The sequence below is a fragment of the Carya illinoinensis genome, chromosome 5, assembly GCF_018687715.1.
Source record: "Carya illinoinensis cultivar Pawnee chromosome 5, C.illinoinensisPawnee_v1, whole genome shotgun sequence".
Lineage (NCBI taxonomy): Eukaryota > Viridiplantae > Streptophyta > Magnoliopsida > Fagales > Juglandaceae > Carya > Carya illinoinensis.
Window position 1 is genome coordinate 18,897,259 of NC_056756.1, and position 72,089 is coordinate 18,969,347.

The 72,089-nt window shown below is 32.7% G+C and overlaps 3 protein-coding genes across 5 annotated transcripts in view; all 3 read left to right on the top strand.

The window, feature by feature from the left end:
• The first annotated feature begins 26,927 nt into the window (after positions 1-26,927).
• LOC122310804 lies at positions 26,928-32,857 on the top strand. 3 transcript variants are annotated; one of them, XR_006242687.1, is made up of 8 exons: positions 26,928-27,213; positions 27,568-27,710; positions 28,013-28,062; positions 28,159-28,715; positions 29,559-29,639; positions 31,656-31,718; positions 32,035-32,259; positions 32,396-32,857. XR_006242687.1 is itself a non-coding variant. In XM_043124950.1 (7 exons), exons 1-7 carry the CDS (start codon positions 27,160-27,162, stop codon positions 32,089-32,091), a joined length of 1,005 nt encoding a protein of 334 aa, XP_042980884.1. In that variant the 5' UTR covers positions 26,928-27,159; the 3' UTR covers positions 32,092-32,857. The 3 variants fall into 3 exon arrangements, 1 of the variants encoding a protein (XP_042980884.1); XR_006242688.1 differs by having other exon boundaries at positions 32,612-32,857; XM_043124950.1 differs by having other exon boundaries at positions 32,035-32,857.
• A 5,166-nt stretch (positions 32,858-38,023) lies between these two features.
• Positions 38,024-39,527, top strand: LOC122310805 (zinc finger protein 5). The gene has a single exon (XM_043124951.1). It carries the CDS (start codon positions 38,377-38,379, stop codon positions 39,157-39,159), a length of 783 nt encoding a protein of 260 aa, XP_042980885.1. The 5' UTR covers positions 38,024-38,376; the 3' UTR covers positions 39,160-39,527.
• A 32,201-nt stretch (positions 39,528-71,728) lies between these two features.
• The window catches only part of LOC122310167 (protein FAR1-RELATED SEQUENCE 5-like), a 1,555-nt gene continuing 1,194 nt past the window's right edge, over positions 71,729-72,089 (top strand). The window contains exons 1-2 of the mRNA XM_043124045.1: positions 71,729-71,761; positions 72,036-72,089. The exon at positions 72,036-72,089 is cut by the window's right edge and continues 5 nt beyond it. Coding sequence (XP_042979979.1) covers positions 71,729-71,761; positions 72,036-72,089 — 87 coding nt within the window. The remainder of the gene's footprint in view (positions 71,762-72,035) is intronic.

The window sequence follows — 72,089 nt, forward strand, 5'->3', positions numbered from 1 at the left end:
ATTTGTGGAGTGAATGAGTCTGAGAGACAGAGCAAAGGTGAGAGAGAGAGAGAGAGAGAGAGAGAGAGAGAGAGAGAGAGAGAGAGAGAGAGAGAGAGAGAGAGAGAACAAAGGTGAGAGTCTGAGGAAGAGAGTAGAGTGAATGAGTGACAGCGAAGGAAGAAAAGAGAAGAAGGGGTGGGGTTTCTTCAAAGGCTAACCCTAAATCAAAACGACGCCATTTGGTTGAGACCAAACAGCGTTGTTGCATTTATTTTTTTTGTATCCTCTGTCCCCAAAACGACATTGTTTTACTCTTTTAAGTGAAACGACGTTATTTCATTTACACATATTTGAAAAAAAAAAATAAAGATAGCTAATGTCGGCCGGTTTAGTGGTTTTTCACTGGGTCAAACTACGAACCGAACCAGCCAACGTCAATTTGGCTTAAATCCTATTGCCAGTCAACCGGTTCTCTACCTGTTTCGGCCGGTTCCCTGCTCCGGCGGCCAGTTTGATAAATTCCGGCTGGTTTCTCAATTTTCTGTACAACCCTAGTGTCTAACTTATTTATATACTTATTTATATACTTGATTATGTATGATAACAATACTATAATGTTTACATATAGTAAATTATCATTAATCTATTTGTATTATAAGTATATTATTTTATAATAATTAACTCAAACTAGTATATTATTGAATTTAATTATATAAGTTCATAGTTATATAACCATATAATTATACTTGTATATATGATCATAAATATATATTTTTATAATATATGTACAATATCGGAGTCGGAGTCAGTTTCAAAATTAGAGTTGAATCAGATCGGATCAAAGTCAAAGTCAATCCAACAATACCTCCGAGTCTGACCGAAAAATTAGAAAAAAAAAATCGAATCCTAACTTCATTTTATCAAATTCAGAACCAAAATGAATTTTCAGACTTTTTGCTCAAGCACCCTACCTATAGATTTCATTTATCACCCAAAACAATAATACCCACCAATTTTCAATCACTTTTTCATATTTTAAGCAAACATATACATAGACAAAACACGTCTATTTTATGAATGCATACATGTTAAGTTCATGTTATCGATCAAAACTGATATATTGTATTCGATCGATCTCTAATTATTAGTATAGTAGCATCCGTTGTCAAGAAGCATCCCAACCATTTCTAATCCGCATTTAGACTAACGCAAAATAGGGGAGAATAGTTAGGTACTACTGACATGGCACAATTATTCGATAACCAGATCTTTATAACATAGAGTCGTACATAATTGTGAAACTTGTGTTATTTCGATTATGGAAATTAGTCATGTATTCCTTCGATCCCCTTTTTTTTTCACCTGCTCATCAGTATATATAATAAACACGAATGATCGTGACATTACATAGAATGTAGATCATGAAGATAAGGTGATATATATATATATATAGTGATTATGTAGTTTCTCTGGATTGTAATTTGTGACTTATGTAGTTAGTTTTATATTTTTAAAAGATATTGTGATTTTAGCTTTTATGTGAAATTATGTTAATTAGGTCAAATGAATATTTGGATCAATTAAACTCATTTACATAAACAGGTTAACACGGATCGAAACGGGTCGTGTTGTGTCAATATATTTTTAATTAATTCATAATAGGTCAAAATGGATCATATCATGTAAATCGGTTATCTTAATGGGTCGTATTAGAGTTTAGAAATATGATATGTTAAGCTCAACGGGTCGTATTCGAATTGATTCATATCGTATCAACTTGACATAACCCTCGTTAACATGATTTGTCACCCTTATGTACAATATTAATGATGCATGTATCATGTGTTATATATTCACGCCACTTAATTGGCCAAAAAACTTAAGAAATATCTATTAATGTTGCTTCAGGGCAGCTTCGAGTTCCAACTTTTAGTTGGTAATAAGACAATTAATTAAAGACCGGCCTTTTTTAGGATTTTCTCAAAAGTTTATCAATTATAGATATCTGAACGATATAATCATAAACTTGAATGACTGATGATCTAATCTCAAAGTATAATTCATAAATTAAATTAGGTCCATATAAAATTTTCTATTGTTCAATTCTTGCAAGTAAACATAGTTATAAATTAAATATGGAATTTGGAAGGAATACGAAGTTTAAATTAATGGTTGTACACTTGTACGTGTACGTACTTGCATATGAATTCAGCAGCTGATCTGTGATGAAGACATTATCTATTGACCATCATTATATACCCTCTACATGATTACCTTTCCTTTATTATCATTTAGCTTTTTAGGCAGAACGCAAGAGTCTAGTGGAGTGACGACTTTGAGATCTCCACAGGCTTTCCAAGTAATCACATAAATATTATATATATATATATACACACACATGCACATACGTACGTGTGTCATGCGCGTGCATGTATTATCATATCAGTAGTGTGAGAGTATATTTTCTACACAGGCCAATTTGTAAAGAAAAAGATTCAAAACCCATATATCATTGTGAAGCAAATCAACCGCCATTATGATTTTAAATTTTAAAAGATAAGATTCAAATATAAAGCAATTCAAAACCCCCACCTCACTCATTTACCATCTACCGAGCTAGGCAGCTGACTTTACATATTTGTACATATATATACATATATATTCCCATTCATGGCAAAATGCATGATTGCTACTGTAAAACACAAGGAATTGCTCGGCCAAAAGGTGTAGGAAAAAGAGGAAACGCAGTTTATCCTGATCTCTTTGATCTACCCTTTATGTTTGACCCTAGAAAAGTTAGGACTTTAATTCCTTGGACTTGTCTTGTCCGATTTCTCTCAGGTTTCACCTCCTGAATGTTATTAAAAAGCCTATCAGAGTACGTTAGTCTAGTGGCCATTTGCAAGGTACTTTATTCCATTAATAATAAGGAGTGCTTCTCCTTTCACTACAACATTAAAGTGATGCAAAAAAGAACAGGCTTCTTTTCAGCTGAGTGGAAGCATTATATTGCCCGGCCCCTAGGTCTCTTTGGTGCATTGTTTTATAAGTGGGAAACCCAAGAAATGGACATAAAAGGTCAGGCTGTAAAAGTTGGTTTGAACTCACAAAGATTTGACAATTTTTTTCCCCAAGTAATTTCTTTGGCCCACAGGACAGTCTCCATCTTTTCTCTTTTTCGGATCGGGAATATTAAGTATCTTGCTTTTATTGTGTAATATACTATGTATCATATCTTTCCTTTTAGATTTTTTTTTTTTTTTTTTTTTTTTTGAGAAACCTTCTTTCTTCTAGAAATATTGATAGCCTTAGTTACTGATTTTGCTGCTTAATATACGGGATTCATCCTCCCTTCTTTGTACAATAAAACTGATGATGTACATGATTCATGCAATCATAGAAAACTCCTCTTTTACAATTCACGCTATCTTTTGCAATGGCTGTCCATGTACCTTAACATTGGTTTGAACTCCGCATTTCATCACAAATGTTTCCTCTCCATTTTTCCTACATTTCGATTATCACCCCAGTGCCCTTCTTGTCTCGACCTCACACCTGGGACAATTATCTCACATGAGACGTGCCATGAAAATTAGGCCTACAACCCAATCAACGTCTCAATCGGATTTTTGACATGATCTGATCCAACCCAGGCATCTGGACTGGGGCAACCCAACCCAAATTGGTGGGGTTGGGTCAACCCATTTAACTTTTTTTTAAAAAAAAAAATTAAATACTGAAAACAGAAATGAATATTAATGAGAAGAAACAATTAATTTACAAACATGCGGGAGGGGAGAGAATCTGCGGAAGCTCCCTTGTGGCTCTAAGCTTCTCCCATTTCCTCTTGCTTTCAATCTCCTTTCTTTCACACTGGATGATGTTTGGTGTTCTTTTTCCGCCTTACTCGCAGAGTCACTTTTTCTTCGTTACGAGTCATCTTAGACACCCATTCCTCTGCTCAGAGAGCTAGAGAGAAATTATTACCCATTCTCTCTCTCTCTCTCTCTCTCTCTCTCTCTCTCTCTCTCTCTCTCTCTCTCTCTCTCTCTCTCTCTCTCTCTCTCTCTCTCTCTCTCTCTCTCTCTCTCTCTAATTTTCTGAATCCAAAAAAGATAACAATGAAAAAAGGTTCCTAAAAGCACTCAGCTTTTATTTCTCAATCGGTCATCGAAGTGCCATAAATCTAAGAAAAATGCTATTCGCAACCGGGGTGGGAAACCGCATCCCACGTGGCAAAAATGAAACGACGTAGCTTCATTGAACGAACCCAAAAGCCCCCAGCCCCACACGAAGCCCTCTTCTCCCTCACCTCATTCAACACATTGAAATCGTCCACATGCCCTTCTACTGTGAAACTATAAAGATCGTGAAACTTTACAGTGAAGTGAGCCCTCCTAGCATGAATGATGGGCCTCAAGATTAGTATTTGGGATCGAAGTTCTAAGGCAAGGTCTCTCTTACGTTGAGCTCCATAACTTTCTTGGGGTTAATGGTGATAGATACAGAAATTGTAGTCGTCGTCGTGGTTGGACAGAGAGAAATCTGTGCTTGTATTTGAGTGGGTAGGAGAAAAAGCACACTTCAATAAAAGCTCACCTCAGGCTCAGACCCACCTATTTCTGCTAATTATCTTCAATATTTCAAACCTTAATTACATCTTCCTTGAGTTTCGAGTTCCCTTGATGCTATTAACCCTCTCTCTTTTTATAATTTGCTGCAAATAATCCCATTTCTTTTATTAGTATTTTCTTTTTCGTGTGTTCCTGAGATAAAACCCATAACTTTTATGTGTAATTTGTAAGATTAGTTACTGGGTATTGTTTTCGTTCTTGTTTCTTCCCGTTTTCTCACCACTTTATTCACTTTCCATTCTCTGGGTCTCTATTGTTGTTTTTACACACACTAAAGCCGATTTGCAAAACAGATTAAAATGGATCTTTTCCAGCAGCACGAAAGGGACTTTCATGGATGATCTATGACCAATGTAAAGGTTTTGGTCACAATTTCTTGAGCCCGCCTCTTCTCACACAAAATCTGAAACACCCATATGAAGACAATCCAAAATTTCCATTTTCAACCTCTTAGGCTCCCAAATTAGATCATTCCACGGCTTCAATCTCGTGAGGTTGTACCGACGACAACGACGACGTAGACGCCTCTTCCTCTACCCACAACGAATGACCACTTTCTCTGGTTTTGAAAATGAAAACACCCAGTTGTCTCTTCCTCGTCTTATGTTTCATCTTTTTTTTTCCTTCTTTTTTAATATATCGGTGCCACGTCAGCCGATTTCTCCAACGGTTCACCATCCCTGTTGCATATAGCAGCATTGTAAATCTAATCCCTCACTCCCTTCCCATTATCCCATCCCCTCTTGCTACTCTCTCTCTCTCTCTCCCTCGAAGGCCATGTTTGGTTAACCAAAACTAAAAATCTCACCTCATCTCATCTCAACTCATCATTACACCTTTTTTAAATTCTTATACAAAATATAATAAACAATCTAACTTTTTCAAATCCCAATACAAAATTAATATTCAAAAATTATATTATAATAATATTTTATTCATTACTATTTAAAACATCTCATCTCATCTCATCTCATCTGTGTAACCAAACGGGAAAGTGAACTTCTTTTACTTAGTTTTCACAGGCATCTTCCTCACATCTCTACTAGATTGGTTTTCCCCCACAATTTCCAGGCCAAAAAATCTCTCAGAAATTTCGAGGTCAAATTCCTTCCACATGCAGTATGGACCCTCGCCCTCCAGTTCCTCTAATTCGAAGGATGACGACAAGGTAATTTTTCGATCTTTTTCAAAGCTACTCCACCTTTAAGTCTATAATAAATTTTAAAGGCCACAAACCAAAACAAAATCGAAAATTGCCAAAAAAGAAAGACATAAAGATATACACATCTGTCACCACCATCCATCCAACGCTTGGGTGTGTAAAATCTTGATCTCAAAGCTCCTCCTCATAGATACTTTCATCTTGTCCTCCACAAAAAGCTAGAACCCATGAGCCAGGGCTATCTCCATTGGCCCCATCTGCTTCTGCTAGAGCCATTTTGAGAACTTCAGGATGTTCAAACTCCCCAGGAGATCGAACGAAAATCTGAAACGGAATAAGCCAGCGACAAACTGAGGGGAAGGAATCAGCCGGTGACAAATAGAGCGGAACAAAGGCTACGAGAAATGGAGGTGATGAGATGACAAAGGGAATGTGGAGGGCTAGTGGCTAGGGTTGATATGAAAAAGCTTTAGGTGAATTTTTGTTTTAAACGTTAGTCGATTGAAATCGGCATTTATCAGGTTCGATCCAAAAGCCCGTCTAACCATTTTCTATTAGGTGGGTCGGGTCGGATCATTTAGGCATATGAGTATTTGGTTTTTCTACAAAAGCCTAACGAAAATTGCCCTCAATGCCAAGAACAAGCATGGCTTCATTGATGGTTCTCTTACCAAGCCGATAGACCCCATTTTAGATGCTCAACTCTAGGATCTCTATAATGACATGGTTCTTTCTTGGCTCCTCAATTCCATTGACAAATCACTTGCAACAGTCTTATTTGTCATAGAGATGCTCGGGCTGTGTGACTAACAATCCTCAGATCTTCAAACTCAAACGTGACATCTCCACATTACTTTATAGCAAGAATCCATGTCAATCACCAGTTACTACACCACGATCAAATCCTACAGGGATGAGTTGACCGTATTACAATGTCTTCCTCCCTGCATTTGTGGTGCTACTTCTACTCTCCAATAGGTTCATGAAACTGAATAAAATTTTTGGTTTTTAATGGGACTCCATGATTCATATGCTCATATTCAAAGTCAAATCTTGTCCATGGACCCACTCCCTTCTTGTCGACAAGATCTACTCCATTCTCCATCAAGAAGAGAAGCAATGCCTTCTTCGTCTCCCTGCACCAACATCTGAGACTGTTTTCATGTTCATTTCTCGCACTTTAACATAGCATCGCACCAATGAAATTAGAGGCAAGGGTTCCAGGCATCCCAAATGTGACCATTGTGGAGCTCTTGGGCACTGGAAGTCCACTTGCTATAAGCTACATGGCTACCCCAACTCTCGATCTACATCACGCTAGCAAGCTTCTCCAAATACACAACCCACACCACCTCCTAAGGCCAATCATGTCAGTAGTGCTTCTAGCGCTTCATATGAAAGTTTCATCCCTGGTCTCTCAGTCGAGCAATACCGATAACTCATGAATCTCCTCTCACCTCTCTCGACCTCCTTAGCCAATTTTGCGGGTATCCACTCTTTTTGCAATTTTTCTTCTTTCTCTAGGGACTCCAATTGGGTCAATGATATAGGCGCATCCAACCACATTTCCCCTAACTCATCTGCACTAATTGATACTCACCCACTCAATAACTCGTGCCCCATTCAATTGTCAACGGGTGATACAATCTCTGTCACTCAACTTGGCATTGTTCACTTGTCCCCATATCTTTCTTTACATAATGTCCTTCATGTTCCCTCTTTTCAATTCAATCAAATTTCCCTAAGTAAAATCATTGCTACTCTAAATTGTGTTGTCTTTTTTTTTCCACCCTTTGTGTTTTTCAGGACAAGGAAGCTAATTGGACTAGGTGAAGTTCGTGACTGTCTGTATTACTTCAAACCTTTCTCTTCCATGACTTTACACTCTCACAGTCTTCCTACTTCAACACTTTGGCACCAATTTCCTCTTCACCCATCTCATTCTTGCTTTCCCAAAACTTTGTCTACATCACCTTTTAATTCCACATGTAATCCTTCTGTCCGTGTGAAACATACTCGTTTTCTTTTTTCAAAAATCATAATAAAAGTCCATTTTTTTATCGCATTTATTGTGATATATCTGGTGGTTATCCCACTACTTCCAATTCGGGTGCTCACCATTTTTCACCATAGTCGATGACTATTTCCACGCCACATGGTTTATTTAATGCACACCAAATAAGAAACATTCACATGTCTTACTAGTTTTTATACACATTAAATCTCATCTTCAACGTTCCATTCTCCATATTCACACTGACAATGGTCAAGAGTTTTTATCCCATAAGATGCAACAATTTTTTCATGATCGTGGCATTTTTCATGAATGCACCTGCGTCGATACACCTCAACAAAACTATGTTGTTGAACGCAAACATCGTAACCTACTTAATGTAGCACGTTTATGTTTTCATGCCCATCTTCCCATTTCTTTTTGGGGTGAATGTATCTTAACTACTACATACCTCATCAATCTCACTACATCTCTTCACCTTGACCACAAATCTCCTTACAACTTTCTATTCAACAAACCCCATAGTTATGCTCATCTTTGGGTTTTTGGTTGCTTATGTTGCACTCACACTCTTCAATCTCATTGGGCTAAATTTTTCCCACGTGTTGTTCGTTGTATATATCTTGGTTATTATAACACCTAGCTCCCTACAATAAAGAAAGGCATTTTCTTTTAGAAATTCACAAGAGCCGGAGTGCTATTACTAAACTTGACATTAAAAAAAAAAAAAAATCTAAAGAAAACGCCAAGTACAGGATTTCCTTGTAATAAATAGATTTGTTTGCGTGGAAGCCTTTATTAAAATTTCTTAAAGTTCATGCTATAAAAATCATAATTTAAAATTCCTATACATAATCTAGGCCACTGTCACGTCTCCCTAGACCAAGTCTCGTCCTGAATCTTTACTTTCATAAATATTCTAATGTAGGATGGTTTAAAAACATAAAACAATAAAAATGAGTCAATGACTCAGTAAGCATATTTAACATAAGGTTTTTCATAAAATATTTTATGTTGAGAACTTAAAATCATGACTGTTCATACATATGTTTTGACATGCATGACTTATCTTGGCTTATCTGACTTATCTTACTTATCATACCGGGTCACACACTTAAACATGTGTGCAAGATTGTGCACTGACCCCACATCTCGTGATCGTAAGAGGAGCCACTAATAGTATTCTAGCATACTATGATAAACCATGCTTAGTTTTGTGGCTTGAACATACCCCCATAAATCGCATTGATAAAATGCATCTGAATGACCATATGATTAACTGTTATGAGCTTATCTTACATTTGATCTTATAAAGCTTACGTGTCTTACGTAACATGAAATGCATAATACATACATAACTATAATATGCATTATGAAATATGATGAATGACGTGCTTGTAAATATCATGACAATGGTGGTACATAAACACTGACTTCCAAAGAATTAGCTTTAATACTGATATATATAACTATCTAAGGTGTACTAATCCTGATTTATGATTAAGCAACTTATCTAGTAGCTTTAATCCAATCTTTCTGACATGAAATAGATCAAGTGAACTAGAAAGAAACAAAAAACGTAAGGATGTTGTAAAATGAATGAGATAGTCAACTATTGGCGTGGTGAACATGGGACATACACAGTGCTGGACTAGGAATCTTGGCCCCCACTTATGAAGGTTTATGGTTTTATTTTCAAATAACACACGGAAAAGAGATATTTATAAAGATATTAGGAAGAGGATGCCGACGAGTTTGAGTTAGACTCAGTTAATATATGTAGTGACACTAATATGCTAAACACTTAGTTGTGATCATATAAGAAGAGAGTTTGAATTTAAAAATATGATCTAGTAGTTTATTCAATATAGGATTGGCAATGATTGAAACTACGTAAGTATAATGTCCGTCCTTGTGGTGGGTCCTTTAGAAAATAATTTTAAGAAAATAGACGAGAATTAAGGTTCCTTTTGAAATTTTCTTTCTTTTCGTGCCAGGATACAAAAGACTCCATATTTATAACTAAAACTTGTTTTCTTAATTAAAAAGTTACATCGGAAAATATTAAATTCTATAAGTAAAGTCTCTTGCACAAAATAACATGTCTAGGCTTTCGTGTTCTTCCCCTTAGACTGTGTCCGTCCTAACGTATTATGCTCATCTTGTTCTTGTGAGGGCACACATAAAAACTAAAATGAGTCGATGACTAGTAAGCATTATTTCATATAGTTAAAATATAACAACATAGGTTTTCAGTCATGCATTCATCACTCCATACATATCATATACATATCATGCATAGACATTCAGTTCATTTTAAAATGTTTTGAGGTGAGGTTTGTTTTTTTTTTTAAACATGCTTTCTCCTAGTAAAACAACTCTCCACTCCTCGCTGCCTTCATTTCTTAAATAGTCTTTTCATACATATATCTTTTCATACATACATGCATTCTTTCTTAACAAGCATACATTCTTTTTTATCACTTTTATTAGCTATTACACACTCTTGCGGCCCGTGTGTTGGGGTTAGCGATCTTTTGGACCTGATTTCGCCCGTGGCCACAGTTTGAGAATCCATTCCGTTAGGGTGCGGCACTGGGTGCACTACCAAACTACTTACCTAGCATTGCAATCTACACAGTCCATTCCTTCAGTACCTTTTCCTTTTTGTTCATGTGGTTGTTACGTATTTGTATTCATTAAGCATTCAGTCCATTCAATATAGGATTGGCAATGACTGAAACTGCGTAAGTATAACTCTCGTCCTTGTGGTGGGCCATTTAGAAAATGATTTTAAAAAAATAGACGAGAATTAAGGTTCCTTTTGAAATTTTCTTTCATTTCGTGCAAGGATATAAAAGACTCCATGTTTATAAATAAAACTTGATTTCTTAATTAAAAAGCTACAACGGAAAACATTAAATTCCATAAGTAGAGTCTCTCGTATAAAATAACATGCCTAGGATTTCGTGTTCTTCCCCTTGGACTGTGCTCATTCTAACGTGTCATGCTCATCTTGTTTTTGGGAGGGCACACATAAAAACTACAATGAATCAATCACTCGTAAGCATTATTTCATACAGTTAAAATATAACAACATAGGTTTTCAGTCATGCATTCATCACTCTATACATATCATGCATAGACATTCAGTTCATTTTAAAACATTGCAAGGTGGGGTTTTTTTTTTTTTTTAAACATGCTTTATTCTCGTAAAACAGTTTCCCACGCCTCGCTGCTTTCATTTCTTAAAGAGTCTTTTTATGCATATATCTTTTCATACATACATGCATTTTTTTCTTAACATGCATACATTCTTTCTTATCACTTTTATTGGTTGTTGCACACTGTTGCGGCCCATGTGCTTGGGTTAGCGGTCTTTTGGACCTGATTCTGCCCGTGGCCATGGGTTGGGAATCCATTCCATTAGGGTGCAGCACTTGGTGCACTACCAGACTACTTACCCGGCATTGCAATCTGCCCAGTCCATTCCTTCGGTAGCTTTTCCTTTTTGTTCATGTGACCGTTACGTATTTTCATTCATTAAGCATTCAGTCCATTCAATATATGATTGGTAATAACTGAAACTACATAAGTATAACGCCCGTCCTTGTGGTGGGTCTTTTAGAAAATGATTTTAAGAAAATAGACGATAATTACAGTTCCTTTTGAGATTTTCTTTCATTTCGTGCCAGGATATAAAAGACTCCATGTTTATAAATAAAACTTGATTTCTTAATTAAAAAATTACAGCGGAAAACATTAAATTCCATAAGTAAAGTATCTCATGCAAAATAACATGTCTAGGCTTTCATGTTCTTCCCCTTGGACTGTGCCCGTCTTGAGGTGTCATGCTCATCTTATTCTTGGGAGGGCACATATAAAAACTAAAATGAGTGGATGACTCGTAAGCATTACTTCATGCAGTTAAAATATAACAACATAGGTTTTCAATCATGCATTCATCACTCCATACATATCATATACATATCATGCATAGACATTCAGTTCGTTTTAAAACGTTGCGAGGTGGGGTTTTTATTTTTATTTTTTAAACATGCTTTCTTCTCGTAAAATAGTTCTTCAGGCCTCGCTGCCTTCATTTCTTAAAGAGTCTTTTCATGCATATATCTTTTCATACATATATGCATTCTTTCTTAACATGCATACATTCTTTCTTATCACTTTCATTGGCCCATGTGCTGGGATTAGCTGTCTTTTGGACCTGATTCCACCCGTGGCAACAGGTTGGGAATCCATTCTGTTAGGATGCAGCACTGAGTGCACTACCGGTACTACTTACCCAGCATTGCAATCTGCCCAGTCCATTCTTTCGGTACCTTTTCCTTTTTGTTCATGTGGTCGTTATGTATTTTCATACATTAAGCATTCGGTCTATTCAATATAGGATTGGTAATGACTGAAACTGCGTAAGTATAACGCTCGTCCTTGTGGTGGGTCCTTAGAAAAATGATTTTAAGAAAATAGACGAGAATTATGGTTTCTTTTGAAATTTTCTTTCCTTTGATGTCAGGATACAAAAAACTCCATGTTTATAAATAAAACTTGTTTTTTTAATTAAAAAGTTAAAGGGGAAAACATTAAATTCCATAAGTAAATTCTCTCGTACAAAATAACATGCCTAGGCTTTCGTGTTCTTCCCCTTGGACTATGCCCGTCCTGACGTGTCATGCTCATCTTATTCTTGGGAGGGCACACATAAAAATTAAAATGAGTCGATGACTTGTAAGCATTACTTCTTACAGTTAAAATATAACAATATAGGTTTTCAGTCATGCATTCAGCACTCCATACATATCATGCATAGACATTCAATTCATTTTAAAATGTTGCGAGGTGGGGTTTTTTTTTTTTTTAAATATGTTTTCTTCTCATAAAACAGTTCCCCACGCCTCGCTACATTCATTTCTTAAAGAGTCTTTTCATGCATATATATTTTCATACATACATGCATTATTTTTTAACATGCATACATTCTTTCTTATCACTTTCATTGGTTGTTGCACACTGTTGCGGCTCGTATGCTGGGGTTAGCTGTCTTTTGGACCTGATTCTGCCCGTGGCCACGGGTTGGGAATCCATTCCGTTAGGATACAGTACTGGGTGCACTACCAGTATTACTTACTCGGCAGTGCAATTTGCCCAGTCCATTCCTTTGATACCTTTTCCTTTTTGTTCGTGTGGCCGTTATATATTTTCATACATTAACCATTCAGTCTATTCATTCATTTTTAGTCATTTCATGCATTTACAGTCTGTTCAGTCCTTTACAGTCCTCACAATTCTTTCATTCAATTCTTTACAGTTCTGACAGTCCTTCAGTTCTTTCATTCATAAAAAGTCATTTTAAAAACATTGGACATTTTAAAAATAGTTTTCTTTCATGGCATCATTTAAAACGTCAGTTCATTCATCATTTAAAGCATCGGTTCGTTTCATTTCGTAAACATACGTACAATATGTACCGCGTATAGCATCCATCCACATGCATACACTTACTTACTTTGGGTGCGTGAAAAGGGGCTGCCAATGAGGACCATTACGTACTTATACTTGAAAACTTATGCTTAGCATTCTTTTAGTAAAACGTGTTTCATAAAGAAAAGCGTCAATTCGTAAAACATTTTAAGGAAAAGCGTTTCGTTTTCATGTTTATTTATTTAGAAAACTCTAGAAGAATATGAACACAATACTTACATAAACTTCATGCCATACTCATTCCATGCAGTCTATTTGTGTGGGTGTCAGATGGCAACCTACTTGCATATGCATAACCTTATGTCATTCTCTATCTAAGACATAAGCAACTATACTAGAAATAGAACTATGCTTCACTTGGAATACTTTTCATCCATTCCTGAGTTTTTACGTGCCATTTACTATGCTATAACCTTCGGAGTCTTATTCCTTAAAGTGAACATCCATTCACCTTAGGATTAAGACACTAAGACCTTCATCTTATTTTTCTATTAACCACATGTCGATGCATGATTCCGACCGATAGAGTCACGCGTTCCAATCTTAGACGATATATCCATCACTGCCTTCATGTATCCTAACCCATACTCAATCCTCATTCTCATCTATACAGGCTATATGACTTTAAGCCAACCCTGAGACTTAAACATCGTGTAACCATGTTTAGGACAGATTACTCATTGCATATGATAAACATATCCGGCACACGTGTCTCGCTAGAGGCACATTTATCTTTTCCCTTTTATCACGTAAGACCAACTTATAGTTCAATGAATGCCCGCTTGTATAAATAAGCTACATACTCTGATACCAACTTGCTCAAAACCAGTCGGTAGGACTATTTCTACTTCCTGGCCTTGTACAAGTTCATCCCAATACTTAACAAGAGGATTGTATCCACAAATGTAACTTTGTCACATCACGTTGCTCGAGACTAATCCCGAGTTACGGCATAACGCTCGTCATGCTTCCACCGCACTACTCTTACACTTTTCCACCACTTCACACATACTCTCAGCCATAAGTCAACCACAAGGTGACACTTGTCACCTCGGACTACAGGCCACATCACAGCTATTTTGGGACACTGTTACACAGTTTTCGATGCTACACAATACACTTTACGCTCCTCAACTACGAGACCATCCTTTTATATGCAACACGCCTTATGGTGCATCGCTACACAACACAGAGCACACGCCACGTGTACTCTCTTCACTCTACACCACAAGTCACTACAGTGCATTACTGCACTACATGGAGTACACTCTACGTGTATTCCCTTCACACACCACGCCATATCACAACTATGGCATACACCTCACGTCCATACTTTACAACACAATCCACAACACTACACAGTTATGTCCAACACTTCGTTACACAGCCATACTTCACTTCACAATTACACAGCGAACTCCATAATTACTAACAACACAGTCTACAATCCAACTAACCAACTAACATATATCATAAATAATGAGGGATAGGTACTTTGCTCGCTGCCCGTCACAATCAAGGCATCGAAGGAGTCATACATGGTTGTTAACACTGTGTACAGTGGCAGTTAGCCACATACAGTGGCTCTCTACCACGTAAAGTGGTGATTTGAGCTTAGGGAATAGCTAGGCATGGTCTTGGAAAGGCTCAAGGTGGCCTCATGGTGATCTGGGTGGCAAAGCACAGCAGTTCTTATCGTGATTAGTGTACCTGAAAGAGAGTAAGGGTGAGTGAGAGAAGTGGGGACCATGGAATTTCGTGGGAAGCTAGGGGGAGGAAAAGGAAGGCTAGTGGAAGTGCTTGGTGGTAGGGGAGGTGGAGCACGACAGCACTAGTATCGTCGGTGGGGGTAAAACCATGTAGGAGACCCATTTTGGGTAAAGAGAGAAAGGCTTATAGGAGAGGTAAGGAGGTTCTGGTAGTTCATTGGTGGCTAGGGATCATGGTGGTGGTGCTTGGTGGCCACATTGGCCACGTACGACGGTGCAAGAAAGAGAAATGAGTTTGAGACCCATTTCAATCAAGTTGTTCTATGAGGAGAGAGAGAGCACGTGAGAGCTCGCCGGTGGGAGGGGATGTTGGCCGGAGGGAGAGGAACAGCTAGTGACTAGCTGTGAGACCATGGTTGTCGTGTGCGGCAGTGTGGATGAGAGGCGTGGATTTTCACCCATTTCGGGTAGAGATACCATGGGAGAAGAGAGAGGGTATGTGGGGCTTACCGGTGTGAGGGGATTCGCCGATGGGGTGGTGGAGCTGCGGTGGCGGTGTGGTAAGGCTAGGCACGACAGCAAGGGGCTGGGAAGGAAAGGATTGACTATAGAGAAGCCGTGTATGTCGGGTTCAAGGGGAGGGAGAGGAGAGAGAGAAGGGGAGGAAGAGAGAGAGAGAGAGAGAGAGAGAGAGAGAGAGAGAGAGAGAGGAAAACGTGAGGGAAAAATCTAAGGGCTTGGGTATTTTAGTCCAGACCCTTCGTTTCGGGATCATCAAAATGATCTAACGGTGAGTTTAAATACTGATTTAAACTCACCTTTAGTTAAAATGATGAAGTCTCGTTAATCATTCGAAAAGAATAAAACCATTTAAATTAATTTAGAGTTTTCAACATAAATTTAAATCTCGTAATATTTTTAAATGACTAAATATTTAATTTCAATAATTTTTCACAATTATAATATTTTTGGAGCTCTTCAAAAATAATATAATTATGTTATTTAAAAACATGTTTAGTTCAATAACACTACAAAATATAACATATAAATATTTTCAGAATATTTAAAATATCTGTAAGCTTTAAAATATTGAATTTGCTTTAAAATCTGTTTGATATCTTTTAAAACACGCCATCGAGATACGACACGTAAATCGAAGCTCATAATTAAAGAAGAAAGAAGAAGTGAATTATTACAATAAAGGACTTTAATCAGTGATGATTTTATAGTAAAATAAATTTCTAATGGTCAATCTTTAAATCTAAAAGGAGTCTAACTCGTTCAATAATAAATAAGATTTAACCTAGTGATTAAGCCTAATTAAAACTCCTAATTAATCTCAATAATTTATCGCTCGTGAGTTTATCCAATATAGCCCATTAAATATACTTTAGACCCAATAAAAATTATCAATATTCTGACCCTAAAATTATTGGACTGGGTCGTTGCAGTTAGCCTCTTCATCACAAAGCATATAAAGTCTATGACTTAGAGAATAATTGTTTCTTCACCTCTCGTGATATTACCTTTATCAAACATGTCTTCCCATTCCAACACCTTCCTCCCACTTCCCCCGCCATTCCCTCTCCCATTCCCGAACCCCTTCCGCGATTGATTCCTCCTTCTTCCTCTACTTCATTGATCACCTCCACACCCTCACCCTCATCCCCTTTCTCCCCCATTCACCCCTTCCTCACCGTACCATCACTCAGCTTACCTATCTATAAGATTATCTTTGTCTATCACTTCCTTCTTCCACTGCCACCGCATCACCCACTCAATAGCTCTCATCAAGTATAGTTCATTCACTGTCTTCTCTTATCTCTTACCATCACTTTTAAATAATCATTGTGCTTTTCTCTCTACCCTTGCCCATCAAGTTGATTGTACCACCTACTCTCAAGTTGTACGTCATCCTCATCGGCATGATGTTATGGTCACTAAAATTCATGCCCTAGAATCCAATCACACTTGGGCTCTTATCCTTTTTCCCCTGGCAAACAACCTATTGGCTATAAACGGGTGTTTAAAACCAAACTCAAGGTGGTTACATTCAAGTTGAATGCCTAGACTACCACAACACTTTTGCTCCTATTGCAAAGTTGGTTACTGTCCAATGTGATCTCGTTATGGCTGCTGCCCACAATTGGTCTCTTCATCAGCTGAATGTCTTTCTTTATGGTAACCTTGATGAAGACATATACATGACTCCTCCACAAGTTTATTGTAAAAAAGGGGAGACCTGAGTTTGAGGCCTTCAAAAATCCTTATACGACCTCTAGCAAGCTTCTTGAAATTGTTTCTCCAAGCTCTAATTTGTTTTCGTCACTGCCGACTTTCAATATTCACAAGCTAATCATTCCCTCTTCACACCTTCACAAGGTACATCCTTCACCCTTAATTATGTTTATATTGACGATCTCCTTGTCACAGGTAATGATCCCTCGGCCATACCAAGATCAAACACTTTCTTGCTCAAAAATTCAAAATCAATGATCTTTGCCTTTTGAAGTACTTTCTCATCCTAGAAGTGGCCTGTTCTCGTACTAGCATCTTTCTCAATCAACAGTAATATGCATTGGACATTCTCACTGTCAGTGGGCATCTCGGAACTTTCCCTGCTCTTTTTCCCATGGTACAAAACCTCAAACTTACAGATACCTACAGTGCACTTCTCTCAAATCTAAGCTCCTACCACCGTTTGGTTAGCTAACTTATCTTTCTCATTATTACTTGGCCCGACATTGTCTTTCCCATCAATATTATGGGTAAATTCATGCATGCCCCTCATCAACCGTATTATAATGCTACCATTCAGGTATTACACTACATCAAATCCTCTCCTAGTCAAGGACTTTGGTTTCTTTTTGACAACTCTCTTCATGTCTCCACCTATTTTGCCTTTGATTGAGCAAGTTATCCCCTCACAAGATGCTCCACCACTGGCTTCTTCATTCAACTTGGTAACAAACCCATCTCCTCGTGTGCCAAAAAACAATCCACTGTCTTCCACTCCTCTAATAAAGCTAAGTATTGTGCCTTAGCTTCTACTACTTATGAACTCACTTTGCTAAGAACCTCCTTCAGGACATTACTATTCCACGCCTCCAACCTATGCTCCTTTATTGTGACTATTAAGTCACCCTCCACGTTGACCAAAATCTCATTTTTCATGAACGCACAAAACATATAGAAATAAATTGTCATATTGTTCGTGAAAATTTGTGTATCTTGCCTTATTTCCACCATTCATGTCCCCACTTCTAATCAACTTGAAGCCTTGGATTGTGAACGTTTTCAGACATTATTGTGCAAGTTGGACATTATGGATCTTTATGCTCCAACTTGAGGGGGAGTATTAAGGATCTTGTGTATTATACTATGTATCATGTCATTCCTTTTAGAAATATTGCTAGCCTTAGTAACTGATTTTGATACTTAATATACAAGATTCATTCCAAAATTTTGAAATCCGTTCTGGCCAGAAGTTTCCATGCTAGAACAGTAACCGGCATGGTGTGGGTGGCTATTTCATATCGGGTGAAATTTTAATCTTTTCAGTGCATTTTGCTGCTTTTTGGCTGGAACAATTACTTTGGTCTGAAACTATAAACCATAGAATTTTTTTAAATAATCTGAATCTCATAGCATTTTCATAATTAACTCCATCTCTTCCTTTCCTGACTTCTCCCCCTTCCCCATGCGAACTTAGATTCTCATAAACAAAAATGACAATATATTAAGCTAGTTTTAGTTTTCTAAAAGTTTTTGCTCTATGATTGTCGACTCTCCACTATCCACACTCCGACAATCAGCATCAATGCCACCTCCACAACGTCGCAACTCCTTTGTGTTGCTCCACGCCATCACAATTTGCAGCTCATGTTGCTTAGTCATCGCATTGCTGAATCTGCTCTGTCATCTTATGGTCCTTTGCCACAACTTGTGTTATTAACTGACCACTTCACACCATAATTTGTAAGTCTTGCATTCCTGAGATTACTTTGTATTGCAGAAAAATAGCTCTGCTTGTGAAACACTGAACTCAAAAGAACAATTTTAAATCTATACAAGATAATAGATTTACGTTCTCAGGCTTTATCAATTTGATTTACAAAATCCAATTAATTCTTTACCATGATTTAAAACTAACATTATACACACGTTGGAGGGATCCTCCATGTCTAGGGAGATTGCTTATCTAAAAAAAAAAATCCTAGATACAACACCACTGCGACAACAAGAAAGGCAAAAGTTTTATATTGACTGTTAAAAAATGGATATCAATGATGCATTGTCACTGAAACTTGTGTTTGTAATTTTTTTGTCACTTTGATTCAAAAGATTTGAAGGAGACAAATGTTATTATAGGTACGAGTCAACAATAATACAAGATGGTTGCACATGGGGCAACTTGGGTTTTCAAAACATTTTGTGTAATCAACCGGTTTATGCTGTTTTAGAAATAATAAATAATAGTAATGGGGTGTAGGAATCAAATGAGAGTTCTGGTGTATTTGATTAAAGAGCTTTATGGTATGTTTTGTAATTACAAACCTCTGATTTCATTGAAGCCTTTTCATCATGATGTTAGTTTAAGATCATAGTGGTTTGATTCTATGGTGGAGTTTGATACAAACCTTTGATTCTATGGTTTATTCTTTTTTGTGTTGGTTTCTGACTTTATAAGTTTATATGGTGGAGTTTAAGTCGTTGAGATCATATTGATGAGAAAGTAAAATTCTAGGTAAAGATGTTGCTAACTTGCTATTGTTGGATTTTTAACTTGATCCATTTTTTTTTTATCATTATGTAGAAGTATAAAAATGTCTAGTTGTCAATCAAATAATTTTACATCTACCACACTTGCTCTTGCGAGACTAAAGGATCTAGCATGGGCCCATGCACAAGAAGTACCAGGGATAAGAAATAGTACTCAATGTATATCTATTGCAGCAAAACAATTAGAGATGGCAGAATCACTATATTGAAGTATCATCTAGCTAGGATTTTAAGTGATGTAGAAGCATGTAAAAAAGTCTCTGATGATATAATATGGCAAATGAAGAATCTAGTCAATGAACTGAAGAAAAAAGTAAAGAGAATAAAAGAAAAATAAACTCAGAGATTGAAAGCCCTGTAGATTTACCATATGATGATATTGATGATGATAATGAAAACCATTATCATGGTTCAAAAGGGCAAGGAAGGAGGAAGAATTTGGAAAGTCAATGGGGGCATTTAATAGGTTTTTCACTCCAAGAACAACTCCTAGGTCTCAACCTTCTATTAAAATTGCTATGTGTTTGAAGAAGATGATTGACAAAGCAAATATGGTTGTAGCAAACTGGTAGCATGATGCTAATCTACCTTTCAATATAACTCAATTCAAGTTTTATCATCTAGCTATAGAATGCCATAGCGCCATTGAGCCAAGATTCAAGCGTCATTCTTTACATGAGTTGAAAGGAAATATGTTGAAGAATTGTGTGAATGAGGTTTAGAATTATCTCTTAGATATTAAAAAGTTTTGGGGCGGAGAATTGTTATTCACTAATGGCATATGGTTGGACAAACCAGAGGCAACAACCAATAATTAACTTCTAGTATATTACTCAAAATGTACAATATTCTTGAAGTCTATTGATGCATTAGGCCTTAGAAAAGATTCTAAAATATTATTTAACATTTTTTATAAAGTCGTTCAAGAAGTTGGGGTAGAGAATATTGTGTAGTTAATAACAAACAATGATGCAAGTTATAAGGCTGTAGAAAAAAGCTATAGAAGAAGTATGGTTATGTTCAAGAAGTTAGGGTAGAGAATATTGTGTAGTTAATAACAAACAATGATGCAAGTTATAAGGCTGTAGAAAAAAGCTATAGAAGAAGTATGGTTATTTCTTTTAGTCCCCTTATGTAGCTCATTGTATAGATTTGATGTTGGAGAATTTTTCTGATTCTTAGTAAAAAAAAAAAATAATAACAAGGAAGATAACAAAGTTCATTTATAACCATGCCTGGATTTTGGCTTTGTTGAGAAAAGACTTTTACCAAAGGTCATGATTTATGTCACCTTGCAATCATAAGGTTTACAACAAATTTTGTAAATATCCAATCCTTAATTTTGTTCATGAAAAAGTCTATACAAATGTTTACTTCTAATAAATGGGCTGCATCAAGTCATTCTAAAAGCAACACAGAGAATGAGATAGTCATGATTGTTCTAGAAGATAAAAAGTTTTGGGCTCAATGTCAATTTATTATAAAAATTAACAACCCTTTAGTTCGAGTACTACGACTTGTTGATGGGGAAGATAATCCTACAATGGGATACTTGTATGATGCAATGGAGAGAACCAAAGAGAATATTAAATCGAGATTGAAGAACAAAATTATTGCATTTATGACATTCATTAGGATATTGATGCTAAGTGGGATAAACAGCTTCACAGTCCATTACAAGCAGTGGATTTTGTTTTTAACCCTGAAATTTACTTTAACCCTTCCTTTAAAAATAAAAGTGATGTTTAAGTGGGTTTATGACTTGATAAAGTTGGAACTTGGTCCTAACAAGTAAGACAAGATCTTCTGAGTGCAGGGCAAACTTGAATTGTTTTAAGTATGACTGCATTATAAAGTTGGAACTTAAATTGTATAAGAATGCAGGCGGTGATTTTGGACATTATTTAGCAATTCGCCAGCGTGAAAAAATTAGTCCATGTATTATTAATATCATTTGTTAAATAGTATGAATCTATATTTGGATTTTTTATTTTTTTGATTTTTATATAATTTTAAGTAATAATTCATAATTGCACTTTTGCTATAATTGCAAAGTAGCCTAATTTTGGAAGTGAGGTTCCAACTCTTTAAAAGTTTGCAGTTCACATATTAAGTCAATGTTGTAATACAATTGGCTGTAAAAAAAATGGAGCACATTTGAGTTTATTTATTCGAAAAAGAGGAATAGACTAGATCGTAAATGTTTGAATGATTTAGACCTCGTCTGGATGTTAAAATGAGATAAAAAAATTCTATTAATAGTAGTGAAATGATTTGTGAATAGTATAAATTTTTGGTTTGAGTTAAAATATTTTATGGAGTTTTGAAAAATATAAGAAAATTTTTGAATAAAATAATATAAAATTAAAATATTATTAGATTATTATTTTTTAATATTATTTTTATTTTAGGACTTAAATAAGTTGAATTATATTTTGTGTTTTGTTTGAAAGTTTAAAAAAGTTGTTATAATTAGGTAATGATTATATTAAAATGTTAAAATTTGAAATTAAAAAATATTTGATTTTTAGTAGTGTTTGGACATTGAAATGAAATGAGTTGAGATTAGATGAGACCAACTCAGCATCTTTGGATGCCCAAATGAGATACAAACTATCTTAAATGGGCTGCATAGTAAGTCTTATCTGTCTATCCAAACGATAAGTGGGTTGTTTTTTATTTCATCTCTACGTTTTCAACCTCCATCTACGTTTTGAAATTAATAACTTATATAAATAATAAAAAGTTAAGTGAATAGTATAAAAACTTGCATGAATAGTGCAAAAGCACCATTTTCTTCTTCTATTCCTGCAATCCTCTTTTCTTTTTCTATTTTCACCCCCTTTCGAGACCATTCTTCCTTCCTATTCACGCCTCTTCCTTCTGCCGCAACCCACCATTTTAATTTTTGGTGAGAACGTAGAGTAATTTTGGCCAACATTAAAAAATATATATATTGAGATATAAATTTATTTATGGTATATTTTTTATTAATTATTAATATTATTTTTTATTAATATATTCATAACTATTATCTAATTAATTATAAAATGATTTTCATTCATTGGTGGGACCCATCCCTTTATCAAATCTCAAAAAGTAAAAACTATCTTATCTAATCTAACTATCTTATATAATCTCACTATCCAAACACATACTTTTTTACAAATCATCTTATCTCATCTTAACTCAAAAATCTTCCTACTATTCAAAATATTACATCTCATCTCATCTGAACTATGTAACCAAACAAGATTTTAGTATTTGCTTGTTATAACTTGAAGTTGTGAGAGAGGTAAAAAAATTTCAATAATAATGTTCTTTATTGTTAAAAAATATTAAACATTTTATATTTTTCACTTGAGAACTGCTATAAACATAAACAGATTACACAAAATAAACTCACAAACTAATGTAGTTTCATGAAATTCATTATATCTATTTTATAATAAAAGTAACTTTACAATCTAACATATTATATTATACCATATTAGTTTGTGGGTTTACTTTTGTATAATCCCTTTGTGGCTATAGTATTTTCCTTTTCACTTTTGTGTGGCTTTTATTTTGACAGAAACATAAAAAATGGAAAATATGCTTTTGATCTAATCAACCTTGTAAATATTGAATTGATGAAAGAATGGATGGGTGAAGAATCATAGATTATTAATGAAGAAGATTTAGATTGGGGAATTATTCAAGAGCCATTACACTTACTAAATTTAGAAGACGGTGATAATATTGGTCTTGATGTTGATGATGGTGGTGGTGACATTGAAAAAAAATATTTTAATTCACTTTTCAAATGTTAATCCGTATTGTCTTATTGATGAAGAAGAGTATTTTTTTAACAGATGGATTGAGAATTTTGAAATATTATTGAGTTTTAAAAATTTGTTATTAAGATTTGTATTGAAAAATATTATTGAGTTTCTTAGGTATGTATGATTTTAAGACTCGCATTGATGTGATTTTGAAATATAGTTGTTATATATGTATTAAATATATATATTATATTATATAATTTATATATAAAATGTCTATTCCAAAACAATATACTGAAACATTTCAATACCGAAATATTCTATTCCAGTAACTCAACTAAAACAGTTTTAGGAACAGAATTCAAAACTTTGTTTCATTCTTCCTTCTTGGTACTATAAAACTGATGTACATGATTCATGCAGTACATAGAAAATTCCTCCTTTACAATTGTTATCTATCTTTCGCAATAGCCATCCATTTATCTTAATAGAGAATTTCTAGTTTTTCTAATTCAGAAGTGTGGATGGCTAAAATTCTATTTGACAGTGAAAGAAAACTTGCCAGTAAAACTTTGATTTATTTGAAAGATGTAAAGATAGATTTATATTTCTCAATCAAAACATGATCATGGTACTAATGAGTTTTTTAGGAGAGTGATCAAACGAAGGAAATGATGCTTTCTAAAAAATAATTTGAGTCATAGTCTGATTCAATATTCAATCAGACTAAAGACAAAGTGATATTAAGTTATAGTAGGTATAATTATCATCTCTTAACATTGCGAAGTCTCGTCTTAACAAACAAGAACTTTAGAAAAATTATAACACTTCTATAATACAATCAAACTTGGAATTGGTGGAGCAAACAACTATATTTGGGGTAGAAATTCCTGTTTGTAGATCATGTTCATGTCGTGTCAAATAATGAGTATTAGACTATATGATTCAATCCGAACAATACTCGCTTAATTAAACGGATTAGACCCTAAAACCTTAACATGAGCTATATAAATAACTGGTGACAAAGCGAAACCCACTTAACCTGTTTAATAATGAACTTTTATTATGTTAACTTGGACACAACCCATTTAACCTGATTTAACCCTCTTAAACCCATTTCATATAAATTGGTTGAACTAACTTGTATATTTTTTAAATCCAATTAAAATAATTTCATATATAATACAATGATAACCATATAAATCATTCGCAATTACCGTTAGATTCATGATAAAAGATTTTAATATCAATATCCAAACCAATAATATATAAGAAAATTAATATTTTCATAAAATAAAATTAAATATTAACAAAAAAAAGTTTAATAGTTTGAAATATTAAGCAGTCAAATACTAATATTAATATTACCTACCAACAAGAAAAATATATATAAAACTCAATATTTATAAAATTTAAAAATATAATTTATTTGTGTTATATGGGTTGATTGCGAGTTTCGCAAATTGACTCACAATTGACTTGTTTATTGATCATATATTATTAAGTCAACTCATTTTGACCTAAACTCATTTATATCAAACTTAAATCCACTTATTCCATATTGTAATTGTCAGTTTATGTCAAATATTGCCACCCTAACTATAATGACCCCGTTTTATTACTATTTTCTACTTGAATTTGTATACAAAGTAAAAATAGTCCTATTTTTTGTCAAGTAAAATATATACAATCTTTACAATTCCATGATCAAACCTCATACCTATTTTATAAGAAAAATAATACAATTAAACTGCAAAACCGTTAATTTTTCTTGTCAATGATTTATCTTTTTAAAAGATCGTTTTTTGTTTTTGTTTTTGTTTAATATTCTTATTGTGCTGCCTACTTCAAAGTCCAGACAATAGTCATTAGTAAAGTTATCTTATTGAGTTGGCCGGTGTACATTAATTAAATCTTACAAAGCCCAGCCCAAGGTTGCCTTAGGGGAGGGCAGCGAGGGCCGCAACCCATCCCCGTCAACCCCACCTCACAGGTTGTGCTATTTTTAGTTTTGACAGGTCTATTTATTGTTGAATGTTGAATCCAAATAGAAAGTAATATAAATGTATAATCAACACTCTGGTGACTTGGACATTGTGAAATTCATTTTATTGGATGTATTAAAAATAATGAAAATAGATTTTTTTTTTAAATAATTAATTATGAAAATGGAAAAAATGTCATTATTTTCAAAAGGCTTCAAATATATTTTGTAAGTATTGATTTACTTTTATTAAAAGAATAAAATGGGATATTTCACACTTGAGCCTAGGTCAAGGAAACATGAGGGTATGCTAAATAAATAAGATGAGGATTCTTAAAACTTCTCGTAATGTTTTTTTCAAATATCATTTAAATATGAAATATTTTTCAATTTTAAATTTTTAATATTTTAATCTAATCATTACATAATCATTATAATTTTTACAAACTTTAAAATAAAATATAAAAATCAATACAATTTTTTAAATTTTAAAAAAATAATATTAATAAGATTATATTTAAATAAATTTTTAATTTTATAATATTTTTATTCAACTTTTTATATTTCATTTTTTAAAAACTAACAAAATATTTTAACTTAAACAATTTCGTAACTATCCTGAAAAATCTAAAATGCTCAGACTGTCCAAAACGAGTCTGAGTCAATCAACCAAATTCAGAGGATTCCTGCGCTCAGATTAGATGGTATCTTAGCCAACAACATCAAATTTGATTGTGAGAAGTTTTGAAAATATTTCATTAGAATTGATTTTTTTTTTAATACCTATTATTTGTTGGGTATTATTGTACATGAAGAAGGTATGAAAAATTAATGAATATATTTTTAAAATGTTTTAAATTAATATTTGTGAAAGTAAAAAATAAAATTGAAAAGTTGTATTGATATAATTTTTTAAATAATCCAATAAATCTAATCTTAGGCTTGCAAGTCTTTTCCAAGTTCCTTGGAAAAAAAATAAATTGATTAGGTCTCTCTTTTTTAAAAGTTGGCATGTATATATAATTTTTAAAAGAGTCGTTTTTATTTTTTATTAAAACTTATAATATATATATAATTGAATGGAAAGTAAAAATTAAATATTTTTTTAAGATGGAGAAATATTTAGAATGATTGTTTGGTTAACTAAAATAAAAAATTTTATCTCAATTTATCATTATATTTTTTTTAAATCTCTATATAAAATATAATAAATAATATAATTTGTTCACATCTTAATATAAAATTAATATTTAAAAATTATATTATAATAATATTTTATTTATTATTATTTAAAACATCTCATTTTATTTCATTTCATCTCATTTATGTAATTAAACGGGAGATTTTTTTAAAAATATTTTTAAAAATAAAATAAAATAAAATCTAAAACACAGTGTCTTTCTTTGAGCTCCCCTGATTCTCTCTTTCCTTCCCCTTCCCTTCCCACACGCTCAAATAACGAGCCAATTTTCATTTTCTTCTGAATTCGTCCCCGCGAGCGAGTCTTTGCAATGAGATTAGGGTTTTCTTGGAACGATCAGAGGCGGTGATGCTTCGTGGACCTTTTGATTTTTTACCTATTAGGAGTGAGATTGGTTGATTGAATACCTAGGGTTTCGGTTTTGAAATATGTCCGGGAAGTCGAGGGACCGAATCACCATTACTCTTGGCCGCAGTGGCCAGGTATCTTAATAGAAGCATTTTTTTCTCTTTGCCGGCTGTTTTGGAGTTTTACTTTTATTTATTATTATTATTATTATTTTGGTTTCGAAAGCTTACTAACATGGAGAAATTTGTTTTTGGTGGACTGGCTGTTTGGTTTCCAAGAAAAAGAACGTAATTTTAAAAAAATTTCGATCTAATCGATGTGTCTATTTATATATTCGACCGGGCTAGGTGCAAGTACTGAACTTATCATAACTTAATTCTTTCTTCTTCTTCTTCTTCTTCTGTCTCTTTTTTTTTTTTCTCAAGTTGGGAACAAAAAAACGTAGTGCTGCCTTATTTGTGCATTGAATTGTGCCCATCGTTATACAGGTAGTAAAGAGGGGTGGTCAAGTATCGGATGTTTCGTATGCTGATTCTCTGCCTGCAGCTGGGACTAAGCGGTCGGTCAGAGATAGAATAGGAAGTAATGTGCATAGTTCCTTATCAAATGGAAGCGAACTCTACAACAAACGGTGCGTCTTGCTTTCAGTTTTTCTTACCTCGTTCTGTTGATCTAGTCATGTGGCTTCTCTTTCCTGCTTGTTTACTATTTCCTTGTGGATTTGCTTTACCGTTTGGAACTTTCGACATGTACAATTTGTTTGGGCTCTTATCTGTTGTATGAACAAGTGTGGCCTCTCGACTCTGTATGAGCGGAGAGCTAGACATGGTTTAATGATGCCTTTGATGTAGAGGCTTTGCATGCATGATTTTTTGGCCTTCTTATCTAAGTTAATTTTTATGAAGAGCTTACAGTTATAGTTACCATTTGCAGACAACGGGGAGATATTAGTATGCCAAGTTTGGGTGCTAATGGTTCAAATGGTAGTAAATTCCCCCGAGGCAATTTTCATTTCATAGCATTTCTGTAATACTCTATATGTTTTCCAACTGCTAATGTCACTTCCATTAAAATGCAAGATGTACGCATTGGTAGAGATGACCTCCGATTTAAACTCATGAAAAAGAATGCATCTAGAAGAGTTCACGATGATGATGATCAGAAGCGTGTTGACCTACGTGAGAAGTTGTCAAAGAACATTCGGCCCCGCTTAACTTTTGATTCAAGGCAGCGCTTTGTGGAACCTAAAGACACAGGCTTCTTGGGGCGAATTGCTTCTACAAGAAGTCCAGATGATTTGCCTCGGATGGATTCAATGAGAGCTTCTTATTCTACATGGACTTTGGATGATTTGAGACGAAGATCACCAGATAGAGCTCTAGGTATAGGTACCTCTAGGGGTCTCTCCCCACCTAGGAATGTGGAAGAACTGCATGGAAGGCCATTGAAAAGGACAACTGACAACATAAGGGCAGTTCAATATATGAGGAAAGATGTTTTTGATACTTCACGACCCATGAGTACTACCCCTTTCATGGCAAAACCTGCTATACCTCCTGTACCTGCGAAGCCTGTGCCGCCTCCTCTTGGACAACTTCCTCCACCGAATGGCATTGGACAAAGTATTTCATATGCGGTACTGCTACTTTGTCTTAGCTGCTTCTGGATCATGGGAGTTCTTAAGGCTATGTTTGGTTTCCACTATTTTTTTCAAAGAAAACAATAATAATAATAACCTCAATCTAAACATTTTTTTTTTTAAGCATCAATCTAAACATTTCTTAAACACCAAAATAGTTATATATTTCTCCAAAAAAATTTCATTTGATCATTTGGCTAGCTTTTAACCCCTTGGGGTTGGCTCAAGTGGTAAGAATCTTGGTATTGTTGGTATGCTTCCTCCAAGTCTAAAGTTCGAATCCTTGGTGCTAGCAATTTCTAAGCACCATCAGACTCCAGAAATTTTCCCTTGAATTACTTAAGGTGCACTTGCAGGAAACTCTTTGTCGAGGGCTTGTGGACTCTTGGGATTAGTTGGAACTCCAAACACCTAGTGCCAATAAAGAAATTAAAAAATAAATAAATAAAATAACTTTTCTTTAAATAAAACACAAAACCAACAAAAAAAAAACACCTTTCACAAAAAACATCTTTTCAAATCTACCTATGCACTTTCATAAACCTCAATAAATGCATCGCAAAAAATATTTAGCCAAGCAATTTCTCATTTTCCCTATCCACTTTCAGAAAACCCAATACAGAAGATATTTCTAAATTTGTTTCAAAAATTCTAAAGAGTTCTCAAAACTTTCACTAACCAAACATCTCAAAGGGTCTGAACTTTATCAATTTTCATGTATCTTGGATACATGCCAGTATTGTCTGGATTCTTTTTGGAATGTGTACATTTCTATTGATTTTAAACACTAGCAATCCTTTTCGATGTTCAGAGCTTTGTTAGTGGTGTGTTGTTATGCAGGGTGATGAACAGCAAACTATTGATGGCTTGTTACAGTCTCTGGGTTTGGGAAAATATGCAATTATTTTCAAAGCCGAGGAAGTATGTTATGTTTTCTTTTTACTTTCTTTTTAAGTTTATGTTTTCTTTTTACTTAATTTGACAAATATTTTAAAATTTTTCCAATGTCCTGAATCATGTTCATGTAAAAACTTGAAAGTCACACATTGTCCCTGTAATATACCACTCCATGCTTGCTTATCAAAAAGGAAAAAAAAAAAAAAAAGATACCACTCCATGCTAAGTAATGGGAACTAACCAAAAAAAAAAAAAAAAAAAAGGTAGCATTTAGGAAGTGCTTATATGAAATATTTTGATATAATTAGGTGTTTGTCTTGTATCTGACCCGTGTACATGGGCTATGACCATTTTAATCAATAAAATCTCTTGCTTACCTATAAAAAAAATAGGGAAAGGACTTGATTGTTGTGCTTGCAATCTGTATAGGTATCATTCTCTAATTTGTGTTCACCAGGTGGCTAGCTATCTCTTGATGTTGCAATTGTCATGTTAGTTTGTCTGCTTATTGGCTTTTTCTTGGTTCATTGGTATTATTTTTGGGTATACAAGCATGTGCCAGTTCATTCCATCACAACAACACACCCCCCCCCCCCCCCCCCCCCCCCCAAAACCCAAAAAAAAAGAGGTTTCTCCTACTTAATCTTGATATTTACTTTCGTTTCTGTAACATGAGAAATTCATTGGATCAACCTGCAATATTGTGTTTTCAACAAATTCCAGGATTATTTGGTCTATACCTTATATTGATTTAAGTATCTCCAATGCCTGAAACCTCCACGATTTATGGGCTTTCATTGTGAGTGGAATAGAATTATACATTCTTTACATTGACTAATTCAAGTCTACGTATCTGACTTTCATGACTAATACATCAAATTGTAATATCAGTAACTTTGTTCTATTTGAATGAAGGTTGGATGATTTAGGTTGGGCTTTTTGTTTACTTGCGTATACTGATAAAAAGGTTGGGCTTACCGGTTGTCAATTTTAAACACAGTTTCAGATGGATTTGTTTATCCTCTTTATGCAATTTGTTTTAGAAAAGAAGGATTTTTAGTTACCTAAATCCCCCAATGGCACAGCCATATGCACAATTCCAAAAGGAGAGCTACTTTAGTTCTCACATAAAATATTTGATTTTTTTATGCTAGAGAATATAATTAAAATGTTAGGTATGGACTATTTGTTCATTTCATGTAACAATACAAGGAAATTCCAAGCCACATCTGAATGTAGACTATAAAAGACTAGTCAAGGTTACAATTAGAGTTCCTAGAAATTCGTTATAAAGAGCAAGAACTTCTCCTTCCCAAGTAATGTGAGGTCACATTCACTATCTTCCTATACTCAATCCGGAGTATTACATTTCATCTGCTAAAAAGGTATAGCACAGTTGAATGGGAAAACAAAACCTAGATGTATATACTCTTTCCTCTTTGTTAGTTAGTTATAGAGAAAACACACAATTGTTGATTACTGTGATGAGGAAGTGAGACATGATCTTTGCTTTATTAATTTAAAATTGATTCATATACTTTGGTCATGCCACTGCCACTACAGATCTGTGTGATTCTACAATCTGTGACTTTATATCTGTTTTGGGTAAAACTTTAAAATCACCTTGATTTGAAAATGCCTTGATTCATATATAGTATGCATCATACACATTGAAATGATAATGAATGCAATGCTTCCTTTATAGTTAATGATCTGGATGGATGCACCAGTTAATCGAGCATGAAAGTTTACTAACCAAGCATGTTTAGCGGACCACAGACACCTTTAAAATGCATATCTGTATCCATTTTTTAGATGTATCAGAAGCCATGGAGATGAGATCAATGTTTTTTTATATGCAGTGCTGTGGCGTGCCGCCATATTATGATGGGAAGTAATTAATTGCTTTTGGATCCATTATCGAATTGTTTAAACATTAAATGTTTCATTGGGTTTTAAAGTATTTTGCATCGAACAGTAAATGTCTTTGGTAGCTTCTTTTTCAAGTAGCTGATACTGATCACTTGTCTTGATACATAGGTGGATATCACTGCATTGAAGCAGATGGGGGAAAATGACCTCAAAGAACTTGGAATACCTATGGTATTTTTCTTTTTACAAATTTTCTCTCTCTGATTTTTCATCATCATGTTACTTTTGGCCTTTTATGTTTATGTTGTAAAAAAATCAGGCTTCATATTTTGCTTTTCCGATTTTTAGATTTTAGCAAAAGACAAGTATCTGGGCAGAATAAACAGAACGGAATACACTAAGATATTTGATTATATTTGATTCAAACATGTAGCTTGCCCTCTATGAATGTTCCTCTCACCCAATGTCTCATGATTTTGTTGCGTTATTCATACTAATGATCACATTCTGTCTGAATGTCTGTAAATGTGTATGTGTTGAATTGCAGGGGCCAAGAAAAAAGATTCTTCTTGCTCTTTTGCCTCGATCCAAACGACAACCATGACAATTTCAATTTTGAAGCAAAGTTAATTGTAGTCCTCTGTTCGTTTTTGTGACGGGGAGCAACTATCAGGATTATTTTACATGACATGAATGGTGCGTGCAACTCAAATTCGGTTTGAAAGTGGCCCATGAATCAATTCACTTTTTTCCCATTTGGAGAATGAAACAGGTATGAAAATTTAGATCTTGGAAAGGAAATTTGAGATGTAATCTCACCCTCCCCCAAACAAACAAACAAAAAAAAAAAGACCCACCTGCCTCTAACCCCGGGTAACAAGTCTCGATTGCTTTCATATGTCACCCAGAAATCATTGAGTAGAAGACTGGTGAAGCCATGCATTGACCGGTAAGGTGTAGAAACAAGTGTCATCCACTTGGTTGATTAAACATTCATCTGGTTGGGATGTGATAGTTGCAAATCCGCGTGATTGTAAGGCTGATCAAGTATTAATTCATCTTGATTAATATGTTGGTAGAGTATTATATGATTTTCGAGCTCAGGGCATTACTCTTATCCCCAGATGTTTTGGAGGGGAAACTTGATGTGTAGCAAGCAGATGGCATTGGAGGAACTCAGGCAATCGATTAGAAACCTTACAAGTTAGTGGACCCGGTGGCTGACTCGAAAATGAACTAAATTAGATACTAAATTTACAATGGCAACTACCAATTCGGTACACGTCTTATTATGGAAGTTGTAGTTATTATTGTGCTTAAGGAACACGTTTTATATAATCAAGTAGTGGGAACGCCCCTTGAAATCGTTAGTTCTGGTTGTTACCTCGTTTGAAAATAGAGTTTTGGAGCCGGAGGGATCTGTCTATTTTGTGTCAAAGTTATAACATTCTTAAGCATTAGTCAATTTTCAATACCAGACTAAAGCCTACTCTTGTATCAAAATGGAGGTAAAATTCCAACACGTACTTGAGAATATGAGTGAGGTTCATTCCACACCTATTTCTTGTAAAGAAGTTAACCAGATATTTGTTATAAAATAATAAATTAATGAAGAAGATAGTGCATGTAAAAGTCATCAGCCGCCACGAGGGAAATTCTGGGAAGCAATAACTTAAGGAAATTTCCGAGCTAGGAGAAGGTAAATTTAAAAAAAAGCAGCCATTCTCTATTTGTGTTTTATTGGTAATCACAGTTTTACGAAAGCTACGCATACCGACTGCAAACATTGAACGGTCCTTATTGAGTTTGTTCGAAGTTTAAAGACAATAGAATCATTAGCAGTGCCGTACCACTAGTTTGAAAAGATTAGATAGTTTCCTGTCAAAGTTTAAACACAATATAATGTATTTTTATCTCTAAGTAAATACAACTCAAGGTATGTATTTGTTTTCCAAAATAGAACTTTCTATGGTTTGAACCCATGCACTTGACTTTATATTTTCCGTCTATTTCCTTGTGATCATTATTGTACCTACCCATGGATCTAAAGAATTACTATATTCGATCAAAAACTGGATTTCTTAAAATGGACAACTGAATCCAAAGTTGCAATCTTTTATAGTACTCAATGATAATGTGTCGACACTTAAAAAGGGAAGATGGCAACTTCTAGACCCTTTTTGGTAACGCTTTCTATGAACGTCTTACATTAAAAGCTTACTCCTATGGGAATTTTTGTCTCCTCCACACCCTGATATCTCAAGAAAGAAGAAACTCACCTCACCTCCGTAGAATCATGAGGTTTGTTGGCATAAATAAGGCGAAAGGTAACAAATAGCATCTCAATAATTTTATTCCATATAAAAATAAATAAAAATGATGATAAATAATATATTTCATAAAAAAAAAATTAATTACATAATTCACAGCTTTAAAAGTACAAACGTTATCTGAAGAAATCCAAAATACAAGATTTGACAAAATATTGCACGTGCGGTCTAGTCTAAACATGCAACCCCATAAAGTTGGTTAAGTAACATACACCTACATAAAAATAATTTTATAAATTGATGTAATTTTATAAAATTCATTAGATCTACTTTAAAATAAAAATAATTTTATAATTTGATATATTACATCAAACTACATCAGTATAAACTTTAATTTTATATAATTCCTTTATAGTTAAAATATTTTTCAACTTATTATGACACATTAATGTTATATTTCCTACTGCACTAATAGACGTGACTTAAAAGAGGGGTGATATCATGGGATTCTAGTTCCAGCCACGCCACTACAAAGACACTTTTATAATCATGTAGTCTGCCCATTATAAGACTTTACGATACCTAGCTAAGGCTAAACATCATGAATATTACTGTACACCAATTTCATTCCTCATCAGAACTACTTGCGTTCATGCTGGCTGGCCAAACTAGTTAATTCCTTACATCATGAATATTACTGTACACCAATTTCATTCCTTATATCGCATGATCCCCTTATTCAACAAAAAGAAGTTCCCCCCCCCCCCAATAAAAAGAGGAGTGGGGGCCGACCAGTATAGTAATCCTCCTTGAGCATGACCATAAGATTTTTTTCTGCTGCAAAATGTCCGGTTTGAACCATAGTTACTGTCCTAAGAGCGAATCCGTCGCCACAGCAACCTCCGAAATATCCAACTGGTTCAAAACCCATCTTAAAACTCAAAAGTCAAACTTTACTACTACAAGTGATTTCAACTTATATCCTAACTCAAATTCTTAATTTCGAATCTATGAAATACCAACTCATACCAATTAGGCTATCACATTGATGGCACAAAAGAAGTTATTAATACAATAGTTTTATTATTTACATGTCGGTATTAAAAAAAAAACGTTATTGTAACCTTGCGGATCATAAAAACAAAAGCTTTAAGTTATTAACTTCTAGATATGGATATGTCAATAAATAGGCTTACAAATTATCGAAAAGTTCTCACAACTACCACAAAATAAAAATAAGCAGTACTCTACGACGAATAGTGAACCAATGGATTGAGATTTTTTTTATAACTTTTTGAAATGATAACTTTCTACAATTTCAATTTGAAAAGAGATAGATAAATATGTTAAATTCACTTATTTCAAAACGTGCTTAGATGAATAAACTATACAAAATCCTGATGGGTGAGGGGACTTATACAGTGAGAAGCTTGGCAATTGCTATAGAGAAAGTGGCCCGACTGCTGAGTATCTGCTGACGCGAACTCATTCATTTTTCTTTTCTCCAACCTCTTGATCTTTCTGCGAAAGCCGAAATGAAATGGGTTATTTAGTTTGGTCAAGCTTGTACTACTATGTCCTTATCATATTGGATCTTGTGATGATTTTATCTCAAGTATTATGCATGATTTATTACTATATTTTCCCAAGTACATAATGAATGACGGGTGGCATGTGTTCCACTGCTCACTCACTATTAGCAATATGAATTTTCAGGGTGGGTTCGACTGTCAGTGTCACCACCTTGACATGATTGGTCATCATATGTAGGACGAATTTCTGTACCAGCCTTTTTATTTAATTTTATCTTTTAATTTTCTCATGCTAAACCTCCCAAGGCAATCACAACATGCATGTGGTCATCATACACTCTCTCACGCAAACTACTCTCACGTTTTCACATTTTTTTTTTTTCATGCAAATTGTGTGTATTTGCCATAAGAAGTGGGGTGTTCTAATAAAAATTGTAAAATTGCAAATCAAAATAAAACCGAGGTAAATGAATGTTTTGGCATAGAAAAAATAGAAATGTTATAGCCATTAAAAAATTTCATAAAAATAAAAATAATATTACAATATAATATATCATGTCAAATCACGTTAGTTTATAAATTTATTTTTATAAAATCTTTTTATGATTAAAACATTTCTTTTAAAAAATCGATTTAAAGGCACCATTTTAAAAAAGATACAGATCCATATTTTACAAACAATAAATTAAATTAATAATTAATTTAGTTCAATGGATTGGACCGTGGGTGTGTGCATGCAATGTACGTAGTTTTCGGGGTCACATATGGGACGGGGCTATTAATTTGGTTCAATGGATTACTTCTCAGCTACAGGCCGAGTGAACATGCATCCGAGTGGCCAGCCATAAGTGCTCCATGTTTATACATGACATCTCTCGTGGTCTTATTTATTTTTGAGAAAAATACACTTCTCATTCTTCTATTGATGTATGTTTTATATTTTGCACGTCAAATTAAATAACTGATAAATTGTATATTCAAATAATAATAATAATTATAATAATGATAATAATGAAGATGATAATGATAACTTACAACTTAAAAGTTGAATCGTGTCATTTATTCCTACATTAAATTGACTACCATACATATTATAAATAAAATAAAATATAATATATATAATTAATAAATTTTTTCTTGTACATAATGTGGGTGAGCCACTAATAACAAATGTGAACCGCAGTCGGAATTGGCATCCTCTGTTGTAGCACAAAAATTGATACTTTATAATATTAAAGTGGCTAGGATTTTTCCAGGAGAGAATTAGAAGAGCAAGACAGATAGATCTAGTGGATGGGAACAGAGTTTAGGGGTGGCTGATGGTAGGGACCATCATCTAATCCTCTATATATAAAATAAAATTAAAAAATGTGTGGAATAAAATGAAATGAAACTAGATGAAATCAATCAATCAAGCAAACCAACCCACCCACCACAGCTAGACACCAAGATCCTAACTTTTCCCCATTTGTGATCTTCATCCTTTTATTCCACATGTTAGGATACTCGATCGAAATGCTTGATGACAGCATTCATGCCTCCTTGGAATTCTTTCTCCCTCTAAAGTGAAAAAAAAAAGGGTTAATTTGAATACACTGGAAAAGTAAGATAAAGAGGTTGGAATTGATTGGAATGAGAAGAAAGAAAAGAAAAGAAATAAATATTGGTGTAAGAAGTCCACCATTATAGAGATTAGATATGGGTAAAGACAACGGAATAACAACAAAATCCAATCGTCTCAAACATGTCCCCAAAGCCAGAAAAAGGTGGGGTCCAATTAGAACAACTGTCCATTACAAATGAAATCTTTGTTTATACAAATAATATTAGTTGATGACTTGATTCACGATGAAAACATATGCTTTTGGGCATAAAATATAGGCTTTGCCTGCTCTAAGAAGATATGCCCAGATCTCATCCAAGACCCTCGTTGATTAGTATATATGCTTACATCATTTCCCACTTCTTATATTCCTTTCATGTTTAGAAACTATACACACACACACACACACACACATATATATATATATATATATATATATTTTTTTTTTAAAATTAAGCATTCTCAAATATGGTCAAATAGACATGTTTAGAGTTTTTATTTAATTGATCTAGTGTGGCTGAAGGGATAAATATTATAAGAGAAAAGAAAGATTCATTTATTTAGTGCTGATTAATCACATTTTGAAAAAGATCTGAGAGCATTTTAAAGTATTTTATTTGGAAGGCTGTAGTAGATGGGATTGGGCACCCACATGATCAGCTCTTATTATTATTATTATTATTATTTTTTATGTAGTTATCTGTATAATAATTAAATGACAAACTTTAGTTGAGGACAACAATACATGAATCCACCGATTCATTGATTTTATATTATTTTAAGTAGAAAAATCACAGATATGCTTAAAGTACACAGCGGGAGATTTGTTGCAAAGTCGGAGTCCCTTCTAGCTAGGCTAGGTGGATTACATCCCCCATCTTTCTTTGACTTTTTGGGTTGCATGATAACTAATATATACAACATGAACTTTAATCTTAATGATATCTTTAGGCATGGAATAATTAATATTTTTTTCTTTTTAAAAGAACAAGTTGCAGCATAATTGCATGTTTTATTATATATATATATATATATATGATCAACAAGTGCTTATAGACCCTTCTGGAATTAATTCCTTCCTCGATCGATTCTTGTTAAAGCACAGTTGCTAGTACTGAATCCTGATGATCTTTGATGGCTAAAGTCTCAGGTGTATTATAATACTAAAGGTTTTAAAGCCAATATATTGCATTATTCAAGTAAAAATAAAACCATTATCGCATGAGATCGATGGCTTTCGCCCTGATCTGACTTTTCTTTTCATGTATTTTTTTATTGACCCCTTATGCTAGCTAGCTAGCTAGCTTGTGCCATCCCATGATTATTAAACTATATACTTACGATCGATGCAATGCATCGTTGGAAACCATAGAGATTTCTATAAAAAGGAAGAGAAAGCCAAACAACAATCGTTAAGTTAGTTCTACTACTACAACCTCTCTCTCTCTCTCTCTCTCTCTCTCTCTCTCCTCTTTTCAAGATTGATGGCAAAGGCTGAGTCTGATCTCTTATCTCCCACATGGGCTGGAGAAAATGGCTACTCTTCTGGTTATTCTTCTGAGAAGAAACTCAAGTTATTTGGGTTTGATTTGAACCCATATAAGAATGACGAGAGCAGCAACCTGAAAGGCTCTGCGGAAGGAGATGAAAGTGTAAACTCTTCATCCACCACAGTTTCCTCTGATAGGGATCAAAAACCTGATTCCAAGGAGAGAAGCTTAGCCGGGATCAGTATAACTCCAGATGACAAAAAGTTCGAGTGCCAATATTGTTTCAAGGAATTCGCAAATTCACAGGCATTAGGAGGTCATCAAAATGCCCATAAGAAGGAGAGGATGAAGAAGAAGAGGTTGCAGCTTCAAGCCAGAAAAGCCAGCATCAACTGTTACCTTCAACCTCTGCAAAACAGCCATGGTTTTGCTTCCAACGGCCCTGTCCCTTGGTTTTATAGTCCCTCATCTTATACTCCTCATGAGTTCACAATCTGTGATGAATCTCAGATTTGTTTCAGCCCCGTTGATCAAGATCATGCCCGCCATAATGGGTCTCAGTTCTCAAAGTGGTTTTCTATGCCTACTCAAATATCTTTCCAACAAGATTCAAGTGCCTTCACTTTAACAAAGAGTAACAGATCCGGAGAGAACAGGCCAATTATCTTTCATCCTTCCCCTTCGCCCTCTCCTAAGAAAAGCTGTAAATCTCTGGATCTACAGTTAGGCCTGGACATGCAAGAAAACATACGAAGCTCCTCTAGACGTGGCGTATAGATGTCTTAATATACATATATATATAGGTTATATATAATACCATGTCTTCTCCAGTGGCTTTAATTTTTTAGGACTTTCAAGAAATGCATGGAAAATGATATGAAACTTCGTTATAATCTCAATACAGAAACTGCCAATTATAACTCAACTCTGTCTTGAATATCAAACCAAGACAGAGAATCGCGATCGGTTCGGGCTCGAGCAAGTCAGTGCTCATAAACTGAAAACCAAGACGAAGCCGGCAAGCCAGGAAGACAGATTTTCTTTGTTTTGATGACTAGTTTCATCTCATGTATACTGTAATAGATCAAATGTAGAACTGATGATTGAGAAAATTAATGTTCTTTTTCTATAAATAACACCTGGAATGTGGGATTTTTATTGGGAAGAAAATGGATTAGCAATGAACTTGGAAACTGGCAGCTCATGGCCCTGCCAACAATCAAAGCTCCTGTCCACTTTTTTCGCTTTTGGGGGCAACCACGTTTTTCTTGTCTGTTGGTAAGTTACACCATCGATCACGAACCAAACGCCATGACTCCATATCCATGATGAAAATAGAACAAACAAAACAAAAACAACTAAAAAGAATGGTTTTTTGAAGTTCTCTAAACTCTTCATCTTCAAATTGTAATTTTCTTAAAGCTGATAATTTTACATTTTTTTTTAAACAGAAGCTAATGCTACATTAAGAGGAGGATATTGAATGATACCAATAAACTCAATTTCGGGGGATACTTCTTTCCATAGAAGAGTAGGATGGATGCTAAAATTGTAGGTTGAAGATTATTGATAATAATAATAATAATAATTTGTAGATTCAAGATTCACTTCCTCTTGGAATAGGATAAATGGTAATTAGATCGTATATTAACCAAGTTCCGCAAACTAGTATTTGTGCAAGTTATATACAAATTCAAATTATAGAAAATCATTGTAAGATGTTAGTGATGTAGGATCAAAATTCGAGTTTGATGATGCCGAGTTGACAGATTTCATGTTGATAGCGCTGGACAACCTCGAGAAGATAGATCAATACAAATATGGTAGAAATTAGATGTAAAGATTCCTCGGAGTGAGATTATATTGTGTACATGTTAGAATTTTTGTTATAACTTTAGTTACGAGTATCAAAATCATGCACATAGCCCCAATTCAAAAATCTCTTTTTGGCACGCACGTCTTGGTTATCATGGTAGCCTAGTGGCTCCTGTTTTGACTTCGAAATCAACCGTGTTTTCCTTCAAATAATCAATTTAAGTTATTGTTTTATTTTATTCCGATTTGGACATATTTTTTGCAAGATTCTTATTTTATTATGTATTTTATTTTGATGTAATAATTGGAATTTTGGACAAAATTATCAAAATCTCAAATCTCTTTACCTGTTTCAGTCTAGCTTGTGGGTTAGAAAATGAATTTTCAAATTTTATCAATAAACCATAATTTCAGAGTTTTTCTATATTTTGCATTTTTTTCAATCTCAATTCCTAATTTTTGTTAATCAAGTAGCTGTAAGAATAGTTCTTAATTATTCTATCCAACGTGATATATATAGTGAATTATTTGAACATTTTAAGAAATATTAAACCTTAAAATACTTATGCAGCTTCTTCATATTCAATAATCCTATAGTTGGGTTTTTGACAAGTTCAGTTAACCTTCTAGATCCGATCAGAAGAATATTATCCGAACCCATGCATGCATGATCATCTTCTTAATTATATTAATGCAAATTAAGCATTGAAAAACGTATAGTACTACATTTACTAACTCATTTAAAAGTTGACGCCATCTTTTTTTTAATGCATACCATCAGCCATTGAACTATATAAGTTTAAAAAGCGATCGTTAATATTAATTTATTTGTTTGAATTGTTCTTCAAGCTTAAGTCCTGTTGATGGCATTAAACAATAGGAGGTTTAGTTCCATCAATACTAGTCACTGTATATATATATATACATGAATTTTGTTACATATAGTCAATTTTATGTACGCGTGTTCTTTGCACACTCAATTAATGTGATTGGTTAAAATAATTATTTTATATTAAAAAAAGTGACGCAACCAATCACATAAATAGAGTGTATAATAAGTATATAAAAATGACTGCACACAAAATTTTTGTATATCATTATACATATACATATATATAATATAGTTCTAAATTACTTGATGGATTGGGTTTAAGATTATATAATATGCATGGAGCAAGACCTAATGATATATTATTATTCCTTAATTAATTAATTATACATGAACGATAAGAATGCATCACCGATAGTGCTACGTACTCAATAATTTATTTCATAAAAATTGACTGTTAATTAGGGTCCGGTTCATGACGATCTGCTCACCGATTCGATCTTGATTTGTGGGTGGCAAGAATAATAATAAAAGAACCTAGCTAGCTAGCTAGGTATTGATCATGATAAACCAAAGACTTATTTATTAATTAATTTTGCTTTATTTTTCCAGACTTTTTAATTTTATAAACATTTTCATATTATATAGTACTGAGGTACCTAACGTGATATTTATGCATTTATATAATGGCATATTCAAATGTGCCAATTATATATATAAAGTATATATAAAAATATCCCACCTAGCTAGCTCCCTCCTTCTTTGACGCAACTACACGTGCAAATGAAGCCAAAATATTAACAAAGTACAAAACAAGTTAGCATTATTAATGTTAGTCATTCATCGTATTCATGGAACCAGGACAGGCCAGCTGCTATATATATATATACATATATATATCCATCGACACGACCAAACAATGACTAACGTAGCGATGATATATAGTATAATTGAGGAGGGAAAAAAAAGGTTAATTATATATATATTAGTTAATAAAAGATGATGATGATCAGGTCAGCTTTGGTACAGTTATCAGTACTAAAAAAATTTTAATCACATTTTAATTAATTTATGTACGTACGTAGTAGTTGCTGGGAAACTTGCACGCAATTTCATATGTAGTTGCTGTCTTAAAATGTCATGAACTTATTTTAATGGCCATACCTATAATAAATTAATGATCATACCTTACGAACTTGTTTTAATGATCGATCATACCTTATTTATATAAGCTCTTTTGATTTTTTAGACAAGCTGATAAAAAACCTACAAAAAAGACTAGATTGATCGATATTTTAGAAACAATCTTAAAGATTAAGAAGAACCGTAGGTGCATAAAAATAATTAAGTTAATTCCAAAAATTAAACAGTACTGTTTTGCAAGATTAATAATATCTTTTTGTTTCTCAAATTTCCATTAACCGAATCGATGCCTCATTGTTTATTGAGTACTTTGTTATAACTTCTGTTTTCTTTTTTTCTTTTTCTTTTTTCTTTTTTATATATAACACTGCATCATATTTCCATATAATCTTTATAATGGAAACTTGAAGCACGCCGCATGTCTACAGGTGGTGTGCAGCCACATGGCTAAAAATTAGAGAGATATAAAATATCCTAAAATATTGAAAAGAAAACTTCAAAACCTGAAAAAACTAAAATGAAAAAACATGAAGTGATCCAAATAATTTTTATTAAAGACTTCTAAAAAGGATTAAAAAATTAAAAAAGGATAAACATAAAAACAAACTATAAAAAATTTTAAAATATATATTGAGAAAAATATGTGCAACCACCCATCCCAAATCCATTTGAGGCAATTAGGATTATTCACCCGATCCGAAAAATCAACATTTCGGCCCGGTCCAAATTAGGCTCTTACAGCCTATACCCAATCTGATAAGGCTTTTGGAATAAATGGGTGTTCCAACCTAACCCCCCCTTTTTTAAAATATATATACTTGCAAATGTGTTACAAAGAAAACTAAGTAGAGAACTTCTTCCTAAGAACATATCACATGTGTACTTGTTTTGAAGGTAGATTATTTTTCATGTTAGTAGAATTCGTTCCTCTCCTTGAGAAAAAGATGACCAATGCAAATTATAAAGCATTTCCTTCCAACAAGACTCCTTCAAAAAAAAATCATTTATTAATACTGATGAATGGATACGAAAGTTTTGCGCAACTTCTCTTGTCTTGTACTTAATAGGATGATGCCAAAAATGTAAATTAATTTGACAAAAATGCCAAAAAGCTCACTATTGGTCTCCCATTATTCTTTCATTGCTTGTGATGGGAATATATGCCCAACACCTACCATAGAATCTTGCTCGAGTAAGCCTCTAAGCCAAGGTTCTCAATGAGCCTAAGCATGGCTTTATGTCATGTTGGGTCTATTGAACCCATTTAGCAAGAAATGACATATGCCAAAGAGTAAAGAGTTCAAAAAAGGAATAAGAATTATAATCATAGAGACGAAAAGGAAGCATGGAGGAAAAAGAGCTCCTTGCTCTCACTATGGAACTAGCAAATCAGAAAACAAAGAGCATAACGTTAAGGTGGATCAAAGTGCTATAAAATGTTCCATAAACCAGGAGACCATCACCCCAACTGTGGAGATGAGGTCATCATCAAAACCCATTGCACCATATATATCAAAATGATGAATTACGTCTCAGGATACAAAGTTCTATTTACTATTGTGATCAAAGTGCATAATGTCAGAATCACAATGCACAAAAATAACAAAGTTTTTAAAATACACAAGCATACTCCCAAAGAATTGTGTATTTTTTAAAGAATCTTCAATCAACTTAATTCAAAATATTCTTCAAAGTTATCTTTACGTGATAAAAAAATTATGTTAAATGTATAATTAATTGAAATGACTATAAAAAAATATTCTTTAAATATAAATCTTACCGGTTTCTAACTTGTAGCTTTCAGCATCTTCCATTATATCTTGGGAATCATAATTAATGAAGGGAGCCATCAACTAGTTTTATATGCAAATAAGAGTTTCAACTGTTATTGGGGCCAATGAGCTATGAAATGAATCTAAGACACAATGCCCTACGCTAAATGTCAACTCAAAAGTAACAGTAGATATGGGAATAGTTAACACATCTCAAGCTATATTGGCAAAGATCTGATATCTAATTGAGTTCATCTTCCACCATATTAGAATATCAAAGTCAGGTATCGATCTTTCAACACTTTCCATGAAATACTTATCCAATTTTGATTTAGACTCTACCACATCTTCCGATACTTGATATTGCTGATAGATACTAAATATATTATCCACATCATTATAACAAGTGTTTCTTTGGGTCTTATCAACACATGACTAGCCTCTACTTGAACTTACATTAGTTTTTTAATATTACTTATACATTCGCTCAATCATCTTCCTTAACTAATCAACAAGTTCAGACGCTCACTCATGACTACGAATATTTATAAAACAAAATTCCAAAACTTCCAACTTGAAGTGCGACTGGATCAAGTATAGATGTAATAAACAATATTTTGTTCAATTTCTCAAAATCTCCTCAATACTTATCATATTTCAACATCATCCTCTCCGACATGGTTTTCAGCATATTACTCTCACTCATAAAAAATTTGTTCAAATATTTATAGATTATAAATATTTCTTTTATAAACAAATTTGAAATTGCATAAACTGAGCTTGAATCCCGCAAAGTCATATTATAAACAATCTTCAAAAATTGTACAAAAACATTGATGTTTCCCAATCATGTAAAGTTGGTATTCATTGTCCAACCTCGCGTAAAATGGGCCAAATTTATTGTCTTCATCTTGCAGTACCTCAAACGCCGCATAATATTTGAGAGTCGCACTCAATATTAAATATGTTGAGTTCGACCTAGTTGGAACATCAAGACAAAGAAGCCCACCATCCAAAATATTTTGTTTCTATATGCATGACTTCAACTTATTCAGTCTTACAGGTGAAGATTTCACATATTTAACTGCATTTCGAATCTTCACAATTAATTTATCAATTTCTTCAATCAATCCTAGATAATAAGATTCAAAATATGTGCACAACATCTTATATGCATAAGGTCATTGTTTAATACCATACAGTCTCTAAGTTTGGTAATTTTCTTCAAATAATCGATGGCCGTGGTATTAGAGAATGCATTGTCGACTGTGATTGTAAATGTCTTCTTTATGCCTCATCCAAGTACGAATGACTCGATCTCTTTTCTTATTGTTATCCCTTTGTGATCAAGAACTTTGTTAAAATCTATAATTATTTTATGCAAGATCTAATCATCATCAATAAAATGGGTTGTTATGCACATATAATTCAGATTTGAATTGATGTCCCCATGTTAGTAGCGATGTAAATCTTATAATTGGATGTCATGAACATGTTCTTCAACTTTTCTTTTTCTAACATATACATCTTCATACAATCTCGCATAATAGTAATGCAAGAGTGGATTGGAAATCTAGGCTCATCTGTGGCCATAAAGTTTTTAAAACCTTATTTTTCTATAAATCTAAATGTAACTCATCCACAATTATCATTTTAGTTACCGCTGACCGTATTTTTTGTTCATTGTATTTAGCAAGTCCAACACTAGAACTATTAGGTGTACCATCCACCCCCATCTTCCTAGTCCCAGTCATTTTTTAATTGAGGGTTATACGTTTCAACCCCACTAGTATTAAAGGCTTTACTCTCAGATTATGGTATTTTATGGATAAAGTACCTTGTTTTTTATGATGGCATAACAAAACCTTACCACAATAATCGCACCGGATTTTGGGCTCATTAGGATCCTCAACATCCTCAACTCTTGTAAAGTATTCCCATACATCAGATCTACCTCGTATTCTCAAGATAAGAGGGCAAACTTGAGGACTAGTTATTGGGAGTGAGCTATCCAAAGTTAGAGGTAGAGTGCTATCTAAATAAATTATATTGTGCATTGATTCAAACCCAGATCTTTGCATAGCAATACTAGGTTTCATAGGATTCAACTGCAATTTGAGATAACAACACAAATTTGTTAACAAAACAGGAAGACAACCAAAACAACTAAATGAGTTATGTAATAGAGAAAAGATCACGATGAACCATTATTTCAAGTGCTATGCATGTCTCATCATGGTTTGCCCTTCACAAATCATTGACACCTAAACTTTTTGACTTTCTGTTATCTTGTCTTTTCTTTGTCTTTTGTGTTCTTTTTTTTTTTCCCTCTTGTTGGTATTTTATTTTTCAAACAATACTTATGACACTACATTACACATTTAAAATGGCCCTAATCAATTAAAAAACCTACATATTTTGCTGACAAGTCTTTTCTAAGAAATACATAGTATTTGAAAGAGGCTAACAACATTATGTCTAGCAACAAACCCGATGGCTCTTGAGACAGTCAAAATATATGTGAGGCATCGAGGACTTTTTTCTTGTACTCATTGACATTATGTTCTTAGTTTCTTAGACTAACCTAATGTTATTAGCCAACCCAAATAATTAGCTGGACTCTTAAATTTCTTGATACCATAAAAATATATATTTGGATTTCAAATATTCATAAGTGCCCATTCATGGAAAAAATAAATGTAAGAAGTATTTAATGGGTATTTTTAATTACTATATTTTTAATCTCTAACCGACAGTTCATCAAATAGCTGACTCGCAATACCCAACTCCCCACGCATCACATACCCAGTTGTCAAGGCTAACATGGTGACAACATTCATTTTTTAGTACAAACGGATATTTTATTAATGTATGAGTATGCAATAAACATAACCCAAAGAAAGCATACACACATATGCATAAGAAAGAGAATCAGCCCAAAGTAAAAATACAAATCAACAGCCCAAGAAAATCACAATAGTAAACCAATATAGAGAGACAGAGAGAGAAAGAATATTACCTAGAGATTATCCTGAAAAGTAGGTAAACAAACAAAAGAAGAGAAGCGTTGAGACTTAAGAATAATGAGGAAGATGGGTTATCGAGTACTGATGAAATTGGAGGAGAGCTAAGATGAGATGGGGCTGCGTTTTTTATTTAAAATGGGTATCGGGTATTACCCGATCAAAAACAAAAAATGGGTGCGGTATAACCCGCTTCCGATTCCACATACAAACAGGTCGAGTTTCCAAGTTGGGCCGAGTAAAAAAAAACCGACCCGGTTGGGTACATGACTTATTTGTTCAGTCATAAAGGCAATCCAGGCATTATCTAGGTTTCCACTTTCCATTTGCAAGCCGAAAACTGTTACATACATAGTCCCTAAAATGCAATCTCTAAGGACTCTTCTTATATGTCTTTCATCTATGCCAGTTTACATTAAATAACCAAAAACTCCATTATAGGGTATTTTCATTTTAGAGTAAATTCTATTTCAATTTTTTTCCATGATTTCTGCCCAACTCATGCCACTCACTTCTCTCTCTGCCATTCGAGTTTCACAACTCATCTCCTCGACCACCAACGTTGACTTGCTAATCTCTTCCACTACCTTTGACTCAACCATTTTCCCTCTACCCAGCCAGATGCCTCTACAACTCTATCCATCAGTGTCGACTTGCTCATCTCCTCCACCACTGTAGTAGTACGCTCTCATTCGAAACTTCTCTTCTGAAAGTACTACCAAAATTATGTTACTGCCACACCACCCCCCATGAGATCATCTTCAACTAACAACACTACCACTAACCAAGTATAGAACTGTTACTCTCACCCTCGATTCTCTTCTCGTGGAGTCATTGAAAATCTACATTCTGTAGGTACATAAGAAAATAAATGTAAGACACATTTCCAAAGACTGAAGTTAGTAGGGGTATAGTCAGTTCGGTTCAGTCTAATTTTGTACATTTTTAGAATTGAACTATTATTTTGTACATTTTAATACATTTTACGAATGATCTATATTAGTGATAATATGATGTTTATATCTACTAAACTATTAGTCTATCTATTTATATTATAATTTAAGTACATTATTTTATAATAATTAACGCATACTAGTATGATATTAAAATTAACTATAGTCTATATAAATTCTAAATTTTTTATATGAGTATATATGATCAAATGTGTAAAAGTGTATTTAGAAAAAGAATATATATTATAATTTATCATACCAAATATGTATTTATCCTTGATATATATATATCAAAAGTAAGTTTATATTAATAACTTAATATTAATGTTTATGTTTAGACTAAAATTTATATGTTATATTAAAAGTTATAAGATTAAGTTTATGTTATATCACATGTTATATTAATTTTATATTATAAGATTAATAGACTTGAATAATAAAATTAAAAATTCATATTATATTAATTATCAATTTAACATGTAATGTATATAATATAATATAAAATTTATATATAATATCAAAATTTATAAATATATATCAGTCCGATTTGATTTTAAATTAAAATTTCATATTATATTAATTATCAATTTAACATATAATGTATATAATATAATATAAAAATTTATATATAATATCAAAAATTATAAATATATATCGGTCCAGTTTGATTTAAACCCATTTTCATATTTGAAAACCGATACCGAACTGGACCACTTACAAAATAGACCGAATCTACCGGTTCAACCGGTTCTCTATTTTTTTTATACTCCTTGAAGTTAGATTAACACATTTGAAAGAACTATAAGATGCTAACTAAAATTAATAGCATCTTGATCTCTGCATGTGTTTGATGAGCTATCAATTACTTACAAGCATCTCATACAGGAATACAATAGACTAAACTTTAAAATCTTGATGTTTATCTAATGGAGTAGCATCATAGCAAAGAGATAAATCCCAACATATACAGAATTTTCAATCTTTGATAGATGTCGGAACATAATGACACTACATCTTGAAATAGCTTGAAAACCTAGTCAGGTCCAAGTATCAATGGTTCTAATTAAGGTAACCAAAAAAATCTGAAGTTGGATTAATCTTGACTACAAAATAGAAATGAAACAACTTAGTCTCTAATTCAATCACCTTATTTGCATTATGGTTCTAATTGTTCATTATAGATCATTACTAATATTGATTTAGCTAAAAGTTTGTAAATTAGTCACGTTTTTTGCATTTGTAGATGTAGCAATCAAGTTTTTAAGATTGCTATGTACTTAATACAAAGAATGAAATTAATTTATCAATAAAAAATTAAATAGTAAATGAAGTTTTTGTTTGCATAAAGACATGCATATGGCACTACCTCTTTTTATTTGTAGTGTTTGCAAAACCATGAAATTAAGATGTCAATACATAGAATCCTATTGTACAAATTTATTAATTTTTATATTATGGATATGTCCATTTTTGGTTTACAAGTTGATAGAGAAAGGGGAAGACAACACATCAAAATGGCCTACCAACACTCATGCATTCATTTAGGTATTTTGGTCTTATCCGAAAACCATGTTCTCAGTTTGATTTGTAATTTTTTTTATAAATCATTAGTCGATATTATTTTAGGAAATATCAAGACCATTATATCCAGATTGGCCAATGTATAGCTATGTGATGCCGCCAAATTTCGCTTGAGATTTGACGCAACTTGAAGCGTCGAGAAATACAACCCAAGGTTATCTACTCTCATTCATGACATAAAAATGCAATATACCTAACATGGATTTAGTATTATGCAATATTTGTTGCGAATAATTTTTATTATAGCAATACTATTCACCAAACTAAAGATATCCCAAATACTTGAAAAATAATCCATACATATTAAATTGCTAAACATCCATGATTACAGCACGAGTAAAAAATATCTACAATCATAAGAGTACTGGAGACCGAGCTCCAAAGGTATAAGCAGAAACTAAAGCAACTACTAGGTTAATCCATTGAATAACTCACGTTACTTAATCAAGGATGCCATAATACTAAAGATAAATTAGAGCATTGAGAATATGAAATCTACGTCGTGCTGTTGCCATCTAATCAACCGTTTCCAGTCGGTTAACCTCTAGTGCACCTCCTGCTCCTAACACATGGTCTGTCATTCTGGGGGGATAGTAGTCAGGACTACAACGAAAATATTTGATTATAAATCTCAACAAATTATTAGATAACTTGACATACAGATCAAAGAAATATACATAATAGTAAAAGTACGAATGCATACATAATCATAAATAAGGTTTACATGACCTGACATTTAACATGGCTTGAACTTGAGCATGAACGTGATCATAAAATGAACTTGAAATATGACATGAACGTAAACTCGAAACATGACATGTACGTGAACTTGAAACATAGCATGAACATGGATTTGAAACATAACATGAACATGAACTTAAAATATAGCATGAACGTCAACTGGAAATATGACGTGAATGTGAATTTGAAATATGACATGAATATGCCCTTGAAACATAGCATGAACGTGAACTTGAAATATGACAAGAACTTGAACTTGAAATATAACATGAACGTGAACTTAAAATATCGTATATAGCACGAAATTGAACTTGAACATTACATGAATGTAGACTTGAATGCATACATAATCATAAATAAACTTAACATAACTTCACATTTAAGATGGCATAAATTAACATGATTTGAACTTAAGCATGAACTTAAACATGAAAGTGAACATAAACTGAACTTGAACTGAAACTAAACATGAACTTAATGTGAATTGAAACATAAACTAAATGTAAACTTGAAACATAACATGAACGTTAACTTCAAAATATAGTATGAAAGTGAACTTGAAACATGACATGAACATGAACCTAAAACATAGCATGAATGTGAACTTGAAACATGACATGAACGTGAATTTGAAATATGACATGAACGTGAACTTGAAAAATAGCAAAATGATTATAGTACAACAAATAATACTCCTTTATTGTAGTACCTAACAACACATATGCCTTGACCGCAGTACCAAGTAGATCGTGTATTCCCTGACCGTAGTATACATTAACTGATAATATAAACTTAAACTAAACGTAAAATAACATTGCATGAAACTAAACATGAAACTAAAACTTGAAATTGACTTAACTAACATGAAAATATTATTTTTCATGAGATGCACAGATTAACATAACATGAAACAAATAAACAACACGTAATATGACATAACATGTAACATATGACATTACACAACATGGTATAACATGTAACAAACAAAATTATGTGACATGAAATAATGTATAACAAATAGCATTGCATGACATGGCATAACATGTAAGAGATAGCATTACGTGACATGAAATAACGTGTAACAGATAGTATTACATGACATAGCAAAACTTAAAACAAATAACTATTTCACGATAGAATATAATGTGTAATAGATAAACATGTAGTGATATGTTATGGCATAGCATATATGATAACATAAGTACATAACCATTAATTCTCTTACTAACACATACAAAATAATTTGATAGTAAGTTAGAAGTTAACTTACAGTGATCGTCGCGCTACTAGGATCTAGCACGAAACACGAGAAATTATAATAGAGATTCTAAAAGTTAGAAACTTTATTACTTACAATTAGAAATATGAAAAATGATAGCTTAGGGTAAAATTCAAAGTTTTGAATACCGTTTTTATTAAGGGTGAGATTCGGCCGGTCAGGACTGGCCAAACTGACCAAACCGGCCATTTTTATACCGAACCAAACCAGACCAAATAAAGTCCGGTCCGGTCCGGTCCAATTTTGTAAAGACCAAAATCATTCGATCCGGTCCCGGTCCAGGGGTTTTCCACCCTGGACCAGATTGAATGAAAAATGAAAATAAAAATAAAATATAATTTATATATATAATTTATATAAATTTATAAATTAATTATATAATTTTTATATAATTATTAACTAAAAATAATATTTATAATTATATACTAATACTAATATTTATACTAAATTAATAATACTAATAGTCTAATGTTGTAATATACTATAGTTATAATTATACTAATATAATTGTATTAAATCACTTTAAGTAAAACTAATCTATAGCTATACTAATAGTCTACTATTAATACTAATCACTATAGTCTATAATTAATACTAATATATAGCTATAAAATATATTTATACAATTGTTCTAATACTATTAGTCTATTAGATAGTCTAAATTCTAACATAGGCTATATAGCTATAACTAATACTTAATAAGAGTATTACTATTATTTAATATAGTATTATCAATTTATCACTAACATATAGTATTTTAGTAATACTGCTATTAATCTAGTATATTTATTAGTTAATATAGGTATACTTTATAGTATTAGTACTAGTGTAATAGTATATTATTAGTTATAGTAAATAAGTTAATAACATGTATATATATTAAATTATTTAATATGTCACAAATAATTATATAGGTATTAAAAAAATCCTCATTATGCATTAACTAATAACTATCATAATACATTGATATACTCTAACTTAGTAACAAAGTAGCAATTATGCCAATTAACATTATAAATATAATTTTAATAAGTTTTTTTTAATGAGTTAATTAAATAATATACATTAAATAGTTTACTTAATTTTAATTTTATTAATTTAAAAATTTTTTATATTATTTTATGTGCCAAGTTGCCAATTATATATTAGAAATTTAGAATTGAAAATCGCATTCATTACACGGGGCCGTTTAGTGCAAAATAGGTCCGTGCCGTTTAGGTCTAGAATTTGAAGAAATTTGAAACTAGGTTGCGTGAAATCACGTCGTTTCACGCATCCCAATTTCTTTTAAAATTATCTATATTGAAACAGTGTCATTTGGGGTTAAAAATAACCTTTTTAACCCCAAACAGCGTCATTCCCCTTTTCCCCCTCCTCCATATTCCATCTCCCTCTCATCCCCTTTCTGCATTCATTTCTCTCTCCGTCTCTAATCTTCTCAAAACTTCTATCTCAAGTGACCAAGTCTCAGACTCTCACGTTCTCTCTCTCTCTCTCTCTCTCTCTCTCTCTCTCTCTCTCTCTCTCTCTCTCTCTCTCTTAATCAAAACCCTAGCCCTGTGCATCGCTACTAATCTACCGTCTGCAGCCCCTCCATCGCATCCCCTTCAGAGCCTAGCCCATCCATCGCATTCCACACGAACAAACCATCCCCTCCATCGCTGCTTGCCTCTGAAAGCCATTAAAAATCTCCAAGCCCTCTGTTGGTTCCTCCCTGCAATACAAAGTAAACATTTTTTTAATATTTTATTTGCCTATCTTGTAGAGAAATATTAGTTTGTTTGTAAGTTTGGAGAAAACCCTAACTTGTTTTAATCTTTCCTAGATCAACCGAGTAAATATATCATAATCATCAACTTAATAATTAAGATGCCTCATTTTCTGCTAATTAATCTCTGTATATTACAAATTTACAAGTAAATATATATATATATATATATAAAACTATGTAACTATGTGATTTGGACGTGAGGTCTTGGATGTAACTATGTAAGGCCTTCTGCTTGGCTTCGTAGGACTTAGTCTTATCTATTAAAGTTGGGTTGTAATGTTGCCCATGTCTTGGGATATTTAGTTGTAGTGGAGTGTTATGCAGTTAATTGTTGGGTTGTTAAGTCAGAGTCTTTTACATACAATTAGATCTAGTAATTGAAAGCACACTTTGTCATGTTTGTTTAGTCATTAATCGTGATAGTTGAGTGCTGGTATTAATCACCATTAAAGAAAGTGCTAGCCATATTTATCCTATGGATACCTTAAAACAATTAACAATAGTCACAAATGATCACTTACTTGAATCACCTTATAAAAAATTCATTCTTCTAAATAGTATATACAAACCAATTATATAATTAGGCACTTAAAATATTCATGCTAATTATATCAATATATAATTAGGAACTTAAAATATTCATGCTAGAAACCAAGATCATCATTGTTTGATGTTACAGTACTACATTTATTCTTGTTATATATGAGGTATCCATAATCAGTTGTAGGGGTTTATTTTTGTAGAGTTGTAGTGGTTGACTTTATATTTAATCTAATTGTTGGTTGTTTATTTTTCTAGATGGAATCTTCAACATCAACCAATGATGTGCAAGTATAAGAGTCAATACAAAGTCTAAATATGCCTTCACCCCCACCCACATCTAATATAAGTGATAAATCTAATATTGGAGTGTCACAAAGTGGTAGAGTTAGGTCAATAGTTTGGGATCACTTTACAAGAATACCAAAAAGTGATCACACTAAACTTAGGGCTGCATGTAATTATTGTGGTGTTTCATATGCATGTGATACAAAGATCAACGGTACGAAATTCATGAAGTATTATATTGAGAAGCAATGTAAAAAAGATCCGTTTAAGAGTAAGGATAAGTCTCAAACGACTCTAGGTTGGAAGGTGGAGGGAGGTAGTGGTAGTGGGGGATTTACGCCCATTGCATTTAGTATTGAGGCTTGCAAACAAGCCTTAGCATAGATGATTATTCTTGATGAATTATCCTTTAGGCATCTTAAAGGGTAGGGTTTCAAGAAGTTTATGCTTGTGGTTTGCCCTAAGTGGTAGGGATTACATCCCGTTGAACGATTACTAATGATTGTTTTAGTTTGTTTATGAGGAAAAAAAATAAATTAAGGAGTGCTTTTCGAGGGCAACAAATTTCTCTCACCACGGATACATGGACATCCGTGCAAAACCTGAACTATGTGTCTCACAACACATTTTATTGATGATGACTAGAAGGTACACAAGAGGTTTCTTTCCTTTTCTTTGGTTGAAAATCACAAGGGTGAAGAGACACGGTCATGAAACATGAATTCTTGTATGTTCAATGTTGTGCCTATATTTTGAACTTAATTGTCCATGAGAGATTGAAAGAATATGAGGAGTCTATTGCAAAGGTGAGGGGTGTTGTGAAGTATGTTAAATCATTCCCTCAAATGTGGAGTACATTTAAGAAATGTGTGGGCTTGAAAGAGATTCAATCCCAAATTCATGTTTGCCTAGATGTACCGACTAGGTGGAACTCTACCGATCTTATGTTGGAGAGGGCTTCAAAATTTAGAAAGGCTTTTGAATGGTTAGAGGAAGCAGATATGGGCTTTTTAATTAGTATTGGAGATAACGATGATGAAAATGATATGGTGAATATGAGAAAGTCAAAAAAGTTAGGGCCTCCCAACGCATTTGATTAGGAGAAAGTACAGTTATATGAGAGGTTTCTTAAATTATTTCATGATGCTACTTTACGCTTCTCGAGGGATAAATATGTAACTTACAATACTTTTTTTACGGAATTGGTTACTATTAAAAATGTCATTAGCATAAAATGTGAAGAAGGATGCCCCGTGGTGGGATTAATGGCCACAAATATAAAGAGAAAGTTTGAAAAGTATTGGGAGAACATGAATAATCAGAATATATTGCTGTATATTAGGATTGTTCTTTATCTTCACTATAAGATACAATATCTTGACTTTGGGTTAAGAAAAATGTATGCAAATGATGTTTTAAAAACCATTGATTTGAGTTGCAGAGTGAAAAATACATTTATCCGCATGTATGAGACATACATGCAAAATGAAGAAGAGAGCTCTCCTCAACGCACAAGTTTCCCATGTGAAGATGCAAGTCCTTCAACAGATCAATCTGAGAATAGACAGGCATAATTGATAACCCAATTTAAGCAAGAGTTACAATCAGAAGACTCTTTGGAAAGCAAGTCGGAGGTTGATAGATATCTATCTGAAAAATGTGAGGATCAAGGTAATAGTTTTGACCTTCTAAATTGGTTGAAGGTGAATTCAGTTAGATATCGCGTACTTTCAAAGATTGCACACTATGTACATACAATACCAGTATCTATTGTGGCCTTTGAATTTACATTTAGCACTGCAGGTCATGTACTTGACCATTTCCGAAATAGTTTAAATTCGATGATGGTTGATGCTCTCATATGTGCACAAAATTGGTTTCATTCTTCTTATACTCAATAAGTCTTAGGACTTTAATGGACGAAGTTGAGGAATTTAAGAAGCATGTGGATATGGGTATGTAATAAATTTGATTTTGATATCTTTTGTGGTATATTTTGTTTTTATCTTATATGTTATTTAACTTTATTTAATTTGTTTTGTTTTAAATTTTGATTAGGAAAACTTGTTGGAGAATTTGCTGATTCTGTCAAGGGATCAAATTCAATGACTATCAGCTCTTAACCCAATGATGATTAAAAGCTAAAAATGTGAGAAGATTGTGTTGTTGATTTCCCAAATCCCATTATATTCAACTGTTTTAAACTTTTGGTAGTAAGAAAATTGAAAATGCACTAGGGAGCGGCCCCTTAGCAATTGCCAATATTGTTTATAGGAAAATTTTGTTCATATATATAACTAGTACTGCCCGCTAATTAAGATGTATATCTTATTACCACTTTGTTTCATACATATGTAATTATCATTGAATCAGATTCGATCTCTCAGTGGTAAATTGGCTGAAATATAAAAATCTTAATCCATCTCCTTTGATGTAGTACCTTGACATATGGGATGATGTTTTATTTATCAATCCAAAAGTACAGGCTTTCCTTTCGGCTTGACTTATATTTATATAGTTAGGAGAATAAATACTTTAAGTACTGATAGTTTTGCAGTTATATGAATCTTTGGGTGATACAAAAGTTAAAACCAAGATGGAGTAAAAGATAGGCATCGGATTATAGTTTCTTTTTACATTTCATGCATGTAAAGATAGTTGCAAGCTGCATGCTCCAACCATTTTTTTTATTCTTTTTTTTTTTTAAGATTTCTTTTAACACTTGTCTTTATTTGAGCCAAAAGCTACCCGCATGTCCAATAGAAAATATAATGTCTTTTACGTACATGAATTGATCATCTTCTTTTCCGTGTTCTCTAGTGTACGTTTTTGTTCTTTCTTAGTCCTCAACTCCTCAATATATCTATACAACTACTGGAATCCGAGACTTAAGAAAGTAACTATAATTTATCTTTGTGTCATTACCATAAAAGACATTTTGAATGAAAAGGAGTCTCGTGCACATTCTCTATTATTTCTTTTTATTTTTTTCGCATTCTAAGCTTTTGAGTACACGGGTTCCTCAAATGTTTTAATATTACCTGTCATTTTATTAAGTCTTGTTTTAGATGGTTCTTGTATCTATATTTATTGGGTTAAATAGTATACAAAATGATCTTCAATAGGACTCAAGTTGATTTTTTTTCTTTTTTCCATTTTTCTCGATACTTATATGCATGATTAATGGAAAAAAGCATTAACACCTCTCGTAGTTGGGGCATCAAATTGCATGGGCCCGGATGGTGCAATGTACAATGTTTATGTGTTTGGTAATGTGAACGTTTGCTAATAATTTATTTGTTTACATTACAAAGTATTGCGAAATATGAAAAGTATGCCAAGCCAAAAGATGTAGCAGCTGCCAAGCCCAAGAGAATAATTGTTTTTGCTTGTATTGATGTAAATACTTTATGCTACTTTGATAGTTCTTTTTTCTTTTTATTATAAGTAATTTATGCTACTGTTAGTCAATAGTTTGTTATAGTGTAATTTGAATTTCATATTTGAGAGCTATGTTTTTATTTAGAGCTTTGATGTAAATTACTAAATATGACTCCTACTCTTTTAAACTTTTAGTTCTAGTCTTCTATTATTATTTTTTTAAGACCTTTTAATTTTCAGTTTTTGAAACTTGTATAATTTTTAATTTTCATTATTTATGCTTGGGAATGGTTTTTTTTTTCTTTCTTTCTTTTAGATGGCAGATTTGATGTAATTAGTTACTGATAACCTTGTTTAAATTATTTAGATGGATATAGTAGATTTTTATTTTTTTGTAATAAAATCTTGTATTCAAATTTATTGTATATCGACAAATTTTCTTTTATGATTATTTTTATTTTCTTTGAAGTTATTTTTTTGTATTTTTTGCTTAAAACTAAATAAATTGTTAGAGAGTTTTTATTATTGAGCCAAAAATTATGGAAGAAAAAGATTGGGCCATTGGCCCATTTGGAATATATGTGGACCGACCGGACCGAACCTGTCCTTAGGGAGTTATGTCCGATCCAGGGTAGGAAAACCCTAAACCGAATAGGTTCGGTCCGGTCCACAAAACCTCCCGGGACCAGACCAAACTGGACTGAACTCCCCCTAGTTTCTATAGTCGTTTCAGTCAAGATACTGAAATGAAATATTTCGTTACCGTTACCATTTCAGATAAATATTTCAATATTTCGAAATAGTCTACACATGGATAAATTATATATATATACACACACATAAACTATATTCCAAAATAACAATTAAAAAAGTCATAAACTCAATAAAACACATACTTGTAAAACTAAATAAGTTTTAATAACACACATACTTGTAAAACTAAATAAGTTCTCAATCGAGCTATTAAAATAAAATCACTCATTTTCATCAACAAAATAATAAGGATCAACATTCGAAATGTTAATCAAAATATTTTCATCAACTTCACTATCATCATCACCGTCTTCCAAATTTAGTGAATTTAATGGCTCTTTAATACTTGCCCAATCCAAATCTTCACCATCAATAAGATTAGATTTTCACCCACCCATTCTTCCATCATGTCAATGTTTTCAAGGTTGATTAAACCAAAAGCATATCTTCCTCTTTTGATATTCATGTCAAAATAAAAGTCAAACATAAGTGAAAATTTTACATATTTTTCAAAAGTGAAAAACATTAGTATTTAAAAAATCTACCTCTTTCGCAGCTTCAAATTATAATGAACAAATACTAAATTATTCAAACATTTATACTCTAATATATTTCCTTTATTCGAATGAATAAACTCAAATGTGCTTCAATTTCTTTTACATCAAGTTACACTACAACGAACATTGACTTAATACTTGAATTGCAAACTTTTGAAGCGTTGGAACTTCGTGATCAAAATTTGTCCACCATGCAACTATAGTAATAGTGCAATTATAAATTATTAATTAAATGTAGGTAAAAATATAATAATGCAAAAATTAAAGTACAAATTCATACTATTTAACAAATGATATTAAAAAATGATACTATTTAGATTAATTTTTACACGTTGGTGGATTGCTAAACACTGTCCAAAATCACCTTCTGTATTCTTATACAATTCAGGTTCTTTAATGATCTTGTCTTGATTATCGAGATCAAGTTTCATCCTCATAACACAAGTCATAAACCCTTTTGAAACATCATTTTATTTTTAAAGCATTGGTTATAGACAACTTATTTTATTTTTAAAGCATTGGTTATAGACAACCCACCGCATGTAATGGACTGTGAAGCTACTTATCCCACCTAACATCAATGATCCTGATGAATGGATTGAATATAGTAATTTTGTTATTGCATCTCGCTTTTATGTTCTTTTTGGCTCTTTCCATTGCATCATACAAGTATCCCATTGCAGGCTTCTCTTTCCCGTCGACAGGTCGTAGAACTTGAATCAAAAGTTCACTAACTTTTACAATAAATTGACATTGACTCCAAAACTCTCTATCTTATAAAACAATTTCGGCTATTTCCTTCCCTACGTTACTTTTAGAATGACTTGATGCAATCCATTTATCATAAGTAAATATTTTTCTAAGTTCTTTCTTAAACAAAAGTAAAGATTGGATACTTAAAAAATTTGTCGCAAACCTTGTAACTGTAAGACGACATAAATCATGACCTTTGGTAATGTCTTTTCTCATCAAAGCCAAAACTCAAACAAGGTTATGGTTATCTTTCTTGCATTTTTTATAGTTTCATCAATAATAGAAAAATGCCTAGAATCATAAAAATTTCCAACATCAAATCTATACAATGAGATGCACAAGGGGACCAATAGAAAGAGCCATATTTCTATTATAACTTTTTTCCTGCAGCTTTATAACTTGCATCATTGTCCGTTATGAACTGCACAAGATTCTCAACTCCAACTTCTTGACCAACTTCATTAAAGATGTTAAATAATGTTTCGGAATCTTCTCTAAGGCCTGATGTATAAATAGACTTCAAAAATATTGTACATTTTGAACAATAAATTAGAAAATTGATTATTGATTGTTGCCTCTGGTATGTCCAACCATCTATCATTAGTGAATAACCAGTCTCATTCCAAATTTTTTTAACTTTTTGAAGATAATTTTGAATCTTATTCACAGAATTCTTTAATAGATTTCTTCTCAACTCGTATAAAAAAATGACACTTAAATCCAGGCTATAGCTGGTTGATAAAACTTAGATTGAACTGCATTGAAAAGTTGATTAGCATCATTCCACCAGTATGCTATAACTATCTTCGCTTTGTCAATCATTTTTTTCGAACACATAGTACTCTTAATAGAAGGTTGAGACCCAGGAGTTATTCTTGGGGCAAAAAATCTATTCAATCCCCCCACTGACTTTCCAGTTATGTATTCTTTATCTTTCCTTTTACCTTTTGAATTATGATAATATCCCTCAATATATCATCAATATCATCAAATTTTAAATTTACATGGTCTCCAATCTCTGATTTTATTTTTCTTTTCTTCTCTTTACTTTTTTTCATTTCATTAAGTAGCTCATTCATTTGTCATTTTACATCATTAGAGACCTTTTTATATGGTTCTACATTGCCTAGAATCCCAGCTAGATGATATTTCAACCGAGTGGTTCTACCACCTCTAATTATTTTATTACGGTAGACACATTCAATATTATTTCTTGCCCCTGGCACTACATGTACATGGTGATTGAGTTATAATATTGTGATTATTTTACACTTAAATTCGAGTCAATCACACTTTTCTTACTAGTAATTGAATGGGTTAGGCCTCAATAAATCAATTTTATCTCAATTGATAACTACCTAACTTTATGATCTTAATTTCTAATTTATTATATGAAATTGAGGATGTTAATTATGGTGCAAATATGCAGATGAGCCGTGCAGAAATTTTCATAACTTCACGCACGAAAAGCACATTGTAATATCTCATGCTTCAGCCCCTGCTACTCACCACCACATCGAAGCACTAAACAAAAATACCAATTCTCTCAAACATGCGATCAAGTAGCCCTCGACGTGGACAGTTTTATTGGCATGCAGCACAGTTTTTTGTGTGAAAATGGATGAATGTTTATCTTCAAAGTGGGGACCTGCCGTTTGACCTAAACTAAAGCACTACATATAATAAATCACACGGAAATATGTAGAGCAATTGACTACATGCATGCTTATCTTCAAAGTGGGGACCCGCTTGACTCTTATTCTCCTAAAAGCATAACATGTAAATCATGGAATTGTCTTCAAGTGGACCCCACGGCCTCTCTTCAACCCAAATGGAAGCTACATCACTTTCAATTCAAGTCAAATGCAAACTGCGGAACTGCTTTTCCCTTCACGTTCAACCCCTGCTACTCACCTCAGGCTTGACCTTTCAAAGTGTGGCCCCCACACACTTTATATTTCCAGTTCACATGAAACCTCACAGAAGTCTTGCAGAAGCCATCTAATCTTTCCGCAAATAACACTCTTGGCATCAACTCCCATCAAACCAACGAAAATTTAGATGGAAGCACATTACGAAAAGTCCTACACCTCACGGAAGCTAAGCGTGATCACTTTCTTTCCCTTCTTGGACCTACAGTCCTTGCTCCATGCGAAAATCAATTGACATACAGCCCCTGCTCCATGCGAAAAATCAATTGCCATACACCCCTGCATCTGAAGGAAACACAATCATGCCAGCTCCATTTTTGGGCTTTGTTGGTCTAAGTCATAGAAAATTAATGTTTTTGTTACCTGAAAGGTGGGATAAAATGCAAGGAGGGAGCTCTTATTCGGTGGTTTTTGCTGGAGAATTCATCAAACTCCGAAAACCCATTTTCTCTTTTCCATGTTTTCATTTTTTACAGTTCATTTGCTTTGTGTTTGATTCAAGCTTTTATTTACATATCACCTACATTAAATTGTTCTCATTCAGTTTGTTTTCAATTCAGCCGAATACCTTCAGTAGTTATTTCGTTTGAATTTATTTTTGGTAGTATGTGTTTTATTTTCCCAGTAACTTTCAGTCATCTTCACGCCCACTCTAGCTTGATTTACATTAGTTGCTTGGGATTGTTTGGACCTTTACGTTATATTATCTTCATTGGAGTTGATTAGTCTAAGTATTATAATTTTTTCTGGGTTAGATTGAACTCTATTGGATGGAAAATAGTAGCTTTTTGATTAGCACACATGATGTTTGATAAAATGTCCCTTAGAACGTAAATTTCGTGAAATTCTTTTTATTAATTGGAAACATTGGATTAGATGACATTGATAAATGTGGTTTAGCTTCTTAAGCAATGATAATCATAATTTAATCAATGCATATTCACGAATCCATTTAATGTGTGGAAGTGATTGAAGTAGCATCAAGTTGCATTAGAGCGAAAATTATTAAATGCTAGCTAAATATTTCCTATTCTCCACTTGTGTTTAATACTTTATTTTATTCACTTTTTTTGCATCTTTTTAGCACTCATTCACCATCTCATGCAAAAGGAAATGAGAGCATTTTTTATAATATCCACAAAAAAATCAATTCTCATTGTGAATATCATTGTAAATAACCTTAGTTAATAATTTTATTTTATTTTCGATAGTGAATGAATTTACATTTTAAACTAATTGTTCCTTGAGGAAATGATTTAGAAATTTCCCTATTACTACTTGAAAACTCTTATACTTGAGAGTAATTCTTAAAACAATTTTTAAAGTGAGTCACATGGGCCTATATTGGATCTTTTGATCTCACAAGAGCAAGTGGTTGATGGACAACTAGACATTTTTATACTCCTATATAATAACTCATAATTCAACACTTATTTTGATGAATAGCTAACTAACAGATAATGGCTATTAATCAAGCTCATTTGATTACCATAAAATTTAGAAAAGAAAATAATTAGTCTTAATCCTAAAAAATGAGAGAGATTGATGAACAATATAACTTGTTCATAAAAATATCTCGTGGGTTGAATTATAATAAAATATCTATATATGACTTGAACTCTAAGTTAATTCAAGTTCAAGTATTCAACAGAATCAACACTTTAATAAATGCACCACTCTCCAACATTAAGAAAAGTATTGGAATTAACAATATTAAGTTATTAACTATTTAAGTATAAAAAAATAACATCATACAAATTAACCCTATTTAGTCATTTTCTCTCATTTTGCTTAGCCTATTTTTCAAAAATTAGACATAGGAAATAACCGACAATGAAGGGAATAGAAATTAGAGGAAAATGCATACCTTCAAAAACTTAACAAGAGTGTCTTTGGTGGAAGGAGAGGTCTTGAGCTTGGATTTGTATTCCTTTACATAACTTAAGAATTTCACATCATAACTCCAAAAATTACTAAACTTTACATAACTCATATAAATTTTGTCCTAAACTCAAATATCAATTTGGAAAAATTAAAAATCAAACACAACTATAGAATACTTCATAGGGCTAAAACTTCTCAAGGCAAAAACTCTTTATTTTTATTGCAGTTTCTTCCAACTTCAAAATTCATGATCAAATTAAAATTTTGTAACAAAGATCTTTCTATCCAAGTTTAAAAACAAGCTTAAAACATCCAACAAAATATACCACTCACCAACACAAAACTTTTTAGTAAAAAGATCCAAACTTTTTTTTAACTAAAATACAAATCCTTGAATCTTAAGGGTAGACCTATTTCAAAACATGTCCAAGAACTTCAAAAATTCAAATCTTTCTTCTAAGATGTTCATAACACATTCCTAAGAATTAATATACTTTGAATTATCACACAAAAATGCCACAAATTACAAATCATTTGAAGTACTCGGTTCCACACTTCATCCCAAAATAGAACTTTTTTCTCAACTTGCTTTGATCAAACACTTGATCTCTGGTTTACAAAGTTGAGATCCTAAAAAAAAAAGACATCATATGGTTTAAAAATATGTCCTAAAGCAGATCCAAGTATTAAACTTAAATCACATAGCTAAAAATAAACAAAAACATGAATCTAAGAAAAAATATTAAACTTTTGACCTAACTGAGTATCATTTTACAAATAAATTCATAACTTCTAAACTAACACAAAAAATATTTAAATTAACGTCCTAACATGTAGGTAAGAGTCTTAGGATCATCAAATAAATATATCAAATCCATTGAAGTAAGATTAAACTACAAAAGATCCAAACTTTCAGTTTCTACTTTTGACTCTTTCAGTTTTTACTCTTTCAGTTTCTAAGTTTCTAGATTTAAGAAAATCTTTCATCAAAAGTTTTAATCATGTAATAAATCCTCAATAAAAATTTATATGAACATATTGACAACACTTCTTAACAATTTCAAGCCAAGATCTGTCCATTAACTTGGTTAAAAACTCTAAAATATAACACACTCTCTAGATTATCACTCAGATTGACCTTTCTATGGTTAAAATAACTTTTGACTAATTAAATGACCATGAGATGAAACAAACAAGATACCCATGAAAATTAGATTCAAATATGAACAACTTTTATATAAGATTCATTGTGAGGAAATACATACAAGGAATCTAAAATTTTCATGCAAGACATCTCAGAAAAATACCAGAGAGAGCTTCATATTTCTCTTTAAGATCGAGGATTAGAAGTGATGAAGTGAATGAATGTTTAGTTATGATTTTTACAAATTGTTTTGAAACTACTTGCAGGTAGACTTTCAACATCACGAACTCTTGAGAATTGATAACTTAGTTTTGCATTATGGTCGTTGTTTGTACCCAATGCATTCTTGTAACTAAATATATTCTTGTACTCGTATCAAGTTAACTCAATATAGTCTTGTACTCGATGTATTTTGTAACTCTTTATAAGATACTTGTATGGAGCGCCACTATGGAATATTGGTTGGGTTTGAATGAAATACTTGTATGTATTCAACTTAACTCAATGTACTCTAAATGTTGAAGAATATTATTATGGTTTTGCATTTTCATGAAAATATCAGGTTGGCATTGGTAGGTAGGTTTTGAATTGATTAGAAGCACAATTAATTAGTTGTGATATTAAGTTTGGATTAGTTATGATTGAAATCACTATGGTATTGGGCTTCATTAGGTCCATATTTATATTTCTTAGTCTGTGCAAATAAATGAATTCTAATAGAGTTATTGATTTTTTCACACAGATTACATAATAATATTATAACTTAAAATTTGTTGACAACATTGCTATATTGAACACATAATAAGTCTAGTACAATTTGACTACATTGAAAACATAATGACACTGCATATTACAAACTAAATATTTTAGAAGTCATCACAGTTGGGCTACATTGAAAATACTAACAACCTTAATAAAGTCGATAAACCAATTTACAACATACAAACAAGTTCCTAACATTTACTTAATCTTCAATCAGTCTTGATGCAAGCAAATAATACGAGATTAGAATTGAAAGTTTTCAATATACATAAAGTAGTATATGTACATGGCTAATATCTTTAACTTTGACCATGAAGCTCACCCTATTCTTGAAGAAGAACCAACACTCTCTTTGGGTGTCCTCCTCTATTTTTTGGATCTCTTTCCTTATATGTTGGAGTTCTTCCTCTCTCTTTTGGAGTTATCCTCTTTCACAACTTTTCTTTCATTTCCTTTTTCAATATCTGCCCATAGAAAGTAATTGCAGTATGATGAACTTTCCTGTAGGCAACTATTTGTTAAAAAACATGTAGAAAATTAAGATTACATTTTTTTTATAAGTAGAAAATTAAGATCACATAAAAAATGCGAAATTAAAATTACACCAACAAGTGTAATTAGCAATTAGTAATGACCTTCTTATTGTACTATAGACAAATACAAAAATGTTATCCTAAATTTCTAGGGGTGTGATAGAATTTGAAAGGTGTTATCAACCTATATAAACATATTGGAGCATGATTCAAATAACAATAAGTTAAAGAAGATGATGAATATGATAAAGATATTGCAAATCGACAACATAATTAAACACCATTAAAAGTTAAAACAAGTGAAAACCGAAACAAATTAGCAATGGTAAGCATGTTCATTAAATGGAAGGAAAATACCAAAACATATTATCATATAATTTAGACATTGAGGTGAAACTCAATATCAAGTAATGTGGATAGCAAGTAATATGGACATTGGTGTGAAAGGTTGGACTCATAATCATATTATCATGAATTTTGACTATCAACACATTATAATATTAAGTGCGGATCTTTAATTAAAGCCGTTGTTAGCAATTCCTTGATGCATAAACAATGTGAATGGAGGAGAAAAACTAGAAAACAAAGAACTTATATAGAAAATTTTTGAGTTTGAAACCGCAACATAGAAAATGAAAATAAAAACTGACAAGGGGTGGTAGTGTGAAAGAATCACAACTCAGTTGCATAAGATTTTTTAAATAAAATGATTCATTCATTTCTTACTGTAAAATATACTTTGATGGCCCCACTCACCTTAGAACGGACTGCTCAATTATTACCATAATTTATAAAAAAAAAAAAAAAATTCAGCTCCTACACTCAGTCATAGATATATTCAAAGCTTAGAACTTTCCATCCTCATTATTAATTATTTTTTCTTTTTAAGTCATAAAAAAATAAAGTTATAGTATCCGTGTCAAAATTGAAAATTTGTACCTAAGTTAATTTATATGCTACTTAACAATGCATCTTCTACCTTCATTATTTCCTTCAAGCTTAGCATCCTATAATGGTCTTAATTCTTAAAGATATTCACAAAAGAATGATAAAAAGTGATAAATATTAAGAATTTTATATCATATACCCTACTAGTTGTACTTTATACTCTCACTTAAATGAGCTACAAAGGACTTGTAATCATGTTAAAAAAACCAAGAAGTTATTAAATAAGCATGTAAGAGTTTAGGCACTTAAGATGAATTAGATGAATTGCAGTTTCTATATGCAATCAATAAATTAATTTGAATTATTGGTTGTTATAGGAGGACCCAACTAATTTTTTGGAAAAAAAAATATTCATCCTAACATAAACTTCACGAGAAAATAAACATAAAAATAGTTATTGCTCTATAGAACCAAATTTCATATGCATCCCCTATATGCATGGATGAGTCATATGCAAAAACCACGAAAGATACTGTTGGACTATAATTTTATGTTGGTAGAATTGGATTTCCACTTGATGATGGAAGACTTGCAAAACTACATCTACCAGGCTTAGGTGGTGAAAGTACAAGGTCAAATTAACAAATTAATGTTCAAAGAAAAATATCAACCAAATATATATGTTCATTAATAGACGCCGCAGAAAGTGAAGGATGAAATTATGAGTATTGTACTTAAAAATGTAGACCCACAAATTGCATCCTGGGTACTCACACAGGACTTTCATCAAATAGGTTTCATTTACTTTCACCAACACATTCATTCATCAAACAAATTTAGAAAAAACCAATCATAAAGAGGTGTTGAAGGTTGGAAAATTGGTATACCTTATGTGGCAAGACCGACCCTAAAGACTACACAAGCTCCATCTTTGCTTGGTGGCTGGTATGCTTTCAAGGATGTTGTACGCCACAAACCTAAAAGGCGGTAATTAGGGCAACACAATGGGGATGACATAATCGATTGGAAAACTTCAAAAAACCTCACTCAATCACCACATGAAAGAGACAATAGACTCGATTGAAAAACCTCACTCAACGGCCACCACAAGCCTTGAAGGAGGATTCTGGGTCTAAGGGCAATATGCACAGTTGCCTTGAAAGACTCAACTAGAAAATACATACCGTTTCCACCACCACATGAAGCCAATGGTGGACTTGACTACTCCAACACACTCAACCACCACAAGCCTTGAAGGAGAACTCTGAGACTTAGGGCATTGTGATGGAAGCCTCACTCGCACTCAATTGATTGTGGCATGTTGGGTGATTAGATCTAGGATTTGTTTCTTGTTGGTTAACTAGATTTAGGGTTACCTTAAGGTAACACAAAAATCCAAATTGTTTTGTGGGTGAAAATTAAGATTAACTCAAGCTAGTACTTAACTCTCAAAAGAATTGAAAAGAAATTTTCATTTATTGAAAATAACATAGCATAATACATGAATAAACAAGCAAGGCTGAAACTTATATAGAAACCTCTAGGGTTTCAGCCACAATAGATCTAGATCTCATCCCAACATACATCAATTCCTAATTTATAGAAAATAAAATCAAATACCTAACATAAAGGAAATAAACTAGGAAATAATCATAAACACACTAAAATCAGACAAATCTCTTAATTAAAATGAAATAAACCAAGTGAAAAATAAACAAACTTCCTAAAATAATAGAGATGGCCGACCACCCATATTTTTTAAGATCTTGACATCTTCTCCTACAACATTTTTGTCATCTTGTGATCCAACCCCTAAAATTAAGGAATTGTCTTGGACACTCAACGCCTTACCACCCAGAGCCATACATGCTACCCAATGCAACCTCCTACCATCGGCACGCCTAGCCTTTCTAGTGGCATTGCGAATAGCTCTTATCGGATTTCCATTACATCACCAATACATCGTTGTCTTGAAGGAGGTTGATACGCATCATTTCCCACCTACAATCTGCACCATTTTAATTAGGATGACGGTCTCAGTCTATTCCCAGCTCCATTCTACCCACCATGAGCCAATACGCTACGTTTCCTTTTAAATGAAATGGCTCATTTTATTATATGTGGTTGTCTCCATGTCAAGAATATGCAGGGTCTTCACTAGGTAAGGACTGCATTTAGAATTATTATTGCAACTTGAGTTTTGTAACACGATCTGAGCCTTGATTCCCAAACAGTCACCACTTTTTTAACATTTTTTTAAAAGTTTATAAAATTTTCTCAATTTTTTAGAATTTTGTGTTTTTTAAAATATTTTGTTAGCTGTTTCAGCTCTTTGTTTTGATTTGAATTTTCTCATTTTTGGTTTTTCTTTTAAAAATGTGTTTTTTTTTTTTTAATTTTCTCATTTCTGAAAATTCTAATTTTAGGTTTTGTATTATTTATTGTTTAAAATAGTTTTAAGTTTTATATGACTTTTTATTGGAAATTATTTTATATTTCATCCAAGTGACATGCCATATCATATTTTTATTATAATATTATTTGCTGAAAATGAGATATCTAAACAACTTACATATAATCGTGTAAGATTTAGGGATGGTGAAGTACTTATGCCGATCCATAGCGCCTTGAAATCCATAAATAAAAGAGAAGAAAACAAGGTATTCCTTTATTTTACAAAAATATCCATAATTTCATTAATTTCTGCCCATTTTCCATGCTGAACTCATTTTGGAGGATCCATCCTTGCCACTCAAATCGGAAAATGCAGCAGATTATTTCGTCTTAAGTTGCGTTTGGATGTTGAAGATAGTTGAGAAGAGTTGTAAATAGTTGTGAGTAAAGATAGAGTGAGTTTGTAGGTCCCATTGAGATGAGTTTGATGTGTTTGGATGTATGAAGTATGTTGAGTTATTGACTTTTGAGTAGGGCTATAAAACGGTTGATCCGGACTTGAAAAACTGACCGGTTTGGTTCGGTCTAGATCAGACCGAGAAACATGAGATTCGGTTTCGGTCTATGATTCCTTGGACCGAACTAGTTCGGTTTGGTCCACGGTCCATGATTCCTCAAACCAAAGTGGATTGATCCGACCGAATTCAAATTTTTTTTTAAAAGTTATATATATATATATTTTATTTTATATAATAATTATATAATTAATTATGTAATTTTCATCTAACTTATTCCCACTTATAATATAAAATTTTAAATATGTAATTACAAAATAATATTTTATTAATTAAGTAGTGTATATTATCAACTAACTTATAACCAATTCACTATTAACTAATTACTAACATCTACATCTATATCTAATTAAAGTTATTAGATAAATTTTTTGTAAAATACCTAAGTTGTAAGTAAATATAAAGCAATTGGTAAATTATAAATTAACTAACCTAATACCAATTCCCCATTATGTATATATGTATATAGTATATATATATTATAATTTATATAAAAATATAATTTATAATTTATAATATGTATTATGTATGTATATATAATTTATAATATGTATCATTGACCGTATAAATTTTTTTTAATGAGTTAGTTACATAATCTACATTAATCATTTATTTAATTTTAATTTAATAATTTAAATAAAATGTTTAATTGATTTATTTAGAAAAAAATAATTGGATCGGACCGAATGTGGACCGGACCGAACGGACCAACTAGATGTTTGGTCCGGTCCAGTCCAGGAAAAATGATGGACCGAACCCGACCGGACCAGACCGGACCGTTTTCATCCCTACTTTTGAGTATGAAGTTGAAAAAGGTGTGGGTGCCATCAATAATTGATTTTATTAGTAATGATGGTGAAATATTGATTTTATTTATATTTTGTATTTATAAACACAATTATTATGATAAATGATTCCCAACACCTTTAAAAATTAATTTTTCACACGCTTTTTTTAGAGAAAATTATTTAAATAAAAAATTTAATAAAATATATAATACCAAATTATTATTGTAAATTATAATAAATATTTTTTATTATAAATATAATACCAAAACTTTTTTAATTAAATATATGTAAATTATAATAATTTTTTTTCTACACCAATAATTATTTAATTAAAAATAAGTAAAGTTATTTGATGCAAAAAATGGTTGATGGGAAAGGAAGAGAGAAGAATAGTTGATGAGAAAAGTTATTTGAAATGAAAGATCAATCATGCTACAATGTACGTAGCAAAAGAGTGTCGCTTGAGTACGTTTAAAGTGTTTGGGAGTTGAAAACATTTCAACCATATGAACTCATCTCAAATTTCTGAAATATGTTTGTTACCCAAACCGGCCCTAAGTCATTCAATAATGGCCTTCTAGCTTACAAATTACTTATACCCCAAGGCCCAATTTATGTTTAGCTCATTCAAGCTGGAAAGCCCATCATTTTCTCAATTGGATCTCGTGTCCATTAATAGCCCAATGCAATTTCCAATTTTGTTGTGATGGATCAATTTAGTAATATCTCGTGTCTATGGGCTGAGCTTAGAATCGAAAAAAATGCGAAAAATTACCACATTTTTTCGTAATATCTCGAGATCGCATTGTTCCTATCTTTTATTTTATTTTTATAAATAATTAGCTTTCGGCATTCCCTTTAAAAAAATAGCAACGCTGTGCAGCAGTCAAGCTGCTTTTCTCATTTTAGCAGCGCTCCTATCAATGCATGACACGTAAGCAATTATAACTTAATTCAGCTAGACCTCACCACACACAAGCCGCTCTCCTCCATCAAAGATAGAAACCTACCTGCGTTATTTTCATTTCAGATTTCTTGAGTTTTCCGAGCGAGGCATCTACGTTTATTCGAGCCAAGTATTTCACTTCACAAAATCGAATTCGTCATCATCACCATGGAACCTGTTGTTTGTTATGGGTAAGGCATTTGGGGACATTTTTGAACAATAAATCAGATGCGTTGAAGCTGAGTGAAGTTTATCTAAGTTTTGGGGTAGATTGGTTGGAGTCTGGAACCAGTCCACCTAGTCGGCAAGAACACTATTTTCCATGGCTGAGAGAGCTTATTTTGGTGTTGCTGAGGTAATTTTCATGATTTCCATTAATCAATCGAGTTGCTAATATATTACCATGTATATGTTTGATTAAATGTCAATGAGAAGATGAACATGCTCGAAAGTAGTCATTTACTGGTTTCATTTTTTTTTTTCAAATTTGAAAGTGATATTAAGTTGGTTTTTATTTGAAAGTGATTTTATATAATGGTTTAATGATATTACGTTCGGGTTGTTTTTGGATGAACACCTACAAATACGCTTAAACTTGTCCTTCAGTTCTGTCATGTGCTCACTCTCAGTCACACGGAAGTAGAAATCTGGGTAGTCTTTTTGGTGGATACAGTTTTTCTGAT

Excerpts from the sequence above, each read along its gene's own strand:
- LOC122310804 (XM_043124950.1), top strand. The coding sequence starts at position 27,160 with ATGTCCGGGAAGTCGAGGGACCGAATCACCATTACTCTTGGCCGCAGT. Across the intron at positions 27,214-27,567 it reads CTCTTGGCCGCAGTGGCCAG|GTAGTAAAGAGGGGTGGTCA; the intron begins GTATCTTAATAG and ends ATCGTTATACAG. Across the intron at positions 29,640-31,655 it reads TTATTTTCAAAGCCGAGGAA|GTGGATATCACTGCATTGAA; the intron begins GTATGTTATGTT and ends CTTGATACATAG.
- LOC122310805 (XM_043124951.1), top strand. The coding sequence starts at position 38,377 with ATGGCAAAGGCTGAGTCTGATCTCTTATCTCCCACATGGGCTGGAGAA.